Consider the following 60,948-nt stretch of genomic DNA (forward strand, 5'->3'; position numbering starts at 1 on the left):
ATTCAGTCTAGTTTCTGTATGTTACTTCTCTGTTTCAGATAAAGAAACAAGCGGTGACCTCATATGCATGCAAAATGGTGTCCTTGTACCAATTTAATTAAGGTTTTCAGATCTGAGCTCAAACTGATTTCAGCTGGGGAGGAGAGCTGACAGGAGAGCTAAACTTCTTCACTTCTCCTGTACTGAAGAAATGACAACGCCGCCTTTTAAAGTCAATTGGCCTTCACAGCCGGAGTTCTTGAGAAACATATTCATAACTGAGATGTCATTAAAGATATTCTTAGTAAATGCATCCCTGACAAACTTATTTTAAACAAGGATTTAAAACTAAATTAAGAAAAATGGAGAGGGAAAAAATGAAAGAGGTCTACACAATATGCACAAAAATGACAAGTTGATTTAAAACTACTTAACTAATTTTCTTCAACCCAAGAGTGTTTTCTTGAACAGGCTATATTGTAAGCCAATACAAAGTTTTCTGGCTTGCCATTTTTTACTTAACTAGACACAGAATATTTCAACAAGAACATATGGAAGATATATATATATTTTTCACATTCATTTAGCTGGAGATATTTTGTTCAAACTTTTCTGACAGAATCCAAGAGTAAAACCAAATATGGAAATCCTCGGCCCTAGAAGAATGTAAGAAATTAATGAGAGGTGCTAAGTTGAAACTAAAATGAAAGTTGGCACCAAACTGCAACTAAACAGTCATTAGAATGGATTATTTAATAGAGCTGCAGCCATCTTTAGTACTTTGCTAAAAAAAATGGAAAAGAAAAAAAAAACATAAAACTCCCTAATCACTCATGAATCTTTTAGAGGGCAACCTTTCCAAGTTGGCTACTAGAGTTTGATATGTTACACCAGGCCTTTTAAGTAATGCCACTCAAGTTATACCACATAGTGTATATGTATGCATATATACAAATATATATATACCCACATGTCTTGCAGAAGATGGGTATTGTCATAGAAAGCAAATGAACTTGAGCTGCAACACTGAATAGAGCAAGCATGGCTGAAAATGTTTGATGGACAATGGAAATGGTAATGGTGAACGGCAGCTGTCAGAATAGAAAATGTGAAAGGCATTTTCCCACTGCCCTGTTAAGTCATGGCCTTATATAATACTACAATCTCTTCATAGTTTGTACACAATAAAAGTTCTATTTTAAAATTTGCTCTATGTGCCACGCTGTTGAATTGACATTTTTAGCAAATGACTTGTGCCATCTATAGTGAGAATGCAACTATACTTGTACATCACAGACTTCTGCAGCTGAAGTTGTTCTCCTCCCTACAGCAAACTGAGACCTTCAGAAAGAAGAACTTAGAACTTTTACATCAGCCCAGATGCTCAGAGTGAAGCAGGAAGCAGAGGCATGGCATTTCACACTGCTAAAACAGTCAGCAGAGCTCTAGTGTTAAGATAGGGTGAGAGTTAATGGCCTTAAGTTGCACCAGGGGAGGTTCAGGTAAGATACTAGGAAAATTTCTTCCCAGAAAGAGTGATAATGCAGTGGAACAGGCTACGCAGAGAGGTGGTGGAGTCACTGCTCCTGCAGGTGTAGATTGGGCACTGAGGGACATGGTTAGGGAGCATGGTGAGGATGGGCTGATGGTTGGACAAGGTGATCTTAGAGGTTTTTTCCAACTTCAGTGATTCTCTGATTCTGTGGAGCAACCACCAGAACACTGTTGCAGGAAGAACTCGTATGAGCTGATCCCTGAGCCTGTGGACTCCCAGGATCAGATGGATATCATCTACACCATTGCATCTGGCAGGCACAACAGCAGTAGCTGGAAACAGCAAAGCTCTGGGACCTCCCAGCCACCATCACCATGAGCTGCAGCACAACTTGCCCCAGCTGCAGAGCAAGCCATGGAATCCTGGGTGGTGGATGCTCCTGGATGCTTCCCAGGAAGATCTCCGCGGGGATGTGGTGTGCTGCCAGCAGTGTAATACAGCCAGGCTCCTTTCTGCTGTGGAGCAAAGTCAATTGGCTTTTGGCCACCTCTTTCACAGGAGCCCAGTGATGGACTAAGGGTTCCCTCTGCAGAAACACAGCTCTCTGGCTTGCTTGTAATTTGATCTATGGCTGGCAAGAGCAAATGTTGCCTTTACTTAGCAAAACACATAAAATAGCTCATATAAGAAGTAATCTTATTAAGGAAAACCCATTGTTAAATGCTCTTATGGAATTGAATGAATCATATTCATACTCAGAGCATTTCATTAAATCCCTAGCTCAAAAATATTTGTGTTCATGCCCCAACTACTAATTTATTTTATCTTGCTGAGTTTTGTTCAGGTTTTGCTATGACTGTCTGAAATAAACAGCAAGACTTCAGTTTTGTATCCTGTCAAAGACTGAATTCTGCACACTTTCTTCATGGAAATAATCTTGCTAACTTCAGCATCAGTACATGAAACCACTGCATGCAACAGGAGCAAGAACTAAATCTGATGTACAGCACTGTGGTGTGGTAAATGCTGACTTAAGTACGTTTAATGATATAATTGATGGCCTGACTGGTTGCTTTTCATTATCTTGTTCAGCTAAACAAACACATTTCAGAGCTCCAAAGGAGTCAGGCAATGTCCAGAAAAGCTGATTTATCAGTAACATACAGCCAAAGCTGTTTTGTACCCCTTTCAATTGAATAATCTTTCCAAAACTAAATAAGTATATGAACTACTTTGTGAAATAAATGTGTCATTTGTGCAATGAAAAACACATGGGTTGTAAGATGGTTTCTACTGCCTTTTCTCTTTTTTCCCTTCAGGTTTTCTATGTTGTCAGCAATTTGAAGTCTTTCAGAAATATCAGATTATAAATGATCCAGAAAACTTCATTAAAGCTTCTAAATTTTACCAAACTGACCATGCAAATTAGCTAGCATGGAAATGAAAGACCTACAGCGGAAATGCCACATCATTCTATTTGTACAAACTTAGTCAGAAACTGATTTTAGTTCCCTTTTAACTAAAAGAGCTCATTTCTTCTTCAAAATATATATTTCCCGTTTGAAAGTTCAAAGAAGCACCTTTCACCTTCAGTTGCACATATTCAAACCAACAGGTAAATGCTTATGTAAGAACTGCCTTTATTGTACATCAGCCACTTACACGAGAGTTCTTACTCTCTGAGATGCTTCCATTTTGATTTTGAAGAACAACCGAGAAACCTGAATTCGGAAAGTAAAGCACCTCTGACATATTTCAAGTTGGGAAAGTGTTCATGAAAATTCTCAAAGTCACAGGTCATTTCTTGAAGTGTAGGTCATGAAGTTTAATTGTCTGCTAAGAGAACTGGACAAATCAAGCTTTTTAAGATTAAAAAAAAAAAAAAAAAAAAAAAAAAAAAAAAAAAAAAGAGCAAACTCCAGCTGTTAGGCTTGAGGAAGATAAAGCTATTCACATTTTGTTATTGCATACAGTGAAACACACTGCTTAGTATTTCAAACAACTGCTGTGTTAAATATAACTCTCTCTGATCATTTTTGAAATAGAGACAGTGTCATTTTTTAACACTGCAGAATAATGCAGGCAACGAGATCTGAGTTATTAGATGGGTTCTCTGGATCATAAGACTTGTAATAATTATCCTTCTCAGGAAAAGTCTTTTGTTTTATAAACTTTGAGACTGAGGCAAAGCAAGAAGACCACGTGTGAAGTATTGAAGATGTTGTGAGAGAGCAGCAAAAGCCAGCAAGTTATCAGGTCAGCAATCCCATCAGCATAACTCTCTCCCTTGTAGTTAGGGGTGCCCAGTTGCAGTCTGGATTGTGGTGCCAGAAAGTGTGCTCCATTAAGGAGTTTTACTCATTGATTTGTAGGGTGCATTAGAGTGCCACAAACAAGTCCCTGTGGCACAGAATTTGAGCCATCTCACTCAAAACATCTGTCCCAGAGTTCATTATAGCATCCCTTAAGAAGGCTCTGTGCCTCTACATCTGCTGTATGTTTCTGCCATTGGACCTGCTCACAACCCTATTATCTACAGCTTATCTCAGTGATTTTTTTTTTTTTGCATCCACATTTCCTCTTTCCAATTGACTACTGAAAAAACAGGATCCCAAGCATCACTGAGGGTGAACAAGAAGGGGTTAAAATAGATGATCTGCCCCCTAGCACCACGGGAGGAACAGCAGTCTGCCCCTTACTCCTTAGGTATCTCAATGTCTCTTCACAGAAGACCCTGCACTCACAAGTTATTTGGCTTCAGAGGCAAGTTCCACTTCCCTAGCTTTTATCCTCGGCTTGTTCAGCCTAGAGAAGAGAAGGTTCTGGGGAGACATCATTGTGGCCTTCCAGTACTTGAAGGGAGCTTATAAACAAGAGAGAGCTTATAAACCAACTTTTTACATGGTCTAATAGTGATAAGACGAGGAGGGATGACTTTCAACTTAAAAGAGGGGAGATTTAGCTAAGATGTTAGAAAGAAATTCTTTACACAGAGGGCAGTGAGGTGCTGGCAAAGGCTGCCCAGAGAAGCTGTGGGTGCCCCATCCCTGGAGGCTCTCAAGGCCAGGTTGTATGGTGCCCTGGGCAGTTGAGCTGGGAGGTGACAGCCCTGCTCATGGCAGAGGTTTGAGGTCCTTTCCAACCCACACTATTCTATGATTCTATTATTCTGTTCCCTCTTTCACCCCTCCCAGATCTGAGTTTTGGGAACAACTCTTCTCCAGAGAGCCTATAAACCCACCAGTGTTTATAGCAATTCCCATCTTCTAGATACAGGGCATGAAAGGGTAGTGGCTTCATCCTGCATGGGATAAAAGGGTGGGACAGACCTAAGGGCCTTCCCAAACAGCAGTTAGTCCAGAGGAGATGCACTGTGAAGTAAAAAAAACAAAACAACAACAAACGCTATTGTTGTCAAGTGCAAACAAATTTTATTGGCCTCACACAGAGAGGCTGGCAAGGAGTAAGCTCTGAAAGCCAGTCCATTCTTGATAGCCTTCCAGGGACTCTCTACTCCACTGGGAGACTATAAGAGAAGAAAATGTGTTCACACAAGTCAGGCTTTCCAGATAGGCTCAGCCTACACTGCAGCGTTCACAACCAGAAACTGTTTTCACATAGATAGGCCACCCTTGTCCATTGGAGCCATTTGGACACTCTCAGGAGTCCATTCAGATTAAATGCACACAGGGATCCTTCTCAAGCAGTGACAGTTTGTTAACCTTAGAAAAAGGGTTAAATTTTGGCCTGGCTCATAAGGACACCTGGAAAACAGAAAGTCCCCATCCTTCTAAGGATAACATGTCCTCAGGAACAGAGAAAACAAGAACAAGTGCCAATAGCCCTTCCCACCATGCAGAACTGAGCCACAAACCCAGACAATAGGCTGTCTGTCCATGCACTCACTAAAAGGCATCTGTTATTACAGCCTATGAAAACATAGACAGGGCACTCTGCCCCTAAAGATGAAAGCAGCCAAAGCTAAAAAGCCCAGAAAAAGAACTTTACATCCCACAACAGTCCTATAATACCCTTCCTCTGATCCCTGTACCCACCATCTCCCTTGCTGCCTTGCTTCTAGCTCAGAGGCTCAAGGCAGGGCAGCGCTCTGCCAGCCCTCAGGGAGCTGCAGCCTCTCCCACCAGTGTCTCCCACATGGAGAGTCAGTGCCAGCTGCTCCTCACAGAAAAGCTGTGGGTCTCTGCCTTCAATATATCCCAGTTTCACCTCTCTCCCTGCTGCTTGTGATCGCCAGAGACCAAGGTAGTTCCTCGCTAAGTGTACTCGCTCATGTCCTGGGGAGTGCCTGAAGGCCCATGTAGCACCTACAAGAGCTTGGGCTTTCACAACAGCAAGGTCTGTGCAGTTCCTAACCTGGCTGTGAGCATACAGTGTGGAAATGGACAGCACAGAAATATGTTGTTGAGGGACAGTGCAAAGACTGTTAGTCTCTTTCTTTGTGCAGTGAGTCCTAGAAAGGAAAAAATAAGTGAATCATCTTTTTGGCTATGGCAGCTTAACAGCTTAGAGCAGTCAAATTGTCTACCTTCTTGCAGGAGATGTGACAGCTCTAAGTGCCAGCAAGCTGCATTCCTGTGCTTTGAAGAGCAGACTTATAATTCATGAGCAGCAAAACCTAGAGGGAGCTATAAAGGCTTTCTCAAACAATAATAATTAAAAAGAAACAACAGCTACAGCCTCAATTATACGTGGAAGCTTTGGATTTGTGGTTCTGAGTATTTTCACATGATAGAAAGCATCAGCTGAGCCAGAAAAGGATGTCACAGGCCAGATGTTAGAGTGCACTATAAAAGATTTCAGTCATTGCCCAGAGTCAGGCGGTCTTGGCTGTGAGCAGACCCACCCTCGGGTCAGGGAGGATTCCTCTGTGCCTTCCACAGTACAACCGCACACAGGCAGAGTGGCAAAGGCAGACAGTGCTGCAGCCAGCTTCTCCAAAACCTGATAGCAGCAGCCAGCAGCCCTCAGGGTATGGCTCTGCATGCTGGCAGACCAGAGCAAGGAAGAGCCTCAAGATTTCTTTCCCACCTTTCTTCCTCAACTTCTTCAGTTTGTACAAGTTACCAGTTAGTGGGTCTCCTCCAGTCCAGTCTACAGGAGATAAGAATCTGCAATAATTTTCAGTGGGGAAAGACTCCAACACTTGTCAGCATTCAAAGTTTTTCTCCAGAGAAATAATGGGATTGCAGACTTTTTTCTTCTCCAATACAGTGTTGAAAATTTATCAGGCCAACACAAAATCCTCTCAGACGCTGTTCTCCTTGTAAGGGCAAATGGCCCTTGAAAATGGGGGCTTCAATCTATCAAATGGATACAGTTTTGTTCGAACAAGTAGTTTGTTGGTGGTTTACATGCACAGTTGAGGGACACATAGATGCCTATCCTTCCTCTCTCCTTTTTAATGTTTAGCCTACCTGTTACATTAATGGTGCAACAGGCTTTAAGATGAATATATTCTTCATGACTGTGCAAAGGCTTATCTTCATTTTCCTAATGAAAAATATGCCTGCCAGGGAAGTCTCTCCTGCCTCTCCATATAGTCTCCACTTCTCTTCACCCTTCTGCAAAAGCCCATGTAATCAAGGCTGAATATTAGGAAAATTTTCTTCTTAGAAAGAATGGTGAGGCAGTGGCACATTCTGCCCAGGGTGGTGGTGGATTCACCATCTCTGGAGGTCTGGAGGTGTTTAAGAAACATGTATATGAGGCAGTGAAGGACATGGTTATTGGACATAGATGGTTGGACTAAATGATCTTAAAGGTCTTTTCCTGTCTTGATGATCCACTGATTCTATGATTCTAATGTCCACTTTGGTCCCTGAAGAGATGTCTTTTATTTCTTTGCTCCATCTTTTCCTCAGAAGCAGGAATTACTGTGGGAGAATGAATGGTGAGATCACTGTGGTTCTTCCAGTATCTAGTCTCCTTCCTGCCCCTTGGTCAAAGTAGATAAAATAATGAAAGATATCAATGCCTTTGCATCTCTGCTGGATGCTGATAAACTGGTAGCTACTTCTTAAATATCATCAGCCTTACTGATGAGAAATAGAATCAAACCTGGACTATGCATACTTCATTTTGGTACAACAAATTTGTGTCAAAGTAAAAAGAAGGTAGAAAGCAGTGGTGAACCAGCTCTTGCTTGACAGACATGAGAGCTGCCAGGCAAAGGCAAGTTTTGACGGGGCTTCATCTAGCTAAGGAGATAAAGGATAATAAAAAAGGGTTTTTTAAGTACATTAACAGCAAAAGGAAGGCTAGGGAGAATGTGGGCCCCATACTAAGTGAGGGGGGTGTTCTGGTAACGGGGGATGCTGAGAAGGCGGAAATACTGAACGCCTTCTTTGCCTCTGTCTTTAGTGAAAGGGCTCTCCCCCAGGAATCCCAGTCCCCGGTGGTTGATGAGAGAATCTGGGGAATGGGAGATTTCCTTTTAGTCAGGTAAGAGGTGGTCCGTGAGTGCTTAGGAAACATTAATGTCCATAAATCCATGGGACCTGATGGGGTGCACCCGCGGGTGCTGAGAGAGCTGGCGGAGGTTATTGCTAAGCCGCTCTCTGTAATTTTTCAAAGGTCTTGGAGAACTGGGGAGGTGCCTGAAGACTGGAGGATGGCCAATGTCACCCCAGTCTTCAAAAAGGGCAAGAAGGATGACCCGGGTAATTATAGGCCAGTCAGCCTCACCTCTGTCCCAGGGAAGGTGATGGAACAGCTTGTGCTGGATGCCATCTCCAGACAACTGGGAGAAAAGGAGGTTATCAGGAGTACTCAGCATGGGTTCACCAAGGGGAGGTCGTGCTCGACCAACCTGGTGGCCTTTTATGAAGATGTCACTAGCTGGGTGGACGGGGGGAGAGCGGTAGATGTAGTCTACCTTGATTTCAGTAAGGCTTTTGATACGGTCCCCCATGACATCCTTATAACAAAGCTGAGGAAGTATGGGATAGATGAGTGGACAGTGAAGTGGATCGAGAATTGGCTGACTGGCAGAGTGCAGAGGGTTGTCGTTGGCGGTGCGGTGTCTGGCTGGAGGCCTGTGACTAGTGGTGTCCCCCAGGGGTCTGTGCTGGGTCCAGTCTTGTTCAACATCTTCATCAACGACCTTGATGAGGGGATAGTGGCCACCTTCAGCAAGTTTGCTGATGACACGAAGCTGGGAGGATTGGCTGACACGCCTGAAGGCTGTGCAGCCATTCAGAGAGACCTGGACAGGCTGGAGAGCTGGGCAGTAAGAAACCGGATGAGGTTTAACATAAGCAAGTGTAGAGTCTTGCATCTCGGTAGAAATAATTGCATACACCAGTACAGGTTGGGGGAAGACCTGCTGGAGAGGAGCTCTGCTGAGAGGGACCTGGGCGTCCTGGTGGACGACAGGTTGGCCATGAGCCAGCAGTGTGCCCTTGTAGCCAAAAAGGCCAATGGCATTCTGGGGTGCATTAAAAAGAGCGTAGCCAGCAGGTCAAGGGAGGTGATCCTCCCCCTCTACTCTGCCCTGGTGAGGCCTCATCTGGAATACTGTGTCCAGTTCTGGGCTCCCCAGTACAAAAAAGACAGGGATCTCTTGGAAAGAGTCCAGTGGAGGGCCACAAAGATGGTGAAGGGCCTGGACCATCTCCCCTACGAGGAGAGACTTAGGGAACTGGGTCTGTTTAGCCTTGAGAAAAGAAGGCTGAGAGGGGACTTGATCCAGGTTTATAAATACCTGAGGTGTGGGAGCTATAGTGGCGAGGCTGGTCTCTTTTCAGTAGTGCGTGGGGACAGGACTAGGGGCAACGGGCTGAAACTCCAGCATAGGAAGTTCCGCACGAATGTGCGCAAGAACTTCTTTACGGTGAGGGTGACGGAGCACTGGAACAGGCTGCCCAGGGAGGTGGTGGAGTCTCCTTCTCTGGAGATATTCAAGACCCGCCTGGACGCCTACCTGTGCGACGTGGTGTAGGGAGCCTGCTTTGGCAGGGGGGTTGGACTCGATGATCTCTAGAGGTCCCTTCCAACCCCTATAATTCTGTGATTCTGTGATTCTGTGATTCACCAACATCCAGGCCATCTGGCACCTCCTGCACCCACATTTGGCACTGCTGTCCTTCTGCTGTTCTCACCTCCAGCAGACAACTTAGGTCTCAAACAGAGCAGAAAGTTCTACCTTCCCAGTTCTACCTGATCTCTAGGGACAACAGAAGTCCTCAGCAGTTTTGCCTCTATATCTGACTTTCCTCCGTTTCCTAGAGAAGAGAATTAGAGTGATTGAAGCATTTATTCTATTTTTGTGAGGCAGCACTCTGTTTTCCATCAGATTTTTGCAGACAAAATCACAGACTTCCTCAGCATAGCACAATCAGAAGGAGTCCTGTCCTCAGAGTCACACCACACACAACGCCTGCTGAATTCTGCATATCAGAGACACTGCAATTCATAGCAGTGATTTGTTTATCTGGGAAAACTGGATACAGATACCTGTGATTCCCAGATAATAAGCTGGACATCTCAAATTCTACCTAGAAGAGCTTCTCATGTTTTGATGGAAATTTAGAAGTTCCACTAAGGATCTCAAACCACCTCTGTGAAAAGCGGAAAAAGTACCATGTATTCCTATTTTTTCACATCTCAGTTTGTTAGTAGCTTTCTCTTTATTAATTTACCTGATTTTTATTAACCTGAAGTATTTTGAAAGCACTATACTATTTCTAGGCTGCTTCTGTTGCTGCTGTTTACTGAGGAGACATTTGACACAAGGTAGAAAAGGTAATTAAATCCATAAGCAATTCTTTCCAGCTGTTGACAGCATCCTATCTTTATCCTCCAAATACAAGAGAAACATCAGTTAAATCTACATTTCTGGGAAGAAGAGGATTACACTTTCATGACAAGTATTCAAAGTCTTCCTAAGAGATAAGAAGACCTAAAAATTAGCTTTCTGCATGGATTTTCATCTGTAGTGTAAGTATTCGCAGGTCTGAAGCAGAGTCAGTATGTAGTAGCTGTGGTTCCTGGGAAAGCCATATCACAAAGAGGTGAACAGGACATTTTTGAGACAAGTTGTAATATCCTACAGCTTGCATGGATGAAGAAGGTAATTACAGATGTAACGTAGCAGTTTGCCAGGCACAAGGCAGTCTAGGCATTTCTGCTTTGGAGTATTTCTGTGACATTCAAATAAGAAGCAACCTGCCCATTGACTGCCCCCTCCCTGGCAGCAAGGCGTTCTGTAGCTGTAGTGCTTCATGTACTGGCTTCTTGCTGCCAGCTCTGTGACTTGCCTAAAACCTCCAGGTGTAACAAATCCTGTGCACAAGTAATTCCTGCATCCACAGAGTCTGGATGACCCAATTTTCTGTCTTTTGTTATAGTTTACATTGTAGTTGTGGATGTTCCTCAAGAGGTAATGTTAGGGAGCACCTTAATTTCTTTGTTTTCAGTGACTCTGCCTAGCCTCTCAGGTGAGCCATGTGCAGGATCAGATGATAATTATGGTATTAGATGCCAATCTAGATTGCTAATATAAGCAAAAGTACAGTAAAGAGTCTCACATATTCAGGCAATGCTGTCTGCTCACATTCTCTTCTCCTCCCTTCTGATACTATTTCCATTTCTGCACACAATTCTGCTGTCTATTTTTTTTTTTTTTTTTCTGCTGAAATAGATGTTTTCAAATCTGGGAGCTGAAAGGCTGAAATTGCTGATATTCATGGAACTTGGAAAGACCATCCAGGCTGAAATTGCTGCTCCACTGGTTCCACACTGCCAAGCCGCTGCATTCCATGCCTGGGAGCCAAAAGAGCTCCACGTCTGTGTCCCAGACGAGATTACTGCATTCTCATTGGGAAGATAATATTGCTTGGTATGTGTCCATAAGGGAGAACCTGAGCCCTAAGAGCGTGAGAGACACTGAGAGATTTCCCTCACACTTAATGTAGCTGCGTTTGCTAATTACCATTTAACTCGCATAATGCTATTTATTATCCTAGGACTGAATAGATGCAACCAAGATCAAAATTGGTTTCTTATTAAATTTCTGCAGCTAAGTGAGACAGAGCTTCTAGTCCCAGAGGATGGAGAGAGCATGGCCATGAAAACAAAAGAGTAAAAGCTGGGCTATTAAATTGCCCAGAGAAAAATTTTAATTTTAATTTTTTTTTTTTTCAAGTCATACAAGGACAAGGGGATGATGTGCATAAGGATTAAGAGATTGAGACTGATCAGAAAGAAGAAGAGCATTTAGTCCATCTCAATAACTTATTATCCTGGAATCACCATTGCTGGAAAAATATCTGATGTGAGCCTCTATATTTCTGATGAAAAGTATTTACACAACCTGCAATGATAAAGCCCATTTCCATATAGCTCTACCAGTCAAGAGTTCTCCACTTTGGCTAAATTTTCTCTGCTGCTCCTTCAACCTCGTTATTTCCATTCTATCTTCATTAGCAAATGAGTGGAATTTGCCTGTGGCCTGTTCTTTCAGTGTCTCTTAAAAAATAAACAATCCTGTTCACTTCTGCTCTCACCATCAAAACAAACCTTAATTAGGAGGCAATTAAGGTTGCTTAAGCAATATGCCACCACTACAACAATTGAAAGGATGGACCTTTCCAGCTAGCTCTGTCTCCATTGTTTTTTAGCTTGTCTTCTCTGGAATACCTCATCTGCATCTACTTGTCAGACCCCAGCAGCTTTCTGCAAGACCTTTCAGACTTTGACTAATGACTCTGAGGAGGTGGTATTACTGAGCTGACTGCAGTTTTGAGCTGGTGAAGATGTGAACACCAGTCATCTTTGAGTTTTACTGAACAGTTGTTGCTTCAGCCTGTTATGCCAAAGGACTGAAATTGCTGATGGCCCCACATAGCTGTGTTGGTTAATGTTAGTAAAAATTGATAAGATTAAGCTGGGTAGAGGAACAACTGTTTGAAATTCAGCAAATTCAGTCATGAAAATTGGATATTTGGGGGTGGGGATGGGGGTAAAATAAAACCTTTTACAGGGAAAAATGGAACTAATACTATGAGATTTTTATTTTATTGTTTTTATATTTAATAGATTTATTCCTTCCTTTGTGACCATTTGATGGCTACATAAGAAGTTTTTGGCAATAGAGACTCTCAGAAAGCCTGTGCTGCTGCCACTGGGCAAACAAAGAAATGACACTGTGACCACAGCTTTGAGCTAAAGTCACTAAGGAAGGACATTGTACAGAACAGAAGTACTAATGTCCTGTTCTGGATCTGTTCCTGAAAAAGACTGAGCTTAAGGCACAATCTCCTTTCACATTTCTTACGATTTTACAGGTCTGCAACCCACTCTGCAGACTGTCTTTCCAGGAACTGATCCTCTGAGACCTCTGGGACCATATTTAGACATCCTAAATTCCACCTAAGTTTCCTCAAGGTGGTGCTAAGCAGCTTGCTGACAAGAAACAGTAATTTCAGGAGAAGGCTGGAATTGAGGCCACCTGCATGTGGCTGATGGCCCTGTAGGTGAGCCTTACTAACCTTTAGAGAAGGAGGTGCTTTGACATTAGGCACTGTGAAGCCACTTGATATATTGCCTCCTTTCTTGTCAGATGTCTAGCATGATAGGGTATAGACTGCTACCTGCCTAGGTCAGCTTTAAAATAAAATACATATCTCATAATCTAAAGAAGAAATTTCTACAGCTGTTAGTAGTGCAGAACCACGCGGTATTGTGGCTAGAGTGCATGAGACTCTGTGTTAGAAGAAGCTAGCAAATTCAGTAAAAAAGTGTTGCTGGAGACACTGTATTTATCACTTCTATTGTTTCCAAAGAGAAAAACTTCAATAATCATTCTTTAGCTGAAACCTACTGTTCAGAGAAGGATAATTTTAAATACAGGGTAAAAATAATATCTGCATAAGCTTTTTCTGATTCCTTCTCTTCTCCAAAGAAGCACGGGTAGTGCACTACATGTACTTTTCCATGCAGAAGCATCAGTGGTACGATGCTCATAGAGGATGGGAAGCAAACCCAGGCTTTGGAGAAGATCACATTATGTTAATATTTGTCAGTTTTCCCTGTATATTTAAGGTGGGGCAAATGTGTTGTACAGCACGTCTCAGCACATAATCAGAAGCTTCTGCAAACAAAATTATTCTCACTGTAACTATCAAAACATTAATTCAGGAAAACTGAAATTGAATAAGTAGAGTTAACCTGTATCTGCCCTTCTCTTTACACGTACATATATTTACAGAAAGTTTCTGTCTCTTCTGGTTGTGGAGATAACCTTTTAAGTATAAACTGAGGGAATGCTGGCCTGAGTCTGGAGCCAAACACATGGAAACAATAACACTAGAGATAAGCTGCCATCATTCATCTCAGTGGGACGCTAGCAATGAAGTCTGCTTATGACAACGTAAAAGACAGACTTGTTAACTATTTCACTGCTACATTTTGTTAACAGAAAATCTGGTGCCACTGGTCTATCCATCACAGCCTGATAGCCTTTTTCTTTGAAAGGATATGCCACATGATATGACTATGCATTTGAAATATGTACATAAACCATCTTCTGCCTTGAAGAGATCACACTTTGACTGTTTTAATAACTAATACTCTGCATATCAAAATTTGCTCTGTAATAAATGCAGAATAAAAACCACTCCTGAATAACTCTTCATTTTCAGGAACAGTTGTGACTGACCAAACCAAAGACCAGACTTAATCACCAGAAGGTATAGAGCCCAAATATCTGTCTGTCCTGTGGTTTTCCAGAGAGTGTTTTTAACTCTTGTAATAGTTGCAGCATGCTCAGTCATCAAGAAAGGGCTCAGCTAAAAGAATTTTCCTCTGATCTTTCATGGGATTCACCATCAAGGTCTGTAGGGTCTGATAGGTGGACTGCCTTAAGGCTCTGTTGTCTTGGATACTTCACTGTAGGTACAAAGCAGGAGAGAGAGAACAATAACAAACTTTATGAGCAGGAAGCTTCTGTGTCAGAAGAAAAATATCAGGGCTGCATACTTTGTAAAAGAAAATAACTTGTATTCATAGAGAAATTCATTGTAAGAATAAGCAACTGATGGCTGTCCCACTGTGTTGTACTCATGGATATGTCTGCACTGTCCATCTGCCTGCCTCCACTGGGGCAAGGGCTATAGCTGGAGACATGAGCAGCAGTTCTCCTTATTGCCTCTCTCTGATTGGCACTGAGATTCAAGGGAAACAAACATATTTATTAATATTGTCCTTTTAAGTTATTTACATTCTGTTGCTATCTCTTCTTTTTCCTCTGTCCCATGCAAGGGAAGCCAAAAGGGAACACGATGGCATCACTCCAAGGACTGAGCTGAGCGATAACATCAGCAGGGTACAAGAACATAGAATAGTCAGTGTTTGAGCAGGTAAAGTAGAAACAGAAAATTCATTTTGGATTTTTAAAAGATGCTGACAGTTCTTAATGGTGAGGATTCAATTCTGTATGGTGCCTTATGATTTGTTCCTAAACAATCCATAACAATCCTTTGCTTCATTCTTGGCTGCTGTTTCCAGCTGAATAAAACATCCCAACCCAGTCCCTCTGGAAAACGAGGAGAGTTTCTTAATTTCAGTGAATTTGCAATTGAGCTTGAAATGCAGACACTAATGGCCATATGGAAGTCTCTGTGTGCAGAAATGCTGGCCTTTGCTGAATCCCATCAAGCTGAACAGGTCAGAGTTGCGGTATGAAATTATTTAGTCTTATCAGAAACATCTGCTCCATTTGATTGTGCTTCCAAAAGTTGTGGGTTCGTTCTTTAGAATTATTTTCTTCATGAAAGTGGCATTTTCTCTGCACTAAAATGTTTAGCATAATTCTTAATGACTACACAGAAACACTGTGGCGTCCTCTTTCTCCAGCTGCAAGCTGCTGGGTTTTGAAAAGTGTTTAGGTTTGTAGAAAGCACTTATGAAAGAAGTTTACTTTCTTAGAAGTATAATTTATCTATTTTTTCTTTTAAGCCCAAACCCTAATTGTGATCATTATTCTGCATGCGTGTTTTCATTGAAGTTCTGTTGGTGGTGGACTTGGAGGAGGTTCTTCAGTTTGGATGGAAGGTTTTGAAGACTCCTTGTGCTCCTCTTTTGACTTTCACTGTCAATACATTACCTTCTGGAGATACAACTCCTGATAGGAGTTCAGCAGACTAAAGGGGTAGCTCCAAAATTAATGCCTCCCATTTTGTGATGTTGGCCAGTGATGTTAGAGGTGGGTGTTGGTGGTATGGCAGTAGAGACTGAACCTTCTTCTGTTACATATCATTGCTGTGTGACAGATGGTAGCAGAGGGGCAGTCTAACAAAATGGCATCTAACATGGAAGTGTTCCTGCATGCAGAAAAAATGGCACCCCTCAGTATTCATCAATGCTTGCTGAATGTTTTTGGAGACCATACAGTGGATGTGAGGTGGAACAGGAGTGCATTTCAGCAGTGGTAACGGTAACATGAAAGGCAAGTCATGCTCCAGATGGCCACACTAATTTTTATAAGCATGACATGCAAGCACTTTTTCATCACTGGTGAAAATAAACAGCTAATGGTTGTGACTACATTGAAAAAATAGCGGGTTTTAGCTGCGAATTTGCTCTATCAAACAGAGTATTGTGGGGTTGGTTTTTTTTGTTTGTTTGTTTGTTTGTTTGTTTTGTATCTGCTGTGGTTTCCATGAAAATAAATAGGAGCCATTACTTTTGGAGTCACACACATAAGTTACTCACTCTAAAAAGTAAATGTCTAGATGTTTGGGAAAGTCAAGGGGATAGGGATGGACTGTGATGCCTTCCATTCACCCATGCCAGTTAGATCCTATCCCTCTTAACTCAGTAACAACTTTTCAGCCATTGATGTAAAATATGTGGGGTGAGGTCAGGGTAACTCCCACAAGAAAGACACCTATTGGAGAAACACATGCTCCTCTTCACTGCCTCCCTCAATACAGATGGACAACTCCCTGAGGCAGGGAATCCCTACTGTAAGATTCTTCTTCCAGCTGTGATCTCTGTACAGGGACTTGATGGCTGGGTGATCACATTCTCAGGCTACGCGGGGGATGACTGCTCACACAGAAGCACAGAGAGAAGCAGAATCCACAGGAAAGAGGCTGACACACTGAAGAATGCAGGAATACTGATGGCACAGCATGAATGAATTTCCATTGTTTTCTTTCAAATATCTTCTAGTGTTCTAGGTAGGGAACAAAACCTGCCTCTTCATAATAATTAAAGCAACATTATTCATTTAAGTGTGTAAACACTGGCACAAATGTTAATCCTAGTAGCACAGGCTCAATAGACTCATGCAAAGTATACAGACAGTTTCATATCATTTGTAAGAAATGCTGTATTCCCCAAGTTCCAGCTTTACTGTCACGGTTGCTATTAGATAGCTGGATAAAATGCCAATGCTGACAGTATCGGGAGGGTTTGTATCTGTTAAAATGTCACTCAGTATCTGATTTTTCTGGCAATTTGGGTGCTGTTGAAAAGAGCCAGGTTGACAAGCTTACTCCATTTCAGCTTTCTTTTTCCTGTTGTGTACTCTCAGGTCTTTTACGTGCTTTATAATAAATACAACTTCAAACTTGCCCACCAAAACCAACTTTCTTACAATAAGGCAGTCCTGGCTCAAATAATCATTTCCAATTTCATTGTGTTGAATGACCAGAATGCATGTGCTCACACACACGTGTGGATGACTAAAATCTCATCCATAACACTGTGTGTTTCCTATTGCTGTGAAGGGAATAGTTAGAACCTTCAAATTCCCATCAGATCACTCAACAAAGTAAGTGCAGCCATGTGGTGTTTTTCTTCAGTCCCTCCACCCTTGCCTGCAAATGTGGTTTGTCCTGAGTGCTGAAATACTTATTCTCCTCTGCTGGTGTGGAAGAAATATAAATCTCTGGAAGTTTTGGAGCTGTTTTTTGGTTTGTTTTTTTGTTTGTTTGTTTTTGTCAGGAAGTTGAATACCATCAAAAGGAAGTACTTGCCTAAACTATGCTGGCTACATCTACTTCTGCCCACCTCGGCTGCTTCTCCACCACCAACACTGAGAATCTTACCTTGAGCTCTTGTTACTGAATGATAGCTGCTACATTTCATTTTTATTTTTAATGTTTCTAAGTATGTAGGTTTGTGATTCTCTTCAACATTTCCATATGCTCAGCTGCCATCTGCAGATTCCTGGTGTTCAGTAGAACAGAGCTTTGATCTACAAGTGCTTATTTTAAGGGTAACTTCATGCTCCTCTATTTCCATAAAAAACAAAAGAGGTGGAGGGAGAGAAGTGATGGGACAAAGACAATAACATAAACAAACAACAACAACAAAAACCACCCTCACAGTCTGCATCAACCTTCTTCTTTTTCACAAAGCTTGAAAGGCCAAAGTAAGTAAAACTTAATGGTTACTGAAATCTCTGAAATGTTCCCCTGGTGTCTATTCAGAGTTGTAGAGATGTGGAACATTTCCTGTCACCTACATGTAGACAGCCTTTATGTGGTGGAAAAAAGAAAAGAAGCAATGAAAATAAATCCTCTGTTGGAACGTACCTACAACAGGGTTTGTGATTATAGTGTAAATGCTTGTTTCTGCTTACACAAATAAAAGGGGAACAGCAACAAGCTCTTTAAAGTGTGAAGACTGTGCATTCTGGGGATGCTTCTAAAGAACTATTGAAGCTGTCAGCTTTTTTCAGAACTTGGCGCTATCTATAAACACTGAGGACAGTCTCCTAGGGGGAAAACTGCAATAATCAATTATATTGTACGTTTCTTGAAAATAAAATTACAAATCAATTTTCTCAGACTTTCTGGCAGTTTGACAACCAGTCAATGGTAATGATTCAATTTCCTTGCAGCTATGTGGCCTGGCACATTTTAATTACAAATAATGTTACTAGATTTTCAAGTTGTTTTATTTTAATTTTTTTTCTAAATTTTAATCAGCATAAGAAACTAATTGGGCTCATACATTTTAATACTGATTTACCTGTAAGTCCTCATTCAGTAGCAAGTGAACAAAGGTTGCTCTGAAAGTAATGCCTCCTATTTATTTCTATGGAAACTATGATAAAGAGCACAATAACGAGGTGTAACAAAACATAACAATGTTGGTGGGAAGGTTCAGCATTTATTGCCATACCAGCAACACGCTGCTGACATCATGGGCCAGCATAAAAAGGAGAGGTATTATTTTTGAAGCTGCCTTCGTATATTCTTTTTTATGCCTAAAGACCTCTACGAATAATTTGATCACCCCTTCAGCAACTGTGAGGAACAAAAGCCTTTTTATGTAGACATTAGATAACCAACCTTCTTATTGTGTATGTCTAACTACTGCACTCCTCAGTTGCAGATGAGACAAATTCAAGTCAGGTGGCTGAGTGCACAGATAAACTTCAGCTGCCCAGAGCTTGCTCATTACTGAATGCATAAGGGAAGCTTGGATTCCAGTTTTATTCCAAAAAAGTGATTGGGTACTTCGTGTAAAGTAGACTTGTATCAAAAGGAGAGAATTAATGTACTCCAGTTCCAGCAAGAGAGCTAACTTCAGCCTGCACTGTGCACAACTTAAAGGCATTAAATATTTAAATAATGGTAGGATGAATACAAAACATCACTGATTCCTAACCACTTTGTGTGTAACTTTGAATATACCCTAGTAGGGTAATGGCTCACTAAGATGTAGGCATACAGTGAACTTTAAATTGCTCCCTTTAAATTGCTCCACGCTACTGAATGCTAGGCTGTTTTGCCTTCAGCAGAATGGGAACAACCAGGATTTTTCATGGAAAAAAAAAAATGTAGGAACTAAGAGAGTTAAGCCAACAATGTCTAAATAAGAACTCTAGGGATTTTTGCAAATGCTTATGTGTAGAGTCAGAAAGGAGATGGTAATACCCATTTCTAATGTTACAGCACAGATTATAGTGAACTTATAGTGCTCGTTTCCCAAGCCCTAACCAAGGCAATGATCAGGTGGACAAAGTTATCTGTGCATTAGATTTGATGGGTTGGTAATGATAGGATAAGGGGGAATGGTTTTAAACTGAGACAGGGGAGGCTTAGGTTAGATATATTAGGAGGAAGTTTTTCACAGAGGGTGGTGGCACACTGGAACAGGTTGCCCAAGGAGGCTGTGGATGGCCCATCCCTGGAGGCATTCAAGGCCAGGCTGGATGTGGCTCTGGGCAGCCTGGTCTAGTGTCTGCACATAGCAGGAGGGTTGAAACTAGGTGATCGTTGTGGTCCTTCTGAACCCAGGGCATTCTATGATTTGCTGAAACAAACAAAGCAAATAAAAGTGTTCAGCATTCTACAAAAACCCTGAAATTTAGTATCCCTTGAAAAAGAGATTTCTGAATCAGTTTGAAAATGATTTTTAATAACATCAACATCTAGTCTTCAGATTTTAGATATGACTTGTTTGCAAAGGACTATCGTGCTATCATTTGATTTTTTATTAGCTCATTGTTTTTCTGGAATGTAGGGCATTTTTAATTAATGAAAAACATGTTCCTGTGCTTTTCCCATGTGTTCTCTCACACTGATGTGAGAGAGAACTTGTTTATAACTTCACTATTATTTCAAGTGACAGAAACAGATCATGAGCAGAACATTAAAGCTTTTCCAAATAACAGAGACATAAAGTTGGGTCACATTATGAAACAACTGGGACATAATGTCTGTGTGACTTATCCAAGAATAATGTTACTGAGCTATCTGCAAGTCATATGTAGGACAACTCTACACCAGGAAGGATTCAACAAACCATTGATCAGGTCAGAAATCACCGAGTCAGCCACTGCACAATGCACTTATTAGCATCTGCACTTATTAGTATCTGCAGGAGTCAGCTGGAAACCGAAAGATTCAGTACTTCCTTCAAATCTTATCTAAAAAAATACAGGTGACATTGTGACGCTCATGCGCACCACGTAGCAACACAAAGCATCATGTCTGCCTCTAAGCCTGCTGCAGTGGCATGAAACCTTTTAAGATTCAGTGAAAAAATATGTGGCTTGCTGATGAGGGACATCTTCAGCATCCTGACCTTCATCCAGCATGCTGTGAGGGTGGCTGCCCACCATGGGCAAGACTGCACCACTATGCATTTATAGATTAAATACTCAAGACAGGATGCTATAGCACATTTTTCATTTGATCTTAGCTATGCATGAAGACCACTGCAATTATAGCTATTTTAACTTACCCTGACATTTGCTTGAATACATCTTTCTTGCTACTTTCCTAGAAGCTGTTAAAAGATTTTCCTTTCTTGGTAGGCCTGTGCTCCATTTTTATTTTCAGTAAGAACAGGTGTGCTGCCCATACTATTTTGGATATTTGTATTACTGCAGCATCCCATACATTGTCTTTTATCTCTGCCATCTCCAAAAGTCAGCATGGTTCCTGAAGTACAAATCTAATACACTCTTATGATGAGCATAATAATCAACTAAACATGTATCCTGAGCTCACTCTTTTCCAGACAGGCTTTTTAATGTTCAAGAGAAGAATGAGGTTTATAACGAGCCTTTTCCCCTTTCTTTTGCTAAAAAGGAGTACAGTCTACTTTAGCGTTATAAAGCTCAAAGTCTCAGTGCACATGAAATTATTAAATCTATCCAATAAATTATCCTTAAATGACACATTAAATTACCCTTAAATGATAAATGAACACACTTTAGACACATCCTGGAGGACTACTCAAGTTTCTCCCATGAAACTTATTTCAAGTGAATTTTGCTCTTCTCCCATGAGACTATCATTTTTTTTTTCAGCTGCTCGTACAACAGTAAAACTATGTGTGTACCCATACACGCATTCCTTTCCCTCTTCAAGGAAAGATCCTGTTGCAGATATGGGTACAGATTTTCAACTGAATTACGAAGTGTGTGCTGTGTATTATTTATTCATGTACCTGCCTTCCACATGAGAGGCAGGCCAGTTCAACAATGGCTTCATGTTGTTGTATGCAGTCAATGACAAACAGCAACCTGGAACACAGAAGTGGTTACACAGATACTTCTGTACCCATATGCTCATACCTTGTATATAATACTCCATTATATTTACCCTTATAAAGATCCCCACATGGCTGAGATTGTGCAGAGACCTGTCCTAACCTTAGTTAAGAGAAAAGAACCAGGAGTGACTCCAGAGTTGGAGGGAAAGAGATGACAAGACTACAGCCTTCCACACCAGGACTGGCACCAGAGCTGTGCTGAAGATCATCAGGTTTGTTCTGTCATTCATTACTCAAAGTGAATATATAAATACATGTAATTGTGGGTGTGTTTGTCCGTAGTCAACCTTAAAAATAGTCAAATAAAATTGCTTTCTGTTGTTGATAAGAAATGATACAGGCAATACATTCCACTAAGTCAGAATTACTTTTGAATTTAAAGGTAATAAGATTACTATGAAAGAAGAGACTTCAAAATAGAAGTATGAAATATTGTTAACAAAGTATTTGACTACTCAGCACAGTTTTAACTTTTTGGAAGTGCTCAGAATGGTTTCAGTCAATTTTAAGTGACACATTTGGGGAACAAGATCTGAAAAAAATCATCTAACTGTAGCTCTGAATGACCTATTTTTCAAGTGGAATAGTAATTAAAAAAAAAGTCTAGAAATAGCTGACATGGCTAAGAGCTTCACTGAGCACTGTGAGACTGGATAAGCCTATCAGGTCATGATATCTGCAATGAGAAAAAGGGAGTAGCTTCGTTGTGTACAGAGGTCTGAGATGTGTAAGCTGATGCATGTCTAAGTGATCCCCTTGAAATGGCAAGCTGGGTTTGCAGGGATTGAGGAAAAGCCTGATAAATAATTGGCTTCAAATCAGTCAATCAAACTGACTGTGAAATATTTTTGATAATATGAAGTAAAATGAAAGAACAAAAGTTGTGCAATAGAATTCTAGATTTTGCTACCTGAGTTGAGATTATAAACAAGGATATCAATGTTGTACTTTCAGCTATGATGTGCTCTGCCAATAGGTCAAATATCAAGAAAAAAAATCCAATACAGGTTATATTTAAGTATGTTGGTCAGCTTCACAGTACTAATATTTCTATTTTCAAGAACAAACACAACAGAACAATACAAAACTGTAGAGATTTCAATTAGCCCAAAAAGGAAAATCATCATTTTAAGAGCCTTATCTTACAGTTTCATAGAATAGAACTTCTCCTGCAAATACACAATCATACATATGGAATTGTGTAACTTCTCCATGAACTCTTTAATTTCAGGCTCAGTGAATAAACTTGATTGAGGATGTGCTTCTTCTGTAATGCTAGAGCACGATTATCAGGATCTGGAGATAGATATATGAATGAAGTTACAGAAAATCTGGGTCTTCCAAAAACATAAAAATCCTGATTTCCCATGCTGCAGAAGGTAATATACAGCATGTGCAACATCAGCAGGCTATCAAGCAGGATGTTGTGTTTTCTTTGGCTGAGAGAACAGAGAGGATCAGATAGATTGGTAAAGCCCTGAATGCCAAAGATTTAAGGAATTAGAACCATCAGCCAAAGAAAAAAAAATAAAAAGCAGACAAGGAAAGTGATGTTTTTAGGGATTCAGCCAAGACTAAGATATAGTAACATAAATTGGCTTTGAAGAGGGAAAAATCCCATTTTGCATATGCAGGAGGCAGCTAGAGGCTTTGACATTTGTAGAGTTCCTGAATTACTTCCAAAATCCTTATGTGAGAAGGAAACGCACTAGCACCGATGATGGAAGGAATGATGCTGTCTGCAGGTAAGTGGATTACAGTGTTAACTATTGGTCTGTCAACATATATAGATCACTCTTCCTTAAAACAGACAACATACTCTTTAGAACCTGCATAGTTCAAGCTCACATATAAAGTAAACTGAAGGTAACCCTGAGGTACCCTGGATGAGCAACATACACATGCACATTTGTGGCCTTATTTTAGTATGACAGGAAAATGTTTATCTATACATCCAAACCATTCCAGGCTCTGGGTGTTTCTTCAATGGAACATTAGTTCCACAAAGACTAAAATATTCTGAGAGAATATTTGGAAAATATCTCAGAAGTTACCTGTGTTCCAATATTATATCAAGTAAAAATATCCAGAAGAGAAAAGCAACCAAACTAAAAACAAGCAACAAAAAAAGTCTTATAAAACAGGAAAAAGATAATGCCTTCTATCTAGACCTTAACAATCCTGACCTACAATGGTCATTTAATGAAACAGCACAGACATTCATTCTGGATTCAAAAATCTGGTGAGCTGAAATAGACATATCCATATACTTTACACATGTAAGAAAAGGTCTCCATACAATAATAGTGAATGTATATAGGAGACAGAACTGATACCAGAACCAGATGCCTTTGCTGAGAGATGGAGCAGAATCAGTGCATAATGTATTCAGAGCGGGGCAGGGGGTGGGAATAAAAAATGTTTGATCCAACTTTGAAGCACATGCATCAAAACACTCTCTTTCCATTGAGAATCTTGGATACAGCTTTGCTGTCTTCTGCAGAGAAGAATGCAACCAGACTCTTCTTCCAGAGTGACAAAGGCTTGTATGATTGAAAGTAGCTTGTAAATAATAACACGGCAAGCAAATGTGTCAATAAGCTTACTTCTCTTGTGAATGCTGTATAGTAATAACAAGGATTCAATGGGACTGACAGCAGTATAGCTGGGTGTTTATATAAATGTAAGCTGTCAGACATTTATATCAGCTTAGAATTTTTCCCAGTGACTTTTGCTCAGTGTACTTTTACCACCACTTCCTGAATGAGGCACTTCCTCCTCATCTCCACTTAACTTTTTGAAAGCTGTTTTGCTGTAGTTACTGTATTACTCAGCTACTTAGTTTTGAATTATTATTATTATTTTTTAATTCTTTATCTTTAGATTAATAATTACCTAGAACCAATGCGATCAGTTAATGCAGAGCATCCTGTATACTAAAATAATGCATGTGTCCCTCAGGTAGATTTAAACCTGTTGGGAGTTGTACTAGCACAGGTAATTAAGAGTTGCTCAATCTTGGACCAACACTGAGTTAAAAATCTTAAAATAATAATGCATTTCCTTCAGCATGATAATTCCTTGGATAAGAGAAGGAGGATTACAGACTATCCGCAGAAGTATTGCAGTGATGTTTAGAAAGCGACATATTTAGGAATCTGTTTGTGTTAATTAATCACCTAAGACCTGCATTTCTGGTACAAAGCATTAACTGAATAATCAGCTGTGCAATGGAATGCCAATAGATATGCACAGCTACAGAACTACACAGAGATGGCATTTTTATAACTAAATACAGATTAGCCATTTTTACATTGTTTGACAGTGAATGGTTTCAAGCTACGGCAGGGGAGATTCAAGCTGGACATTAGGAAATATTACTTCTCAGAAAGGGTGGTCAGGCACTGGAATGGACTGCCGAGGAAGGTGGTGGAGTCACCGACCCCAGGGGTGTTCAAGGAACAATTGGATGCTGTGTTGAGGGACATGGTTTAGTGGGAGCTATTGGTAGTACGTGGAGGATTGGATTGGATGACCTTTTAGGTCTTTTCCAACCTTGGTGATTCTATGATTCTAAGTCCTCTCAGCAGAGCTTAACTCAGGGGAACATCATCCAGCGTGATTATACAGCATTTCATACAAAAGACAGTGCAGCAATGTCCTTGTCCTCACTCCTAGATGCAGTGTTACATACCATACACTTAGAGACCCTTCAACAATGCCCACGTTTTCATTCCTACCACTGTGAAAAAGATAAAAAGATTTATACTCTAAAAGGAAGTAAAGCCAGCATGTTCACTTCATCAGTGATGCCTAAAGATACTGGACAACTCTGTGAGGTCCTGTCCATGTTCTGCATTACCAAAATACCACCACCACAAGAGCTTCATTCAGAAATTAAAAAAGAAAAAAATAAAAAAAAAAAGTAAACTTTAAATGTTTAAAATTTGAGACTCAAAGTACCTACTTTCAGCAGGTTCAGAGTAGTGAAACAAGACAAGTCTCATCTGCTAAAAGGTGACTGAGAAGCCTTTTAAAACAGAGATCAGCTTTTATTATGGCCTACTTTAAGTAGCTTTGTGTTAAGTACATTACAAGTATAATTGCCTCTTGGAAGATTCCAGAACAACAGTAAAAATCAAAATTTAGGTGCAGTGATGCTAAAAGCATCAATGAACATTAATGGATGCCAATTTTTTTCCACATGGAAGAACTCAATGACACACCTTTGCTTCCATTTTACACCACACTGCTATGTCAGATGCCATTCTGTCAGACAGCCCCTCTGCTGCCATCTGTCACAGGGCAACAACATGTTACTTAAAGTTGGTGGGAAGGTTCGACTTCTACTGTCATACCACCAACATCTGCCTGTGACATCACAAAATACTAAGCATTACTTTCAGAGCAGTCATGGTAGGTCTGCATTATCTGGCTTGTTATTTGACTAGAACCTTTCCAGAAGGCTTGTTATCTTAGAGGCTTGAGGGAAAGGGTTTAGTTCATCTACTCCAAGCCTTTTAAAATCCCAGCCCTGTGTGTAGCAAGGGCTTTTCCTTTCATTTCAGGACAGTGACATTGTGCTAGAAGGGCTGTATTTGTGTTGCGATGGTAGAGTTAATAAAAAATGATTTATTTCCTAATATGCAGCTTTCAAGTATCACAGAGCCTTCTGGCATTAAAGGACAAAGGTCAACACGGATATATGAGTTGCTAATGTTTTATCCTGTGGTTTTTTGCATGCTCTTTCGGTACTTGGCATTTGTCATGCTGACAACTATTTTCATTAGGTTCTTTATCCATTCTCTGCTTCAGACATAGAAAGGAAAACTAGTGATGGTATGAAAGCTTAAAGAGATGGGAGAGGGAATTACCATCAGAAAGACACTACTTTTAATTTACACTGGGTTAGGATTAATGATTGGTGCCTTCCTGTTCCTATCAATAAAAGGAAGAAGTTGAATGAACTTAATCCACAACAAGCCTGTGAAAAGTAGGCAAAGGCCACCCTACCAAGTTTTGTAAAGCAGTAACTTGTCTAAGAAGAGAGTTCATACTGGTAAATGAATATTTCTGCATTGTTCCTTGGCCGTCAAATTGTGATTCCATATTGAATCAGGAAAAAACAACAACAAACAACAACAACAAAAAAAAACAAAAACAACCCACCAGTAAATAGTGAAAGTAGAGATAGGAAAAAATAATCATAAAGCAAGAAGGTTGAGACAGTAGAACGTTTGAAGGTCATGTCCAAATATTTCTGGCAGAAAAAACAACAGAGCCCCCACCCCCCTAAAGATCTCACCAAAGAACTTAGAAACAAACTGTCCATAACAAAACCAGGGACAGAAGTGAAACAATAATAGGAATAGGCACAGTAGTAGGACCACAACAGTGGTTTGTAGCAGCTCTTCAATGCTGTTCATCAAAAAGCATGGGTAACACATTATTTCACTACCCAGACTTCAAGAATGTGAACACAAGAAATAGAATCATAGAATCACCAAGGTTAGAAAAGACCTAAAAGATCATGCAGTCCAACTGTTCACCTATTACCAATAACTCCCACTAAACCATGTCCCTCAACACAACATCCAGTCACTCCTTGAACACCCTCAGGGTCGGTGACTCTACCCCTTCCCTGGGCAGTCCATTCCAGTGCCTGACCACCCTTTCTGAGAAGTAATACTTCCTAATATCCAGCTTGAATCTCCCCTGCCATAGTTTGAAACCATTCCCTCTAGTCCTATCACTAACAACATGAGAGAAGAGGCCAACTCCCAGCTTCCTACAACCTCCCTTCGAGAGCAATAAGGTCTCCCCTGAGCCTCTTCTTCTCCAGGCTAAACATTTCCAGCTCCTTCAGCCTCTCCTCACATGGCCTGTGCTCCAGACCCCTCACCAGCTTTGTTGCCCTCCTTTGAACATGTTCCAGGGCCTCCATGCCTTTCTTGCAGTGAGGGGCCCAAAACTGGACACAGTACTCAAGATGCGGCCTCACCAGTGCCAAGTACAGGGGGACAATCACCTCTCTGCTCCTGCTGGCAACACTGTTCCTGATGCAAGCCAGGATGCCGTTGGCCTTTTTGGCCACACTGTCAGCTCATGTTCAGCCGTGCATCAATCAATATCCCCAGGTCCATTTCCTCTATGCAGTCTTCCAGCCACTCCACCCCAACCCTGTAGCACCACCCGGGGTTGTTGTAGCCAAAGTGCAGGACACGGCATTTGATCCTGTTGAACCTCATCCCATTGGCTTCAGCCCAGCTCTCCAGCCTGTCCAGATCCCTCTGTAGGGACTTGCTACCCCCCCAGACAGATCCACACTTCCAGTCAATTTGGTGTCATCTGTGAACTTACTGAAGGTGTACTCAGTGCCCTCATCCAGGTCATCAGTACAAGTATTGAAGAGGACAGGCCCCAGCACCAACCCCTGGGGAACACCACTTGTGACCGGTGGCCAGCTGGATTTAACTCCATTCACCAACACTCTCTGAGCCCGGCCCTCCAGCCAGTTCCTTACCCAGCCAAGAGTGTACCCGTCCAAGCCACGGACTGCCAGCTTCTGCAGGAAAATACTGTGGGAGACTGTCTTTTAAAGACAGATATAAAGAAGGTACTCAGAACCTCTGCCTTTTCCTTATCCTCAGTGGTCACATTCCCAGCCTCATCCAGCAAAGAGTGGATATTCTCCTTTGTCCTCCTCTTACTGTTGATAAAGAGATTAAACAAGACCAAGCATTTTGTACTAACTTCTCCCTACCTTTGACCCCTCCCCCTTTTCTTTTTTTTAAACATAACATGCAAGATTTTACCATAAAACAGTCCCCTTCCCCCTGACTGAGACAAAACTCTTGGGGATTCTATTATTAATTGAGAACTCTGTTTTCCGTTTAAGACTTGGATAATACCACCATATCCTCCAGTTGGCCTTACCAAGCAAGGACTAGTTTAGTTACTACTGAATAGAATAGATTGGGCACCTCTAATATGCAATACTTTCATAATACCGCTTTTAAAACAGTGTAATTTGTATCCCCAAAACTGATATCTGTAAGAAACAAGAGGAAAGAACACCAAGGATAAACAGTCTGCTAAGCCCTTCTCTCATCACTGGTACCTGCCCTGATCAGTGTCTGCTTCCTCCTACCTACTGACACCAGAGCACAGTGCCAGCTTAGGAGTGCAAGAAATTGCAACACCTTTTTGCTGAGTTACTCCAAGTTCCAGATCACTTCAGCCAGTTATGTCACCTTTTACCTGGGTTACTGGCTTGAAGGAGGAGGTGTGAGTGTAGAAAGCTACACTTGAGCTATCGGCAACAAAACTTCCATTAATGCAGTGAACACATGTTGAAAATACACTTCCAATTCTTTCAACGGGGCAACTATGGTTTTAGTGACCACATGGGAGTTAAGGGAAAGAGGCTGCATGAGTTCTGTGGGTATTTTCTGAGCTTCAGAAGCATTTAAGTTAAGCATTTGCTAATGAGATTTTCAGCTCCCTCCGCTGTTTTGCTGAACAGATCTGAAAAGGCCTTGCAGATCTTTTGTATTAGCTGTGTTTAGTTTACTAAGAAGCATCACGTACAGGCAGTGCACGTTTACATTATTTCATTGCATGAGAGAACAGTTGGGTGAGGTCAGGACTCTTCTGTTTGTCCTGTTGTCAGTGTCCATGGCAGAGTAGAACTCCCATGTAACTTCCAGTCCAGGGAGAGGGGAAGAGGTGGAGCACAGATTCCCCTTTGCTGGCTTCCATTACCATTAGCAGTAGAGAGGCCCCTTTCACATAATCAACTACAAGCTGGTGTGGCTGATCTTGCCCCACAGTCAGTAAGGAATGCAAGCAGAACTAAGCCAACTGTTCCCAGGAAACGGTAGAAATTGGAAGAAAGGGAACAGAGAGGCACATCCCAGCAAACAGTGCAAAATCTGAAGCTCTGTAAACACCATGCATAAAAAGCTCCTTCTTGCAGCATTCCTAGTAGCTCCCATATCACCTCGATGGAGATTGCAAGTAGCAAAATGCTATAGTTGGGATTGCACAAGGCGGGACCTACTTGTTTTTAAACAAAGATGAGTGCTGTGGGAAGGAGGTGGCTCTGGGGTAGCATGATCCATAGTCCTGGTGCACCTTCTAACACGAACAGCAGAAAATAAGTTACTGTTGTATTCAGATCTCACATACCTTAGTTGCAATCCCAAAGCTTCAGTTCAGCTCCTGTCTGCTGGATGTAGTCAGCCAGCACTTGAAAAACATGGTTTTAGTTATGCACGACCTCAGCCTACCTAAGATCTAATTTTAAATCAGCCTGAGCTGAACTCTGTCTTGGCCAGACCCTCGCTAGAAGGTAAGCAAGGTAATTTCAATCTAATTCATTACAAGAGACACACCTTAGGTGTTTTCTGTCTCAGCACTTCTCCCTGCAGGAGCTCCCCAAACTCTTTGTTCAGGTTAGTATCACCTGGGATATAAAAAGTCAAATTATGCACAGTAACACGCTCTGTTGCTCTTTGGTAGCCTGCCTCAGTAACACGAGGGACATTCCAAGTCCCACATTACAGCTCTCCCAGTCAGGAGACAACTTGGCAGTCTGAGGAAACTAGAACAGTAACACTCATGCTAAAGTGGGTTTGTAAAAGTATCAGAACTATTTTAAATATTAAAAATACAAGCGTGTAAATAATTTCCTTTATGCCTTCCTGCAGCACAAAGAACTCAAAAGAGGCGTGTATACAATAATTAATCACAGCTGCTGTCACATAAGGGCTGAACTCACGTCCCAAAATTTCAGTTCCTTGTTTTTAAAGCCAGAAGATGCTCACATGTTCTCCTGAGCCTCAGCACTTTCCCTCTGGAGGTGCTGATTTTCAGAACCGCAGTTGATTTGCCTCTGAACATCAAATCCCAAAGGGGTCTTTCCGATTAGCCACTCAAAATAGTTTACTGAAATTTAACCCATCATTTTAAGACGTACGACACCATTCATCTGGGAATAGGAAACATCTGGTAAGGTAAACAGAAAATGCCTCTCAAACTTTACAGTAATCAGCAACTGAGTGTTTTTCCCATCCAAGCCTACTCCAGTTACATTTGCTCTTCCCCTCCCTCTAGTAGAGGGAGATTTAGACACGGGGTGTTCTCATATGTGAGGAATGAAGGGGGGTTCCAAAGAATAATCAGTAGAAGCCCTTACAGAAGCCGTAGAACTGTCCCTGACATGCAGCCCAGGCCTCACCCATAGGTGGAAGTAGTATATAAAATTATTCAGAGGAATTCTAACCATAACACACTTCATTATTTATTCTTGTTACTTATTTTAAAAGGAGAGCATCCAGGTTCTTGACGTTTAGGCATTCTATCAGACAAGTAACATCTGCAGTACAGTTACAGCAGTGCTGTCTATTCAAGGATTCACTAAAGATTGTTAGCTCTCAGAGTGGAATGAAAAAAACATTGCCAAAAAATAGAATGAAAGGAAGGAAGGGGAAACAATAAAAAAAGCAGCACAGTGATGCAATTAGGGATATATGCCTCATTCATCCACATCATGAACAGCTGAAGACTTAACATAGAGAGATTCCACTTTCAAACTCATAGCATTTCAGTCTCTTTCTTCCAGTCTGAGTTGTCAGAAATTCCCCTTATAATTTTGGCCTCCACAGAAAGGTACTAAATAGAGACTTTAAAAGAACATTGCAATAGTGTTTAAAAACCTTCTGAATCGAACAGAATCGTAGCCAACCACACAAGAGTGTGGCATTCTGACTCATAACTCCTCACTCTCTCTGATCTTCACTTCCTCAGTTTTCAATTGCTTGCTAGCCTGAAAAAACAAACAAACAAACCCAACCCAAAAGAGCCCCCACCCACCTCTCCCAAGAAAAACAAGACAGATAGAAGAGACTTGCACAATATTGACTCAGTTTTGTGCTAGGCTTAACACAGCTTGATATAACCTACAGCAACACAATTTTTGCTTCTACCAGCTAGATCTCTAGGGCACTTTATTGAAACAAATAGTGTTAAAAGCAGCATCACAAAGAAAGTTTTAAAAACAGATTTTAAGAATGGAGAATCATTCTACATATGCATTATCCATGTGGAGCTTGTTTGGAAACTGCAGCATGGAATCACTTAAAGCTTACCCGCAGCCTTTTTTTTCTCCTTTTCTTCTGGCAGCACAGTCATGGAAAACAGTAGGCCAAGTTTCTAATGTAGGAAGTTGTTCTCTCTTTCTGCCTGCCGTTATCCAGCTTTGACATCTAGTTTTGCCAAGTCATCTATCAACAATAAATGCCATTTCAAAAAGATACCATCTTCTCTGAGGTAGACTGAAATGCATTAAACACTATGTTTAAAGTTGAGCTGCTGGCTATGGTAGATAACCACTATTTAAATAAGATTATAGAATTATCTGTGCCAGTCGCATACTCTCTCAGAGGCAAGAGACTATTACAATAGGTAACTACTACAAATTACTAGAATTAAAAAAACAGTAGCAATTAAAAAGTACTATTTCTATTGCCATGTTCTGAACAGTATCTGATTATAATTGTTTGAAACAGCTACGTATAATACAGTTCCTTTTACAGGTTATTTAAATCCCACCAGAAATTTGGCTAAAAAGAGTTGCCTCAGAATACATGCAAACAGAAGTTGTCAGTTCTAGGCTCAGAGCAAAGAAAATTCTGAATTCTCATTCAGATTTGTTTTAAACCCATTCACAAATTAATTCTCAGAATATAACTTAAAGGATGGGAAGACGCAAATGCAAACAATGTATTTTCAGTGGGGCTTCCAAATATATAAGTGCAAACTGTGAAAAAGGCAATCTTTTCATTTAGAAGTACTAAAAAACAACAATAAAACCTTGGAAGTGGAAATAATGTAGTTTGGTCATATTGATATTAGTTGACATTAATATTGCTGTATTGCTGTTGGATGAAGAAATAAGCGATCTTCTTCTAGTCTGCACACAGACCTACAAGTATTTCAAAGAACAATTTGAATAGCTCCTATTTACACTCAACTAGAAAGCAGTTGCTTATGCTGAAATAAAACAAAGATCTAAATGCCTGAGTTCTGAAAACACTCTCAAGTATTCTGAGCTCTTTCTAAGATAACTCCTCATGAAGTGAAAACAATATCAAATGCTTTGCAAGAACACTGGTAAAATGAAGATGGCAGCAAGATGATAAATACTAGGGGGAAAAAAAAAAGTAATAAAAAAACCTTCTGAACTGATAACCAACATGAATATCAAAATAGATCTATTCTCACTCTTCCAGATTTTTAGAAATTGGATGGTGAATGTCACCATTTGGAATAAGCAAAAATGATTTATTGAACTTGCAAAGCTAAAAGCCAATTACACTTGAATTACATCAATCCTTTAAGGACAGAGGTTTTGGCTATTTTTCCTTCTTGTGTTTAGGCTTTTCAATACCATTATCTAAGAAATGTTTTTTTTGATATACTTGTAACAATGGCAGAGACTACAGGTTGCTTGAACAAAAGCCCTGTAACAGATACAAAGTAAGGTTATATCAACTTAAAAAAAACCACTACAACAACCAATCAGCCCACCACCTTACGACATGTATATAATGCAAATATATCTGCTACTTTCAGTTATATAATGTGAAAACTTCTGTAACAAAATTTAGAGTACCGAACTCCTTGCAAGTATCAGTGGACACTTACAGGCATGCCTTTGGCATCATTTAGCATTTCTCACCTCTTTGGTATGAACTCGTGACCTCCTCATAGCCCCTCAAATCTAACTTTTATCCTCTGCACTAGCGAGCTAGCAGGCATTAGATGCACACAGGAGAACACAAATGCTCACAAGTGTACCCAAACCCACGGTCTTGGTCCTTGCATTTGTACTTTTGCTATCCTCAAAGAAAACAAACAAAACAGCATTTTATCACTTTGGTACATGTAAGTAGTATTTTCTCTCCTTAAACAGTGTATTTCAGTCCACTAATTCACACAATAAATAACAATAACTTCAATTACCAACAGGATCAGCAATTAATTCACAAACTACTTGAAATTAACAGCAATACTGCAAACTTCAGTGTTCAGTCATCTGTAAGCTTGAAAACAAAGACTACAGTAGATTGAGAGGACAAAAAGAAAAATGTAAGTATACTCAGGTTTCTGTGTTTCAGGTCAGGCAATAGAATGAACTAAGCAATCAACAAAGAAAAAATTAAGTATTTTTTCTTCTTAAAACAGGTACAACATTTTACAATGCTTATAGCTATTAAAAAAAAAAAATCAGGACAGATTATTAATTACAGCCAAACCTTTACTTCTTATCTTGTATGTTTTGAAAGATGACCATATAGAAATTTCATCTACAGCAAATTAACCAGTTTTGGGAGTAGATTCTGATGGTGGGAATGGTTCTTGGGCGCTACAAGACATTTTATCATTGAGCTTTAAAATTCTATATCAAAATGCACGTTCATACAACCACATTATTCGAATATCTCTTCCCCCACTTATTTAACATGTTCAAATCTCACGTACTCGTATTATATTTGTTGCTTCTCTTGGAAGCAGCCACTGAAGCACATGAAGCAGCACAGTCCAACTTGAATATTCACCATCTGTCTATCTAGATTTATCCGCTACTCACAGACAAATGCAAATCTGCTCAAGTTACACGGAGCTTTGTCTTTTTAGTTCAGTGATGGACAGAAGACAACCAAGTACAATTTTCTTTTTTTTTTTTTTTTTTAATAAAGATAAAATTACAAAAAAGGTAAAATCAGCTCAGGAAATGCAAATTACTTTAATAGATCAGTTTAGACATTTAACATAACTCACATCCATTTTAAATACTATTACATAAAGCATGGCGAAGAAAGGAATTTCTGCCTCATAATTAGAAAACTCACAATACAACTTGCCAAAAACCAGAACAAAGCCGTTTGAAAATAAATACGGTCCATGCCAAATAGTACAAAAATGAAATCAGCAGTCTTTATCAATATGAAAACTTCTTCCTTTAGGTATTCTCCAATTCTAGCATTATGTTCTGCAATTGATGTGAGACTATCTTTTGTTCAAGGATTGCTGAGCTGTTCTGACTTTGCTCTGTACAAAAGCAAAAAATAAACTGTTAAAATGCATGATTTTTTAGATTAACCATTTCAGAAACGCAATGTAGAGTCAGTATTGTTCTAAGTGTAAAATATTTAGTATTATGAGGGAATCAAAGTATCTATACAGAAATCAATACTTAAGAATACTTAAAGTTAAGTTCTTAAGTAACATGACATTAATTAACTGCTTACCCTTTGGTGTCCGTCTTTTCACCACTGTTGTCCTTGGATTTATCCTCCTCCTTAACATCTAAAAATAAAAATTACATGGTTTGGAATATACCAAGAAATGCAAGTGAACTTCCTTTGGACAGAAAAAAAAATAAATCTGGGACAGCTATACTTCATAGATACAATTGCAGCTAAGAGAAACAGCTTTTGGAAAAGTAACCTTGCTTATTGACATATAACATTAAATGTATCCATCCTGGGGAGTTACCTGGGCACAACGCCAAGTGATTCAAAGCAAGTCAGGCATAGTTTCTCTTGACTGGCCAAAAGAGCATCTGTAATGAAAACTGAATTTTCCCCAGTTTCATGGGGTTCACTGTCCCATAGTCTTAGAATACAGCCTTTTACTGAAAAGCCCCAAAATTCTTTCAAGTACACTATTCCTAGAAAACTACCAAGCTTCAGTTTCAGAAGAAAACCAGCAGCCTTACTCCATTAAAGCAAAAAAAGAACATACTTAAACCAAGATAACTTTTTTTTTTTTTAACCCTAACAAACCCCTGACTTATGAAGCTTTGAGTCTGGGGAGAAACGACACTAATCCCAGCCTGATGAATAGATACATCTTAAAATCAATGATGAAACAGATTAAACTTTAAAATAGATTTTTATAATATGATTTTTAAAAGTTTTAATAGTGAAATAACTGTTAACAGAGAATGTATCTTCCTTCCGGCAGGACAAATACCTGCTGTTTTAAAAGGCAGGATAAAATAACCATAGAATCCTACCTGCTTTTTTGTCCTCTGTCTCTTTCTTGTCTTCCTCTATCCTAGCTTTCTTTGCTCCTTTCTTGTGATCTGCAACATTTCGCCGTCCACCTTCCCCTTCATCTTCAGAGTCTGAAAATTCTTCATCACAGGCAATGCGCTTATCAGATGCTCGAACTGAAATTTATGAAATTAAAAAAAAAAGGTCAGAATACAGACTGGCTAAATAGACCTAGGAACTACCAAATTAAGAACTAGTAAAAATATGTTATAAATCAGATCATTTTACTTTCAAAAACACTTAATTCATTACTATTTTTATGAACAGCAAGTCAGAAGCTAAGTCCTTCCATTACAACTTGTCTAACACTTCTGGAGTATATTAAAATATACTGCAACAACTTGCTCTATAAGACTCAGGTATTCTTGAGCACTTCTTGAGACTCCTTTACAGATTCATATTTGGGCACAGAGGCCATTTTAATAACCACAAATCTGGCAGACCAATGGCAAAAGTTTTTTTTACTTAGGAAATGAGTTCTCCAAGTTCCAATCTTCCAGTATCACACTTCTAAGATTGATGTTCTGAACAGTTAAAACTAGGATTACTCAGACTTCATAGTGTTCCTTACTGGAAATGCGTTTGTCTGGATCTTCTCCATCCTCATCTCCACTATCTTCATGAACAGCATCTTCAGGAATGGCCTGCATCTGTACACCAGGTGCATGAGGTAACATGCGCAAGTTTTCAAATAAGCGTTGCCTGTAATTAATACAAAGTTACTACTACACAGAAGTAGTATTCCCTTGGATTTTGTGTATAATTCCATAAATTCTGCAAAGTTAACCTGCTTTTCTTTAAGAAAGCCTTCAGAAAGCCTTCCATCCACAGCAGATCACTAGTATTCACAACCTATTTCGACATCACATTCTCTTAAATTTTATACATATACTGTCAGTGAACGTCAATCCTTCAGTTTTTCATTAGGTCAGTAGGCATCCTTCCACTATTTAATAGACAAGACTATCAGGTTGGATAGTAAACTAGACTCTGAACGAAGCCAGACACTTAGAGCGTGACTATTTCCATGCTGTGTGCAGCAATAAGATCAGGATCAAAAGTGATCCATCTGGATGAGATTGCTTACTGGCTACTACAGGGAGAATAGACAGACATTCTTGTCCAAGCCAGCTGATGCGACAGATCCCACACTCCACAGACACACATGCAGGAACAAGAAGGATAGATAACCTGGGACTCAAAATTATCGGTCCAAAGCTGTTTGGGTGGAGAGAAGTGTTGGCAGGTTACAAGCATCAGCATTTGTGACAACTGTCTCAGTATCCCCCCGCTCAATTCAAAGAATGAAATGGCAACTGAGGTTTTATGAGATCCTTGCAGCCTCTTTTTCTGTTTCTATTACATAACCTTCTTCTAAATCCAAATTAGAAACAAAACCATTGTAAACAATGAGTACTTCAAATTAACCAATTATCTCTTTATTAGATGAGCACAGATTTGATTATTATTATTATTCCATTTCTGAAGACCAATATTAGTTTACAAACAAACCTTCATGATGTGAGTAGGCATAAACTGAACTAAGAAGAAGCAAAGCCTACGAACACGATCTCTACAGTTTGTCAATAAGTACTTCACAGATCTTGTGGACTCAAACTACAATCTCTCAATTGCTTGCACACATCTTTCCATAGTTTTTGATGTAATCACATGATTTTTATTTTTAAGGCTGACACCTACAAAGAATGGCAATCAACTCCTGTTTAGACAAGGGAGTAGAGAATTTGGAAGCCTAATAATCAGTGCACAGCACAGCTTCTTTCCTGACAGGATAAACTTCTTACAAAATCAGAATAGTAAGCCAAATAAAACAGCCATCTCTTTAATTGCTGGAAGAAGGGGAAAAAGCCACCAAAACTGAGTCCTAAGCTTTCATCTTTAAATACTCAGGACTCATAAGCATAGAAAATATTGTAGGCACAGACATTTTAATTAAAAGTTCATCTTCTGATAAAACAGAAAAGAAGTCTTTTCTATTCAGTACTTTTTCAATGTGTGGTAGTGAAAGGAGCTCTCAAACGTGTAAAAATTAAACCTTTGGAGAAGCACAACTCACACGTGTAGCTGGCAAATAAGGTAAGCACTACTTACTTGATCTTTTCCATATATTCTGGTGTATTCTGATTAGTCATATTTGATGGACTAATATGAAGTTTGAAGTCTGGTCCAAAATACTCAAAGTAATCATTGTATGGTAATTCTGTAAACAGAACAGAAAAGACAACTGTGACCCAATGGTGATTTTAATCATTTTAAATACAAAGTGTATACAAAATACATAAAATATCACCCAAATCCTTTAGTGTTTTTCTCTAAATTACTCCACACATGAAGTTAAACATGTTTTCTTTGCACAATACAATACAAAAAGAACAAAATAAAGTTCTGCTTTAATAATGGTAGAACACATATTGACAATGCTTAGGTAATAAAATTGATAACTTAAGAATGCTAATTTTGGAGATGTGGTACAATTAACTGATGATTATTTACAGCTACTTACAAGTTACCTTATGTGAGCCAATCAGAATATTCTTCCAGTAAAACCTATGGTGGGTACAAAGGTTGCTCCAAAAGTAATGCTTCCTATTTTATGATGTTAGCCCATGACAGCACAGGCAGATGCTAGTGGTAGCATAGTAGAAGTTGAACCTTCCCACCAATATTCTGTTATATTTTGTTGCCCCGTGACAGATGGCAGCAGAGGGGCAGTCTGACAGAACAATATCTGACATGAAGTGCAGATGAAACAAAGGTGTAGAACTGAATTTCTGAATTCAGAAAAAATAGCACCTACTGACATTCACTGATGCTTGCTGAGCATTTATGGAGGCCAAACAGAAGATGTCAGCAAAGTGAGGTGGTGGGTACAATGTTTCAGCAGTGGTGACATAGACAGTGGGTCACACCTCTGCTGATGCAGACTTTAAAGTGTGGTATGCAGGCTCTTATTCATCACTGCTAAAAAGTGATAGTTAGTGGTGATTATGTTGGAAAACAGTGTTTTGTAGCTAAGAGTTTGCTGTATCAAACAGTGTTATTGTTCTTTTTGTACATGTTGCAGTTTTTACAGAAATAAGAGAGACTACTTTTTTGTGACCTATGTATATCAAAACGTTACCAGGAAAACTGCAGTCCAACGTGAAAACTGCCATTGGCTGATGTAACAAGACAGTTCAAACACTAATTTCATAGAAAAGCTTTCAAAAAATATGTCCAGAAGCATACTTGGCCAGAATTACAGGGAGTGTAGGCTCTATGGAAATATTCCTCAGATAAATTACTTAATTATTCAAGAATTTAAAAGAAGGTGACTACTGCTATTTTGCTTTAAAAGTGGTAAGAGCTTGCATAGCCAAAATTGAGGCAATTGGAAGAGATGATGTCAATAAAGACACTTTTAGGTCAAAGATATAATGAAGGAATAGTTAAAGTCTTAATGTGCAAAATGGGTACTTTGACACTCAACCTTTTCTTAAAAACACCGTATCTGCAATACCCAGCTTAAACAGGTCTGTGCTGTCATAATCAAAATACTGCCAAACATATGATAACACATATACTAAGCGACCTGATAATTTAAAGCTTTGATTAAAGCATAAGCAAGCCCTAAATCTCTAAGCTTCATTTAGTATATAAGCTACTAAAAAGTTATCAGCTAAGCCTTAACAATAGCTTTCTCTATAGTTCATTCTAAACGGACACACTGAGCTTGGCAAATATCTCCATAATTATCCTTTCACTTTGACCTTCCTATGATTATTTCTTGATAAGGTATTAATTTGTGGATTAATATTTACCATTAGGAATTTCACAATCTAAGGCAACAGCAGTTTCATATGTCCAGCAACGAGCAACATTGCGAATAGTATATCCACCTCCTCCTAACATCAGCAATGGCAAGTTGAAAGTCTTCACAACTTCCACACATTTTGCATGACCTGTCACAAACAAGAAATATATGCAAAACACCTAGTAAGAAGAAAATGTGAATTGTATATACTCTTATACGCTTAGAGTTCATTATAATCATGTATCAAGTAAAACAAAACTGTCACCCTCTACAGCTAAGCATAATCTCACAAGTCAGATATGAAGCATATAAAAAACACTGAACATTATCCACCCCAGTTTTCAGAGACTTTGGATGATGGTCTCCTACCACTGTAGTTCTGAAATGCTTTTAGAACAAGTATTTTGCTTTTTGCATTGATATTAGCTATGAAAAGACAGGGACAAATCTAGGGATAATTTCTCAGTTAAACACAAAGTAGGAAGAAGGAAAAAAAGTAAATCAGCACTTGCTCCTTTCTACTTCTAAATTTGAACCTGTACAAAAGGTTGCTAAGTCTTGCTTACAGAGTAAACTGGTGCCAAGACAGTACACAATCCAGGTAGATACAGCATACTGAAAGGCATCTGTAGGAGGCAGCAGCTCTCTTGGTTTCCAAGATATGTAAGATGAAAAAAAATCTGATCTGTATGGGCAACTGAAGGAGCTTTGCCACCTGGTGCAAATCAAGAAAAGAACCCTGAAACACTGCAGAGCCAACAGATACTATACTGTTGCCTACAAAACTTTAATTGCCTCATTAAGAAAACAAAAAAAACAGAAAAATCAATGACTCAAAAAGACCAGATTCAAGGCTTACCAACAATTCAACATATATTTTACATTTTATAAATATTAGTACTAACCATTTAAGTTATGTTGTTTGCTAAATTAATCTCTCATCTCAATTCTAAGAATCATTCTTTTGGGTAGAAATGTAATTAATAGTAAGAAATCAACAAATTCTACAAAGTTTATTAGAAATGAATGCTACCACGAGGCTTAGTATATAAAAAAATCAACAGTATAAGCATAACAACACAATCAGTATTCTAATTTCAGCAATACCTATTTTATGCCCAACAAGGTGTTTGATGTTTAGGAGTCCTACTAAGAGACCCGTTAGTTTTGTTAGTTGCCCATCACAGTAAGTGTTGCAGTAGGACTACTGTTGTCATCCTATCATTCCAGGACACTGCTTTAAAGCTACAGAAAAGCCTGTACATAGAAGAAAGGGAATCAGTTGAGTGGCTAGGAAGAACATGGAATACCAGAGTTCTTAACTTTTTTAGATGGACAGAAAGATACAACTTCTGTGTTTCTTTTGGCCATTTCTGTATAGTAAAGAAAGAGGCGATTAATCATGGTAACGAACAAAATCTCTCCAACTCCAGTCCTTGTCTCGCAATTTTGGTGGAAAATGATACAACAGGTAGAAGTTCCTCTTGAGTAAAAAGTTACAGACAACAAACACTTTTCTGCTTACCTTTAACAGTGAGATTAAAGCATCCCAACCTATCACCAGACAATGAATCCGCTCCACACTGTAATACTACAGCACTGGGCTGGTACATCTCCATTACTTTTGATATAATCTATAATCAATATAAAACATCAAGTTGTGAATTCACATTACAAAAATAAAGCCACAAAATGAAAAAAAGCACAATCCCAAAGAGCTCAGAAAAACACTCACTGGTTTGAATATCTGTCCATATGATTCGTCATCTATACCATCCCTCATTGGAAAGTTGACAGCATAGTATTTGCCTTTTCCAGCACCAATGTCCTATAAGCAAAGACAGAAAACATTCTTATAGTTGTAATAATACACAATGGTATCATGGGAAAAAAAAAAAACCTCTATACTACCACAATGAGCCTTTTTGTATCATTGTTCGTGCCATGATGGGAACAACAGGCAAAATACTGTACTTGATTCTGATTTCCCATTTTGAAATGTAATAATTATATACCAACACAACACTCGCAGGAAGTACATTTGATTTTTATTTTTTTATTTTCTAATTGAAAAACTTAAAAGATGACATAACCAATTAATTTAGCCCAACAAAAACCAAGGGAACTGAGAGCAAGGTAAGATGCACAATACATAAGATTATGATTTGAGAGGGTGTTTAAAACTGTATTCTCAAACATAGGAGAGTGTGCTTGTTGGATAGAAAGGAGAAAGAAATTGAAGCCAGTTAGAGAATCCCGTCAAGAAATAGTTTCTAATCTAAGAAAAATGAAATAAAAACCAACCAACCAAAACTCAAGCAGACTATTCTAAGTTCCATCAGTTGACAATTCAAGAACTACACAAGCCTATCTAAATGGCATTCCTGGACAACATTTGTATTAGAAGTCTTGGTATATAAATAATAATAAATATTGAATCAACTCTGGAGTATTCCACTGATTACCAACTTAATACCTAAAGATACTCACATGCCACACATTCCTATTTTCTCCCTTTAGCTCATCACCAAACAAGACAGAAACTGACCCAGTTTGCAAACTGCAGTTCTCTGCCACTAATCAAGGTGCAGTAGGGAAGACAATGAGATACAACATAATCAGTTTAGCTATAAACTGTCATCAAATAACAATATGCAGTAAGAGCCACACATCCTTGAAAAACTGCAGGTCCCTAGCAGGATGACCCAGCAACACTAAACTTATTAACAGAAGGTGCTGAAATAGTCTTGGATTTTTTTCCTCTTTCTGAAAAATACATCTTCTGCAGCAAATGGAATGGCAACGTACCCTTTTCAGTAGCCACCTTTCATTGTTGGTCAATAGCCCAGTGCAGCAGGTTATAAGCAGGTTCCAGCAGGTTATAAGAGTTCACAGTATTGCAAGCAACACTGAAAACCCCTGCTAAACACATCTGATTTGAATCTAGGCTTTCAGAAGCCAATTTCTCTGAAGTGACAGCACTTTGCTTTTCAGATATAAAAGAAATCAAATTCATCTTATTCTAAGACACAGAAAGCAAAATGCCTATGCATTTCCCTTCAGTTAAAAAAAGATATTACAACTGAACTAGAACAGAAGAATGCAACCTGTCTGTAAATCAGATACAGTGGTGGTTCTATAATCGCAGAATTATGAATTCTTGCATAATTTGTCAGATAACTTGATCAGCAAACTAGACCCAGCAAAGAATTACTAAAACAAACCTCCACTGACAACAAGTTATTTGGTTATTGAAGTTGACGTAGATAACCAAAAGAAAAATCAAGTTGAACAGAAACAAGCAACAGAATAATAATTCCCAGAACAAATTATTTAGCTCAACTAGTTTTGCAAACTCTGGAGATAAAAAAAAAATAAATAAAAACAGTTGCTGTATTTTTTTTTCTTTGGCAGGAAGGTGGCATATGCAATTAGCTGTAATAAAGCCTCCTTAAGTCTGTATGCACACAGTGCTCATTTTAAAAATACTATCTAGCAACATAGGACAAGTTACAATGCCTAAAGTACTGTCCATCACTGACATCATGCTAAAAAAAAAAATCCCAATAATATACAATAGTTTTTATTTCAAACATGTATCTTTTAATTCTTTGTCCTGGGTGTGGTGAGGTGAAGAATCCACAAACTCCTCTGTCAATGGGAAGTGCTGCTTTTAAGACATCAAGATATCTAATCCTCCAAAAACAAACAAACAAACAACAACAAAAAAGCTACACTAAAACCTAATCAATTTCAGAAAAAAAAGCTAGTCATTATGATCATCCTGGTCTGTGCTGTTTTCTTGTTTAAAGCACCACTACCACCTTGTGGCCAGTCAAGTTAAAAACCACCAAGTCTGATTTCCTAAATCAATTTAGAAAGCAGCTTAACAAAATTTAAGAACCATAACAACTGTCAGCTCCAAAAAACAAACTGAAATGAATACACTTAACACCCTATGGACTTAACGCTCAGCTTTGATTTACTGCTTTGTCCACTGGGTATCATCACACAGTGCAATACACATTCTGGAAACTTTACTGTAAAGATAAAAGTACTTGCATCACTTGAATCAGTGCAAAGATAACAAATACAGCTAATACCTTCTGAACACAACATTTTCATAGATCCTCTTTTTGGTAGTTTTTATTACTTTACCAATATAATAAGTGCATGTACAAACTAATGTAACAAAGCTGTTAACAAGGAATTGATTTATCCTTGGAGTGCTGTCACAGAGAGGCTGAAGGCAAGAGTATCAAGCGAAGAATATATTAAACTTCATACGTGAAATCATATTTCAACTCACAAAGTGGAACAACTTCCTGTTCTGATGAGACAGAGTCTAACAGAAGGAATGACTTAATTTAAAAAAACAAAAACGACCTTTTAAGAGCCAGGAAAATTATTTTCCATTCTCAGCTATGACAGAGATTCACCAGCAACTTAAATAATAATGCTTCACAGTCTGTTGTTCCCTTTTTCAAGTTAAATGTAATGTTAGTAAATCATTTGTGAAGCATGCTGAAGTTTTTCAGCAGTGGGAAGCACTACAATTCAAAATGTACCTTATTAATGTAAGAAGTAACAAAAAATAAATAAATAATGAACCAACTGTACTACTAAGCAAACCTAACACAGTAAAGTTGAATGATAAATACTGTGATTACTTAAACTATTGCATATATTTATTTTAAGATTTGAAACCCTGTGATGTCCAAAGACTTACTTTTCTCTGTATTTGCAGAACTGAAATGCAGAGACTGTAATTACAAGTGCAGCACACCACTCAGACAATATATCCAGAAGTCAAAGAGTTGGTTTAACTTATCTAGAAGTAAGCAATTTGCTTTCCGATATCCAGTATTTCTTCCTAAGGTTCCTCAACACAACTATTACTCCAGACAAACTTGGTAACTTTTCAGAAAATACATGTTATTATGGAGTATAATTGTGAAAACAATATAATCCACATGGAAATGCGTAAGAGGGAATTTATCACAATGAAATTTCCTGCTCAATCTTACCCTAAGGTCCCCCGTGCCTGGAAAATATTCACCATACTTATGGAATGATACTGTCATGACACGATCTGTGGTATAAAATGCTTCTTCAACACCATCACCATGATGGATATCAATATCAATATACAACACTCTTTGGTGATACCTAGAAAGAAAATTACACATGTGAAATCACAATCTTCTGTTATGTCCATAAAATATCAATACCTACCACAAACAAATATAAATAAATCACAGATTATGATAAAGTTTATATTTTTGAAGCTCCCATAACTCTCAGAATTATCAGTACAGTTTGGATAATGGCAAAAATAAGCTCATCTTAAAGTGATTTTTATTATGCAACGCATTCAATATTTAATTGAGTTGTCCTAGTCAGGAGTAGTTTTACCTTTTAATCCTGTTTATACCAATTTCTTTTGTCCAGATCCTTTGAATTTACCCCTTTCATGGTACATTTTTGTCTATATTATTTCTCAATAATTGCCAAAACATTCTGCAATGAAACAACTTGAAGTGTATGCTTTTCAAGAATTTTTGAAGAATCAATGCCAGAAGCAGGCATAATCCATATTCCATAAAAATCAAAATATCATTTTTTGCAGACTTATTTTCCATCAACCCTCCCTTTTTCAGCTCTGCAAAGACTAAAAAATAAGTACGTTCTTGTTTCCAACTGCACTACACTTATCATTAACATAAAACCATGATATGGCTTAATAGTTCTTTAAATAGTGCAAGTTTCTGATCATTTTATGTGAGAGGAATAAAGAAAACTGCTTCATGGCAAGAGCACTGAAAACAACGATAAACGACCCTTAAATCCTGTGCTCTTCAGTAAAGAATAAAGTCTATCAACATCAGAAGACATTTTCACCAAATTTTTCACAGTGCTATAAACTACAGAGCAGCCATAGTTTCACTGTGCTAAGATCTTTTTCTCTTAACAAGATACCAAATAGCTTCTTGCAGTGATATAACCCATATCTGGTTTGAAAGTTACTTCCTTCACATACAAGTTAAGATTTAAAAACCAGTAATCAAAACTAGACCACAGAAAAATCATACTGCTTTTATTAGGCGGTAGAGACAATCATAAAATCATAGAATAGTTTTGGCTGGAAGAAACCACCTGGTTACAACCGCTGTTGGCAGGGACATCTTCCAATAGATCAGACTGTCTAAAGCCACATCCAACTCTGCCTTGAACATTTCTAGGGATGGGGCATTCACAGCCTCTCTGGGCAACCTCTTCCAGCACCTCACCACCCACGTAGTAAATAACTTCTTCCTAGTAACTCCTTGTCCTATCACTACACTCCCTGATGAAGAATTTCCCTCCAGCCTGCTTTTAGGTACAGGAAGGCCACCACAAGGCCTCCCCCTGAGGCTACTCTTCTCTAGAATGCAGAACCTCAACTCCCTCAGCTTCTCCTTATATCCTCAATATATGCATATTAAAATGAATGCTTTAATGTGAAATATCTGTGCCTCCAGCAACTTCTTCCATTTTTAAAGTTACTTCCTGGTTACAGCTGCTTCCCTCTACCACCCACCACCAGCAGATTCAGCTGCTCCACCCCCAAGAAGTCAAATGCCAATGTTTTTTGTAAAAAAATAAGCCTTATGCGATTAGAAGAGATAGAGTCCCATTAAAAACTGTAACTAATATTAACGACTTGAGGTTTTATTGACGCACTGTTGCTTGAAGGTAGTTCTGCGATCAATTCTGCATTACTCCCCTCTTCATTTATTACTCTACAACCAAAGAAGCACAGCTGTTATTTCACTGTTTTCTTAACAGCCACATTAACTTATGTAACAACACGAGAAATTTCAGTGTATGATTTTCCTTAGAATTCCTGTTTATTAGCAATGCCCTGAAAGATGGAAAATAAAAGGGCATAACTGAGAGATCAAATAGGTCTATGACTGAGAACAAAACACCTGAGGCTTAAGTGCCCTATAGTCAGGCCAGGGCTCTCAACCACTATTCTGTCTCCATGAGCAGCAACAGAAGGCAACATTTACAGGGCGAAAGCAAGCCTATCCATTTTCCAAGACCTGTTACGCAACATCTACAATTACAACATATAGTATTTTTCAAGGGTGCATCACCTCTTGGTTCTTTCATAGAATCACAGAATCACAAGGTTGGAAAAGACCTATAAGATCATCTAGTCCAACCATCCTCCCTTTACCATACCTACAGAAAACTACTAAACCATGTCTCCTAGCTCCCTATCCGGACACTTCTTGAACACTGTCAGTGATGGCAACTCCACCTCCTCCCTGGGCAAGCTATTCCAGTGCCTGACCACTCTCTGAGAAAAAAAGTTCCTTCTCATGTCCAGTCTAAACCTCACCTGATACAACTTGTGGCTATTTCCTCGGGTCCTGTTTGTTGTCTGGCATAAGAGGCCAAGCCCCTCCTCATCACAACCTCCCTTCAGGAAGTCGTAAAGTGCAATGAGGTCTCTAGCTTCCATTTAAGGATCTCCTGCCCAAGAACATGTCTAATTTGTGTTTCTTCAATCTACTGTCACCCTCTGCTTCATTCTAGCTCCTGTAATAGTGAGATCTAGGAGTTCACTATCTTTGTGCTTAAGAAGTACTTTAAGAACATGTTACAAACCTAATAGCTATTTTTTTCCACCTTGCCTGTATATTAGCTTAGACTTCTTGCTGAAGCCAAATTGAACAGAGCTGGGAGCTTTCTTCATCAAAAATTGTACAAGCTCAGCTACGAAAACTGACAAGTAATGACATTACAATCCATATCTTCAAACATTTAACTAGTAAAAATTTTGCCACCTTAAATAGTTTTTGTCTTTTTCTATCATAAAACTTACTTCAGTAACTCAAGGATGGCAAGCACAATATCATTGACATAACAAAAACCAGATGCCTCTGACTTCTTGGCATGGTGAAGTCCTCCAGCCCAATTAACAGCCATGTCTGTCTGCTGTCTGTTCAATTTTACCGCCCCAGCTGTAGAAAGACATGCACAAAATTGAGACGAAACATAGTCAGAAACTTCTGAAGGTCTTTAAATTTGTTAAAAGGAAACAGTAACTCATTTTTAAGTCATTAAATCTCATACTTGATCCTAGATCTCACAATATACAAATTATCAAATATGAGATAGTTCAAATAACTGTTAATCTTTGTGTTGCTATGCAAAACAAACTTGTATTTGCTTCAGGATCTATATTATCAAAGGTTTATGTAGCTGACATAAATATAATAAAGCTACAAAATATCTGGCAAACAACCTCTACTTACCAACAGAGCCTCCAGTTGATAGCTGACAGAACTCAAACAGGCCATCAAAAACAGGACAATCTTCTCCAACATTAACTGTGCAAGAAACACATTACTTTCAAAAACATAATCCTAATAGCATTGCTATAGGCAAGGATAGCACATAAAAATGCAGAATTCATTTAGCATTTCAACTATTTTTAACCCCCTCTCCCCTTTTCTGTCAAGCTAAATTTTAAACACTGAAACAAATATTAAGTTTGCCCAGACTTCTAATAATCAAACAACTGTTGGCACAGTTTTTACCATTTAAGATGACTCCAAACTGGTTTTTTTGCTTGTTTTTTTTCTTTGTTTCCATAGAAAGCTGTCTCATTAATAAGTTAAATCATTTGTCTGCTTTAGAACAAGTGTTGATTAACATCATATTAATAAATGTGCAACTTCTTGGAAAAATACATCGAGAATAAGGCACTGTAAAGAGTTACAAACACGTATTATATATTGGTAGAGCTGTGTTAAACTGTATTTCTAACAGTAATTTGAACTTACTCCTGAAGTATGAAAAATTACTTAACAGAAAATGTGAATAACGTGCAGTTTTTACCATCTCACTCCAACAGGAGAGTCAATTCGATTTCTTGACTTCAACATATTTTAATATATTACTACTACTATTCTTTAAGCTATTCTTTTTTCCCTCTGAAAGAATTTGCATTAGAGGGTATTTCTAAGCCAGTTTTGCAAATACTTACAGCTGAAGTTTAACCTGGTGCATGAGGTCTATAGAAAGTATTATTTTGCATCCAGCAGACATTCTGCATGCAAGTCCTTTTGTAAACATCGAGAATATTTCTTTGAACATAGCTGCTTTTTATTAAAAGACACAAAATTAACGTAGCTACTGTTTGTAACATCACACTGCTGAATATTTAGGTTTAAACACCACAACCAATGAAGCACACGTACAATCTTAGAATTTACTTAATATTGACACTTACATCTTTGCATCTGCTTGCTGTACTCAGACATATTGTCAGGCCTTATTGATCTGAGGAATTTGATGTATTCGTCACTATGGTATTTGGTCATTTCCTCAGCAGTAGCTTTGTGGGGTCGCTGATAAGAAGAGTAAGTTATGGAAATAATTAGAGCACCGCTGCAAAACCAGTTAACAATTAACTAAAACAGACAGCTTAAAATAAATCTAACCTGCTCTGAAGGAAGAACAGTGAAACTACTACTACTGGTGTTTTGCATGAAGCAAGGATTACTCTGCTAGCTTGAACCCACTAAATTCATTGTGCAGTTACCCTAATTTCACCCCCACATAATCATAAAAGTACTATCAAAGCCTCTATTGGCGCTGCTTCTTACTTCTCCCAGAAAGGGACAGCAATCTGTATTCCTTACAAATCAGTGCTTTTATATATATATATTTATATATATATATAAAACATACATACATATATATAACACATATATATAAAACACACACACATATATAAAACACTCATAAAAAGGTACTTCAATTTTAAGTAAAAGTGAACTGAATACACTAAGTATTTTCTATTTCTACTCCCATTTTTACCTGTTTATCTGTGTAAGAATACTTGAAGCCAACTTACAATATATCAGTGGACAATCTATTGCTTATACTCATACTTCAGTGACCATTCCATTGCTTATACTCACGTAAATTTCCATTTTTCTGTACAAGCCATAATTTAGGAGCAAGTTGTGCGTCATTCGGATCCTATGAGGTTTCATTGGATGCCCTTGTCCATAGTAATAGTTTCCAATATCACCTGTCAATATACAGAAATGAACTGACATTACAAAACAAGTTTTTTGCTACTTAGAAGAATCATTCCCAAAAGACAAGTAAATATGATGATTCCAAAAAGAGATATGCACAAACTACTCTGACGGACCACAAGGAAAACAAACAGCCCAAAAAAGCTGTAAGCAGATGGCAAAAAAGACCAAAACGAAGACCTTTACTACAAGCCAACAGTAGTGGGGGAACAAAAGTGCCTAGAGTGGTTTCAAGACATGAATGAAGAAAACAATGGGATGGAACTGGAGAATAGAATAACAGGAAACAAAATAGGAATTATGAAGGGAGCAGAAACCACCACTGACAATGACATTATACCACAACAGCAGCTGTAGTAAAACCTACCATTTTCTAAGAACTGATTTTAAGTAGATACTTCCTTACCCTGCCCTTCAAAGCCAATTCTAACAGTTACACTCCAGAAGTTAGCTTCAAACCTGCTGCTATAATCACACGCACAAACATTTCCAAGCCACCTGCTGCTAGGGATCCATTCCACAGTAGATTGCCTTGCAACCCAGATGAACCCTACTCTTGTCAAATTAGATAATGACTAGACACACGGTTACCATAACATATTGATCACTTCTTTTCAGGAAGAAAGAATGGCTACTGTCACCAGACATTAAGTTTTCCTCCAGCCTGAACAGCATGAGAACACACCTGCCTCTGCTCCAAACACAGACATTTCCAAGAACCAAATCTTATGTTCCACGTGTTTCAGGAGATGTGGACAAGCCTAATAGGTATATTCAGTTGTCAAGGGCTATCACATTGTCAATTATTCACAGTAGCTCTTCTTTCCTTCTGAGGAAACTCCTTGGTAGTATTACTGATTTTACCTTCTAAAAATTTTTATTTTTCTTTCATATTTTTCAACATTTTTTCAACAAATTTTTCCAGCCTACTGGAAAAGAAATAACATTGTTTTCAAAATGTAATTTTTCATATTTCGGTAGGCAAGGGTAAGAAGTAGCACTGCTACAAAGCAGCTGGAGTTTCACTTATTCAATGTGAGCTCCAGGCCACAAGGAAGGGAAAACATCAGACTGCAATAGCATCACCAAGAAGAGCAAGCACTACACTAAGATTAGAAATATTGAAGGATTCTAAAAATCCAACTTTCAGTTTTTGAAGCAATAGGGCAAATAAGGACAATTCACAAAACAGATATGGCCTAACATACTGTAATATGAAGGTATCTACATAGGTTGCTCCTAAAGTAATGCCCCCTATTTCCATGCAAAATACAACAGACACAAAGAGCACAATAACACATTCTCAGCTACAAAACACTGCTTTTCAAATGCAGTCACCAGCATTAGCCAAATCATGTAGATGAGCTGATTCAGGCACTCTTCATTTCATGGTGTGACAGCTGCTGACTGGAATGTAGCTTGTCTTTCTTTCATGTCAATGGTATCACTGTTGAAACACATCACCTACCATCTCACTGTGCTCACAGCTACTGTTTGATACCCATAAACGTTCAGCAAACAGCAATGAAAGTCAATGGCTGCCATTTTCTCCACTTGGCGGAATTTACTGTCACACCATACTGCCATGTCAAACACCATGCTGTAGGACAGCCCCTCTGCTGCCATCTGTCACAGGGCAACAACATGTAAGAGAATACTGATGGGAATGTTACTCTACTACCATATCACCAACATCAGCCTCTGTCATTGTGGACCAATATAATAAAATACAAGGTATAATTTTTGGAGCAGCCATAATAGAACTATTCAACGTCTTACTCTTCATCAACTCACATCAGTGAAAAAAACACTATTGTTGAAGAACTTCAAAGGATTTTACTCACTCCTAACTTTGCTATGTAAATGGTAACCAGCACATCAGTTAATAAGATGTAGAGTCTAGCTGATACTGCAATCCTATACTGTTTTCTCAGGCAGGCCAAGAACAAAAGGTATTAAAAAAAAAGAACAGTACTCCTATACCTCCCACCAAACCATTTCTTAAATGGTTCCCATTTTTATACAAAAAAAATACCTTCAAGAACTCTTTGGAACTAACTACTACACTAACTACTACAAGAAGAACACCATTTACTATCCCCACCCTGTTTTTACCAGTTTGCTCTTCCAAGTTCATAAAGCTATACCACAAAAGACATTATTTTATCTTACATAAAGGACACTGTTAAAAACTTGTGTATCCCAAGTATATTTGGGATATATCTTTCAATAAAAGCATCATTTAAACATTTAAAATCAAATATCACCGGAATACCATACACCGCAGAGTATGCTTGAAAAAATAATAAGTCAATCAATAAATATATTTTAAAAGTTGAAAGCTACGTTTAATGTTTTTAATACAATGTAGAACTTTAAAAGATTCAGCAAGCTGGCAAATTTTATGACAGCTTATTAAGAGAAAGAAGATCTGCTAGTGAATAGCTAGTGGAAGCATACTGATGCTTCTGTATTAAAGGTCAGCTGTAATGACTACCAATAGATCTCAATATCATACACTTCAGTGACAAGCAATACCAGTCAAGTCTTAGCATCATTAACAACAAAAGGTTTGTGGTATTACCCTCACAAAAAAAAATATTCAAACATGTGGACAAAAAGTCCATCAAGTTTCAAGGCATTACTATGATGTATATGTTGGCTAGAGGTTCCATTTTCAGCACTGGCATCTTGATTTTCAGCCTGTTATCACAATTTTGGAAACATCATCCTATGTAAGGCTGCTTAGAAATGTCTCCTCCTCCTTTCACTCCATGAAGGAGCACTTCCTGCACATATCCTGAACGTTTCTCTCTCTTCCTTTCTATTTAACACCACAGACTTACTGAAGTACTCAGAAAGAGAAAAGCAAAGGTGAGAGTATACATAGATACATGAGAAGCGGATACAGCAGAGCTGAGTACAAAGACAACTACTGCAGACTACACAAGAGTGCTTGATGCCAAAGTTGTCAATACCAGAGCAAAAGGCACAAGTGTTATAAGCATAATTCCTATCACTCACCAGTGAGGGCACACACAGAAAGTGCAAAAGAAAACATAACTGAAGCACGAAGTAGAGGGAAAAAGTGTGAAGCAGCATATATAGAAAGTAGGGAAATCTATTATTTTGTTCAAAGAAAAGCTTCAAAGACCATTCTATACCAATAACATTATCAGCTAACTGGCTTGTAATGAGAGGCAATAACCTAATTTCAAACATGTTGAGTTCTTAACTGAAAAGAGACAAACCAAATGCCGGTATAATGTAAGCATCAGCTCATGGGCCTGAACAATTTATCACATGATAGACACTGCAATAACAACAAATGACCAGAAAACCTACCTGAAAATTAACTTGTTACACAGGCTGTCATGCCCTGGGTTCAAACATATTAACATACTAATAACCCGTCAATTCATGAAAATGAAAACAAATCCATGTGATTCTTTTGTTGAATGTGTTTGACATACTTCCCTATCAGAGACGTCAGCAAGGTCTGCAGATGTTCAATAGTCTCTAACAGAGAGATACAAGAGGCTACACACTTGAAAGGAACTTCAGTTACATCTGAGAGACTCCCAACAGGCTGTGGATAGCAGCTAAGGCTCCAGTCATGCTAAGATCACCTTCTCCAAGTGTTTTAGAAAAACAAGACTGTAAATTAACTAATTACAAAGGTCTTAGCAAACTGAAGGAGGATGCAATATATGACATTTTGACATCATTTTTTCCTGTAACTTTGGCATATATAAATTTTTATGCACACTGATCATACTTCTGCTCATTTTAAGCACGGCTAGCATAAAATCACACAATTGTTTGTAAGTGCTTTAAGTGTAGAAACACAACCACTACAATAGAAACCACATGAAAAATAAATCTTAACAGCAGTACTTACATTTGGATTGGTTGCTGCAACGTGAATAGACAAAAATCACACACAGAAAAATCTAGAAAATAATCATCAGTGCCTGATGAGTCCAACAAAGACATTTAAATACACTTAAAACTACTACATCTGTGGACTTCAGGGTTGGTTTTTTCCCCCCCTGTTCTGGTTTTTAAAACTAAGCAGGTAGAGTTCTGCCTTTTGAGCCTCAAGCATAGTCTGGGTACCACTGCAGTTCTAGCAGCCACAGTTCAAAGCATCACTTCTATGAAACACTCTTCAGTTAGAGTCTGCAGAAACAGAAGTTAATCTGGAAGTACTAACATACTTGAAGAGCATCTGAATACACTAACATGCTGCACTACTAAAGCATGTTTGGTCTCACCTCTATGGGTGGCACCAACCACATTCTTACGCAGATCCCTGGAATTTCTCATGAAGGTAAAGCCTTTTGAAAACACACATTAAACTGTGCAAGAAACGCAATCTAAACAATACTGCTACTCCACTGGCACAGAACCAACACACTAACTATAACCGTGTTAGCTGCTGTGTGATACCTTACAATTGCGTTTCACTGTACAGGATACAGAGCTGGAAAGACCATCTGGGTCCTGTCCTCATTGCTGTGGACAATGCCTACCTGTTTTGAGATAGGTCACTAAGGTACCCAGGCCACATACTGCATAGTGGACGTAGCTAACGCTTTCTAATAATAAACAATAGAAAAATGAAATCAAGCTGCTATCTACCACAAGTTTATTGGTTGTGGGCACAGAGTAAAGGCTGTTAAAACTGTTAATTATTGATATATGTTAATAGCAACACGCTAATCAAGACTTGGTAAGCAACAGGCTAATTTGGAAACTTGAGACAACAACCATAATGATTATCATAAAGAATATGTAGGAGTCTACTGCATCTCAAAGAACATGCACGTACACTCCTAATGCCTTTCAACACTTTTTGCTGCATCCTCTCAAAGAAATGGAGTGAAAGCCTTTGTGGAAGGAAAACTGTGGCAAAAAATGGACATTTATTCCAGTTATGACACTCTACCTCTTTGCACCATTTGGTTTGGAGTTACTTAAGGCTTCAAATACTCCCCCTAATTTAATTCAAGATTTTGCTGGTATAACATATTACAAAATACTAAAAATTACCAGATGAATCATAAATTAGCACAGGAAGTGTTTACCGCAGGTATTAACTCTAAAAGGTCTTCGAACAACTCCGTTTTCAAAATAAGTATAACTGTTTGACAATAAAAATTAAAAAGGACAGCCAAAACATTCCAACATGTTTTATTTCTTTTACAGAGAAAGCATCTAACAACAGATACTGTTAGTTGCATATAGTTACAGGCTACTTATTTGAGCAAGACATGAGCTCCAGCTGCTTGCATGACACCATTATCCTGCTCTCATAAAACTTCTCCCTTCCCCACTTTCTCCAACCTCTTTCCTCACTATAGATTTTGGGCTGCTTATGGAGCTTGATACTAAATAGTACCAAGTCCAGAAACCATAGCAAAACTTAAGATATTTGTGTCTAGTAAACGACAACCACCTGGTACTTAAAAAAAAAAAAAAAGGATAAGCACAATGAAAAAAAGACAAAACCGAAGATCCATTTGCAAGCAGAATGCTTCTAACCTATTGCTTCAGCATTCCCTTCAACAAGGCAGAGATTGATTCCTCCGGCCTAGGAAAGTAAGATCCCAGTCTCACCAAAACTATCCCTAACAGGGGCCTCCCTTCCCCTTTAGGCTGAACAAAGAACCAGAGCCAGCAACAAAGAGAAGGGGGCGGCAACCACACACTGCTTCCTTCGGTGTAGTGCAAGCCCAAGGCAGGCCCCATTTCTGCCATTTCCTACGAATGGCAGCTTTGCTACAGCAAGAGTCACTTCGGGTATCTTCGTGGGTTTTGCGATTGCTCTTCGTTTCCAAAATGGTGAGACCTTCAAAGCGCTGAGATACAACAGCCTCTGCCTCACAAGAGCCTGATACACCGATTTCAATCAACGGGTAAAACAGGAGACAATTCGAGAAAACTGAATCTTTTAACTACTCTGACCACCGACTTGACACCTACTGTACAAAAAGGAAAAAAAAATAAAGTAAAAGCAAAGTAAAACAAATATAAACTCAACAGAACATAAGGAAAAGTTCTCTCTGCTGCAGCGAGAGCAAACCACGAACAAGTTGCTGCAGATATCCGAACCTAAGCGCAAGCCGTGCGTACTTTCCGAAGCTGCCAGGCGGCTCCGTCTCCATCACACACACACGAGTGTACAAACTCGGGAGGCCAGAGAGCAACTCGGGTTTCACCACCGCACAGCCGCACCCCGCCGGTACCGGCTGGCCGAGGAGACCCGCACTTCCCCTCCGTAACCCAGACCGAGAACCGGGCCGCAGGAACATCCAGGTGCCGAGCCCACACACAGCCTCCGCTCTTTTTTTTTTTTTTTAACTTTTTTTTTTTTTTTTTTTCTCCTTTTTTAGGGGAGGAGTCAGACTCGGCAGCGCCTTCACGTTTAGCGGATGAAGGGGAGTGTCCCAACTTTTCTCCTTTTTCATTTTTCTCTTGGAAGGGGGGGGGAGGAGGGTAACAATAAATCCAGCGCTCACCGCCGGGATCGCTCGGGCCCTGCAGCTCCCACCCCAACCCCCTACGCTCCTCTCTTTCCCCCGTCCCACCGGCCCCGCGGCGGGGCCCAGCAGGCAGCAGGGCCGCAGGTGGATGGCGGCCGGGACCCCGCGCCTACGCGGGGCAGGGGGCGGCCGCAATGGCGAAGAGGCCGCGCCGAGCGGCGGTAACGGCGAATCTCTCCTCACACGCGCCCCGAACCCCGCTCACCATCGTAGTAGTAGCAGACTTTCTTCTTGCCGCCGCCCTGACTGTACGCCATAGGGCCGCCGCGCCGGGGACGAGTCGGGGCAGGGGGAGGAGGGAACGGGAGGCCGAGGCGAGACCGAGCCGGCACCGAGGGAGGAGGGAGGGGGCGGGAGGAGGCGGGCGCGAGAGAGCGGGAACTCACGAAGCCGGGCCTCGGGGAGAGCTGGGGGAGCGGGCCGCGCCCAACCCGCCACAGGCGGGGGAGGTGGCGGAAGGAGTCAGCAGACAACGCTCCCGCAGCTAAACGTATCGGCTCTCTCCCGCTTGCCCCTTGCTATATCGCTTCGTCTCACACTCACTGCGGATTGGAGGCAGCAGGGAGGCCTAGTGAGGGGAGTGCCAAATAAAACACCCTCCACGCACACCCCCACACAGTGGTACAGCCCGCCGGCGGGAGGGAGCTGGCCTCGCCGCCCGCCCCGCCCCTCAGCGCAGCCCTCCGGCGCATGCGCGATGCGCTCCTCCTGCGCCGCATGGCGGCAGCGGTGGCGGGTTGGGGTGCGCGGGTTGGGGTGCCCTCCCGCCCGGAAACTGCCCACTCCAACGCTTTGTGCTGCCCCTCGTTGGGGAAAGGCCCTGCTTAAGAGGCTGAAGTTAGCTCGGTCTGTGCCCTCCACTCCTGGGCACAGGATACGAGGTAGAAGTACCTGCGGTGACCCCAGGAGTGTGTCCTGCGCTGCCTCTGCTGGTGCTCAGGATGCCTGTTCCAGAAGGAGTTCAAAGCAGTTTGAGTAGTAATTACTTCTTCCAAAATTAAAGCATGCCCACACCAGATGGAGGTAGTTGTGGCTTTATATAGCACAATTACTGAATGTCCAGAGTTGGAAGCGATGTACGGGGGTCATGTAGCACAGGGGCCTGTCGGGTTTGCTTATGTTGGGCCTGACTTCTGAATCGAGTTTCAGTTCCAGGTGTAACAACAGTGTTCTCTGCCCTGTTCAACAACAAACACAGGGGGAAGGTACACAGAACGTTAAGATGATCACGTTCATATTTACCCGGCAAGTACAGCTTCTCTGATTCTGCAGGTGATTCCAGGGCTATCAGCTGTTAGAACCTGAAACTGATACACCCAGGTCAGAAAAGGAAAAAGACAAAAGTTAATACTTCTTCTGAATCCTTCATTATTTAGGGAGTTTCACGGATTTTAAAAGTACTTAGAGATTTTCCTTGGTTTATTATACTCCAGGAGTACTGAAATGCCCAAATTCTTACCATAGGCATTTTTGTATTGGACAATAGAAATTCCTGTGTATTGCTGTCAGTCATCAGAACCAGTTCAGATCAGTGTTCAGACGCTGATTAGGACTGGACCCAAAGTCGGGTTATTTCCTCTTCTACAGAGGTCCTATGCTAGTGTAAATAAATCTTTCTAGTTAATAGCTGTTTCTATATAGTTACTAAGGACCAACTGCAAAGTACACTTCTATTAAGTGCATATACGTGTGTGACATACAGAAGATAAACCTATGACATTCTGAAGTAACAGGTTCTGGATTTCCCACCCCCTTCCACAGGCTGTAGCAAGAACAAGACTTTTGTCAGGTAGCCAGATACTGTAGCAAAGATAAGAAGGACCATGCTCCACTTGGCATTTTCTTTCTTGGAAATAAGTTACAAAATGGATTCTGTCAGATTGTCGCACAGCAGATACAGGCTTCTTGCTGTGTTGTATTATTAGCATAAAGTTTTGGCTGTTGAAATGAAATGCATTTAAAGTTAACTCAGCACTCTGATAAACATTTGTATTCAGACAACGTAATAGCATGAGTCTGCTGGCTCAACACAAGCCATGCTTTTATTAGGACCAAGCAGAAATTGAGAGCAAGTAATGATATATTGTCAGTGTTCTTAGGGACTTAATGTAAAGAAGAGAGTTCATAATTATATTAGTTATACAATTAGTTTTGGATGAGTGCTCAGCCTCATATAGAAATAGCTTATTTTGGTTTAAATTAAACATGTGATGTTAGCTAAATCAAGAGAAACCACTTTGCTTTCAGGGTAGAAGTGATTGTACATGTTTTTTCTAACCTGAATTTATGTACGTATAGTTCTCATTCAGAGAAGCTTTTAGAATCCTACGTCATATTTGAACCAAGAAAGTGTATATGAGCATACAAAGTTAAATGTTAGACCATGAGGTCATTCATTCATTAAATTTGTAATAATTCAGTATTATAGTAAGTTCAGAAAAGCTTAAATGTGAAGTTTCAGTGATTTGCATACTATGATTTTATATCCGAGTGTCACTTCTAGAAACGAATGTTCACTGCATAGATTGAAACCTTCTTGTTAATACAGCAGCATGGCAGTCGTACCATAAAGGCTAATGACACAAGGGACACTGCGCTCATTGATGTGAGTTGTTAAGAGGTCCCAAGCTTTGAGACATAAGGGTATGTAACAGTATCATTTGGAAAAGTGGCTATTTCATTTTAAGATGTAGCAGTCTATAAATGTGGATGTACAAAACAATGGTGGTTTTGTTTGTTTGTTTGTTTTTATAATTGCCTTTGATTTCTTCTTGCTGCACTGGAAATCTTTTAGCTTTATTTCACCCTTCCTTTGTGTCTCTATACAGGGATTAGCTTTTTCTTTCATGGAATACTTGTGTTGTACCTTAAACAGTGTTTATTTAGTAAGTTACATGAAGAAAAGAAAAGAAAAAGAAGAGAAGAAGGGAAAAAAGGGTTTGATAAGGAGCTTTTGAATAGAAAAGTAACTTGCAGCTGGCTTTGCAATAGAAAGTGTTACTGTTTCTTACATGTTTCTTACATGCCTCAAGCACATTGTCTATGAAAGCTCAGTGAAAACTTACATAAACAGTGAAGGAAGAATTCACTATATGTAAGAGTTTAAACATTTACATTTCAAAAAAGCAGCCAAGAAAGGACCCTATGTTAAAGGCCAAGCAGCCTAAGATTAAACAACAAATAACACCCTCCCCCGAAAAAGAACAAATCCAAAAATACTAATATATATAGAAGGAAGGAAGGAAGGGAAAGAGGGAGGGAGGAAAGGAAGCCATAGGACTTAAATGATCAATAGGTACTAATTTTTTTCCTCCTAGCAGCTACTTTAGTGAGGTAACAATACTCATACCACAGAAATCATGACTAGATCACCTTCCTTTTCTCTCTTGCGTAATCTAGATGCAGAAAAAATGTAGCTAGAAAGTTTGCCATCACAAAACTTGTTCTATAACAAAACTGTACAAGCATGTGTACTCTTCTACATAAACCTACCTCACTTTACTTCATCAGAATTCAATAACTAATCAACAACAAAGAAAAAACAAAACAAAACAAAAACAACAAAAAGACAAAGCTCCAACCTTTCAAACTGCCTCAATCCCAACCACGTACTCTGAAAAATAAACAGCTAATAAATAAAACTGACTTAACTCAGAGGTACAACACAAATCTTTTCACTATTTTACCTTCTCATATAATAGTTACTTCTTACACCATTGAATATACCACTATCTATATCCTTCTTTAACTCTGGACATGCTGGTGTTTATCTGTGTCCCATTTTATCTGTGAAAAGTATTGTCAAGTGCTATCTTTTGCCAGCATTCACAGCTGTGAGTTTGTAATCACATCCATATTAATGTAAGGCAGGATGCACAGTTAGAAGAATGTTATTGATCTGTCCCTTTGTCCAGCAATCTCTTGACAGCACATGAAGGCATGGAAATATGGAAAAACGGTTTTCTCAAGTCATTCATAGGCCTTAGAAGGGTTCTGAAAAGCATAATACTGTAGAAGTAGAGCTTTGGGGCTACTTTCTTGAAAACTTAACACAAGATTCATCATGCAGATAGATACCTTGCTAATGAAATCACTTCATGCAGAAAGTCAAAGTCATTAAAGAGCGAATAAATAAAGGGAACTAGATGCAAAACTAACTGTGAGGCTCAGGTCTTCTCTCAGCTATTTGTGCTATAAACATTGTCAATATTGCTGTCTACTAATTGTTTAATTGTTGCTCCCTGCGTGGCACAATATTAATTATATATAATAGCAATACTGTAGATCTGGGAGCTATGGGAACATGCATGGCCTTTGAATTCTCATGACACTGCAAAAAATGACAGAGATTTCAGTTTAAGTGATAGGCCTGTATATTCCCTTACATACCTGTCATTTCTGTGTGTGCTGTCTTCATCTCTGTGATGTACATAAACATAATACTTCAGTAGTGTATTCTGCCTGGGGCAGCTTCACTTAGTCATTGAATTTAATCACCTGAAACTGATTCCCTGTTTGGTTGTGTTGCTGGCAGTCTGATAGCCAAGAGAAGCCTGTGTTCAGTGTATTGCACATAAACACTGGTGCAGTGTTTATGTATGGCATCATGATATAATGTAATACTTCTGAAGACTATCTTTCACTTCAAAACAACAATGTAATGATTTAAAAGCACACGTAACCATCAGTATGCAAATATTCTCTTTATAAAATTTACTCTCATTTTAGTGGAAGGTCTATAGCAAGACCTTGTGATTTGTTTCTGCTTTACTTTGCTTGATCTTGTCTGATTATGAGCTAAATACTGAAGCTGCTTGGAATATGGACTCGTGCAAAG

General features: G+C 39.4%; 1 protein-coding gene across 1 annotated transcript; it reads right to left on the bottom strand.

The window, feature by feature from the left end:
- Positions 1-31,450: 31,450 nt before the first annotated feature.
- Positions 31,451-56,547, bottom strand: HDAC2 (histone deacetylase 2). The gene is made up of 14 exons (XM_072332934.1): positions 56,317-56,547; positions 49,441-49,553; positions 48,747-48,864; positions 47,767-47,841; positions 47,334-47,472; positions 44,485-44,626; positions 41,193-41,285; positions 40,983-41,091; positions 39,465-39,605; positions 37,756-37,864; positions 36,215-36,345; positions 35,604-35,759; positions 34,834-34,891; positions 31,451-34,633 (listed from the first exon to the last, which is right to left on the bottom strand). The coding sequence occupies exons 1-14, from the start codon at positions 56,366-56,368 to the stop codon at positions 34,603-34,605; spliced, it is 1,467 nt and encodes a 488-aa protein (XP_072189035.1). The 5' UTR covers positions 56,369-56,547; the 3' UTR covers positions 31,451-34,602.
- Between the last annotated feature and the right edge of the window lie 4,401 nt (positions 56,548-60,948).

The sequence above is a fragment of the Excalfactoria chinensis genome, chromosome 3, assembly GCF_039878825.1.
Source record: "Excalfactoria chinensis isolate bCotChi1 chromosome 3, bCotChi1.hap2, whole genome shotgun sequence".
NCBI classification, from domain to species: Eukaryota; Metazoa; Chordata; class Aves; order Galliformes; family Phasianidae; genus Excalfactoria; species Excalfactoria chinensis.

Coding starts and splice junctions, on each gene's coding strand:
- HDAC2 (XM_072332934.1), bottom strand. CDS start 56,368: ATGGCGTACAGTCAGGGCGGCGGCAAGAAGAAAGTCTGCTACTACTAC. Junction 49,554..56,316: donor AGTCTGCTACTACTACGATG/GTGAGCGGGGTT, acceptor GTATATTGACAG/GTGATATTGGAAACTATTAC. Junction 47,842..48,746: donor CAGCAAGCAGATGCAAAGAT/GTAAGTGTCAAT, acceptor TTTCTTGCACAG/TTAATGTTGGAGAAGATTGT.